At 33.1% G+C, this 72,089-nt stretch overlaps 4 protein-coding genes and 1 non-coding gene across 7 annotated transcripts; 3 read left to right on the top strand and 2 right to left on the bottom strand.

Moving 5' to 3' along the window:
* The first annotated feature begins 24,880 nt into the window (after positions 1-24,880).
* On the top strand, positions 24,881-31,815 carry LOC141673087 (putative uridine nucleosidase 2). 2 transcript variants are annotated; one of them, XM_074479821.1, is made up of 9 exons: positions 24,881-24,986; positions 25,300-25,415; positions 26,298-26,357; positions 26,502-26,687; positions 26,813-26,917; positions 27,576-27,672; positions 29,246-29,353; positions 29,429-29,564; positions 31,352-31,815. In XM_074479821.1, exons 1-9 carry the CDS (start codon positions 24,941-24,943, stop codon positions 31,458-31,460), a joined length of 963 nt encoding a protein of 320 aa, XP_074335922.1. In that variant the 5' UTR covers positions 24,881-24,940; the 3' UTR covers positions 31,461-31,815. The 2 variants fall into 2 exon arrangements, with proteins under 2 accessions (XP_074335922.1, XP_074335923.1); XM_074479822.1 differs by having other exon boundaries at positions 24,980-25,114.
* A 1,193-nt stretch (positions 31,816-33,008) lies between these two features.
* On the bottom strand, positions 33,009-36,150 carry LOC141672113 (uncharacterized). Its single transcript, XM_074478606.1, has 7 exons — positions 36,026-36,150; positions 35,870-35,938; positions 34,881-35,030; positions 34,699-34,772; positions 34,445-34,563; positions 33,346-33,429; positions 33,009-33,225 (listed from the first exon to the last, which is right to left on the bottom strand). Exons 2-7 carry the CDS (start codon positions 35,874-35,876, stop codon positions 33,135-33,137), a joined length of 525 nt encoding a protein of 174 aa, XP_074334707.1. The 5' UTR covers positions 35,877-35,938; positions 36,026-36,150; the 3' UTR covers positions 33,009-33,134.
* A 40-nt stretch (positions 36,151-36,190) lies between these two features.
* Positions 36,191-42,207, top strand: LOC141672112 (tubulin-folding cofactor B). Of its 2 annotated transcripts, XM_074478605.1 has the most exons (9): positions 36,191-36,321; positions 36,806-36,949; positions 37,653-37,804; positions 38,501-38,619; positions 39,023-39,084; positions 39,979-40,020; positions 40,687-40,820; positions 41,031-41,100; positions 41,755-42,207. In XM_074478605.1, exons 2-9 carry the CDS (start codon positions 36,851-36,853, stop codon positions 41,800-41,802), a joined length of 726 nt encoding a protein of 241 aa, XP_074334706.1. In that variant the 5' UTR covers positions 36,191-36,321; positions 36,806-36,850; the 3' UTR covers positions 41,803-42,207. The 2 variants fall into 2 exon arrangements, with proteins under 2 accessions (XP_074334706.1, XP_074334705.1); XM_074478604.1 differs by lacking the exon at positions 41,031-41,100 and having other exon boundaries at positions 36,193-36,321.
* Positions 42,208-46,164: 3,957 nt separating this feature from the next.
* Positions 46,165-46,236, top strand: TRNAW-CCA (transfer RNA tryptophan (anticodon CCA)). Its single transcript has one exon. It is a non-coding gene; the product is annotated as a tRNA-Trp (tRNA).
* A 338-nt stretch (positions 46,237-46,574) lies between these two features.
* Positions 46,575-51,963, bottom strand: LOC141672587 (putative methyltransferase PMT24). The gene is made up of 9 exons (XM_074479225.1): positions 51,763-51,963; positions 49,426-50,405; positions 49,198-49,347; positions 48,741-49,011; positions 48,544-48,654; positions 48,208-48,382; positions 47,559-47,831; positions 47,251-47,445; positions 46,575-47,052 (listed from the first exon to the last, which is right to left on the bottom strand). The coding sequence occupies exons 2-9, from the start codon at positions 50,374-50,376 to the stop codon at positions 46,824-46,826; spliced, it is 2,355 nt and encodes a 784-aa protein (XP_074335326.1). The 5' UTR covers positions 50,377-50,405; positions 51,763-51,963; the 3' UTR covers positions 46,575-46,823.
* Between the last annotated feature and the right edge of the window lie 20,126 nt (positions 51,964-72,089).

The following is a 72,089-nucleotide window of genomic DNA, read 5'->3' as shown; positions in this document are numbered from 1 at the left end:
CTTTGATACCTTACTAGGGAGTGCTACTTATGATGCCTTCGGGAGCGCACACTCTATGATACCTTAGTAAGGGGCTCATTATTGACAGAAATTATGAACTTTTGATACTGTGTCACCAGGTTTTTGTGGCCTTAGCGAGCTGTGGAATTTTATATCTTTTGTCATATGGATTTTGGAAAATGATTTTTGTTTTATAAAATTATGATACTTGATCCACTAGTGTAGAACTGTTTTCTTGCTGGGCTCTTGGCTCATTACTCACAAATTTTTAGGTGCTTAGCTTTTGGGACATCTTAAAGTGGACTTGATTTGAGCTTGCTTTGAAATAATATTTTAGTGATTATGTTTGTATTGGAGCTGCGTCTCCCAGGATTTGCTTTATTTTCAACTTAGATGATTTTATTTCTGTCTCGGATTTTAGAATTTTATGAAAAACTAGAAACGTATTCTTATTATGGATTAAATTTGGAGTTTAGCTGAATATTTAAGTACAGTTATTGTCCGAAAAGTCGGGGTATTACAGTTGGTATTCAGAGCCTAGGTTAACTTCCTGTAGACGGCCTTTTAGGCTAGACCTGTGAATTATGAGTTTACTGCGTGTATTTTCAAGAAACTACTTTTATATTTCTTTCGTTAAATAGTTTTTGACTTTTGTACACTTATATGTTTATGGTATCTTAAATATTTTTGGTATTTTTAAATTTGGGGACCAAATTTTGTTAAGGAGGGTAGAATGTGATAACCCTTTTTTTTTTACAAATATATATTTGTCTTTGGAATTTTAAATTATTTGTTTTGATAAAAGAATAATATTTCTTATATGTATAGTTTACAAAATAGTATGATTCAAATGTTATGTATGTAGATTTTATTTAATACATTACAAAATAATGTATTTGGTTATAAATATCTATATAATTAAGTACACTTTATCTTTAGATGTTTTACTTAGTCAAAAACTACTCCTATAAAGATAATGTGTACGTGAGTTCAAAAGTAGTGGGGTGATAACTACCCACAAACCTAGAAGTGGGTTTTAACAAATTTCTAAATAAATAGACTTGTATCAGGTCCATTTTTGTTTGCACAGCAATCTTCTATCAATGATTTGTTTGGCAATATTTTGGATCACCATTTTTGCAGATAAGGTAAGTTAACTCTTCACACTTTATTTTATTTTAAAATCTTTTAAATATTTTTGCACTGCTTTTGTTTTAAAATTTATTGATCAAGTACCCTGTTTTATAAATAAGAATTCCCAGTGAGCTCTGACTTATGAACCAGTTAGTAATTGCCTATAGTTCCGGAACTAGCCTTTGATACCTTACTAAGGAGTGCTACTTATGATGCCTTCGGGAGCGCACACTCTATGATACCTTAGTAAGGGGCGCATTATTGACAGAAATTATGAACTTTTGATACTGTGTCACCAGGTTTTTGTGGCCTTAGCGAGCTTTGGAATTTTATATCTTTTGTCATATGGATTTTGGAAAATGATTTTTGTTTTATAAAATTATGATACTTGATCCACTAGTGTAGAACTGTTTTCTTGCTGGGCTCTTGGCTCATTACTCACAAATTTTCAGGTGTTTAGCTTTTGGGACATCTTAAAGTGGACTTGATTTGAGCTTGCTTTGAAATAATATTTTAGTGATTATGTTTGTATTGGAGCTGCGTCTCCCAGGATTTGCTTTATTTTCAACTTAGATGATTTTATTTCTGTCTCGGATTTTAGAATTTTATGAAAAACTAGAAACGTATTCTTATAATGGATTAAATTTGGAGTTTAGCTGAATATTTAAGTACAGTTATTGTCCGAAAAGTTGGGGTATTACAGTTGGTATTCAGAGCCTAGGTTAACTTCCTGTTGACGGCCTTTTAGGCTAGACCTGTGAATTATGAGTTTACTGCGTGTATTTTCAAGAAACTACTTTTATATTTCTTTCGGTAAATAGTTTTTGACTTTTGAACACTTATATGTTTTATGGTATCTTAAATATTTTTGATATTTTTAAATTTGGGGACCAAATTTTGTTAAGGAGGGTAGAATGTGATAACCCTTATTTTTTTTTACAAATATATATTTGTCTTTGGAATTTTAAATTATTTGTTTGGATAAAAGAATAATATTTCTTTTATGTATAGTTTACAAAATAGTATGATTCAAATGTTATGTATGTAGATTTTATTTAATATATTACAAAATAATGTATTTGGTTATAAATATATATAATTAAGTACACTTTATCTTTAGATGTTTTACTTAGTCAAAAACTACTCCTATAAAGATAATGTGTACGTGAGTTCAAAAGTAGTGGGGTGATAACTACCCACAAACCTAGGAGTGGGTTTTAACAAATTTCTAAATAAATAGACTTGTATCAGGTTCATTTTTGTTTGCACAACAATCTTCTATCAATGATTTGTTTGGCAATATTTTGGATCACCATTTTTGCAGATAAGGTAATTTAACTCTTCACACTTTATTTTATTTTAAAATCTTTTAAATATTTTTGCACTGCTTTTGTTTTAAAATTTATTGATCAAGTACCCTGTTTTAGAAATAAGAATTCCCAGTGAGCTCTGACTTATGAACCAGTTAGTAATTGCGTATAGTTCCGGAATTAGCCTTTGATACCTTACTAGGGAGTGCTACTTATGATGCCTTCGGGAGCGCACACTCAATGATACCTTAGTAAGGGGCGCATTATTGACAGAAATTATGAACTTTTGATACTGTGTCACCAGGTTTTTGTGGCATTAGCGAGCTGTGAAATTTTATATCTTTTGTCATATGGATTTAGGAAAATGATTTTTGTTTTATAAAATTATGATACTTGATCCACTAGTGTAGAACTGTTTTCTTGCTGGGTTCTTGGCGCATTACTCACAAATTTTCAGGTGCTTAGCTTTTGGGACATCTTAAAGTGGACTTGATTTGAGCTTGCTTTGAAATAATATTTTAGTGATTATGTTTGTATTGGAGCTGCGTCTCCCAGGATTTGCTTTATTTTCGACTTAGATGATTTTATTTCTGTCTCGGATTTTTGAATTTTATGAAAAACTAGAAACGTATTCTTATTATGGATTAAATTTGGAGTTTAGTATAATATTTAAGTACATTTATTGTCCGAAAAGTCGAGGTATTACATAGCACAAGGTCATGATTCATTGAAACATGTCCCCAAAACACGAGTACTCAAATAAAAAGGCAATATATCTGCCCGTGGCATAAATTGTGTCATAATATTTCATATAACACTTAAAAATAGCCCTCCACTGGACTGTCCACCCGGTCGCTTACGTAGTCATCCTATCTTAAAACCTTTTATTAAAAAGGGGGTCATAATAATTGAAACCCAAAATAATTTTATTCCCCCATTTACTTGGGTAGGAATACTCGCAACAAAATCATTTTTTGAAAATCCAAATTTGATTTAATTATTTATAATGTGTTTTAATTAATTATTTATTCATTTAATTGATCGATTAATTCATTTAATCGATTAATTTTATTTATAAATAGTTAAATGAAGTGTAATTATTTATAATTGAGCCAAATAATATCTTATAACTATTTTGAGTTCTTAAAAATATATTTAGGTATTTAAAAATCAATTAATATTATTATTAATTGATTTATTCTTATTTTATTCATAATAAATAAACTGTTTGTCCGTTTAATACGAAACGAACGCCTCTAGACTTAGAAAAATATTCCACTTTCAATAAAAAATACTTTCGAGACCCAAATTCTTTTATTTTGAAAGTTCGCTTGTTTTACGAATCATTCTGAGTCAATTATTGATCAATAAATCATATTTTTGACCCGATTTCAGTTTTAAACGTACCGAGTCGAACCTTTTGGCGAACTGAGTCATATGTGATATGAATTATGTGATATGTGGCTTATTTGATTATATGCTATGTGAAATACATGTGTACGTGGGTCAAGAATCCTGTATTTGACTGTTATAATTATGTGTGGACTATCGTATGTGTAGATGATAGGGTTTTAACGCGCAGTTCGTCGAGTAATTACCGTTTAGACGATTAAAGTTGTATCTTTTAATAATAGATGCGGATTGTTCGAGACGATCAGTACCAGATGTTGGATAAAGAGTGAAATGGAATAGTGGTGGCTATCAAGCTTCTAGCAATCCCAGGAGCAGTATGTCAGTAAATTGTTGAAATAGAAAGACAGCGAGGTCATGAGATTCTAGACTGAGATAATCGCGTTGCTGCAAGAGTGACTAACTGCTAAAAACCCAAAGGCAGGTATCTCTATTATCACTTCTTGTTCAAGTGATATTTCTTTTGAATCCTATTATGCAAGTATTGTTTTCCTTATTCTCAGTTCAGAATAGATAAATGTTTTACACATCATTGAATTAAATGTTTATTATGCAAGTACTCTCTGCTATTCTATGTTTTTGGGCATTTTCTTCTTGTTAACTGATTTAGCAGAAGTAGAATGAGTTGTTTCAGATAAAATATAGTTCATTAATTGTTGTGCATTTTCCATGTCTATTGTAGACCCAATTTTTGTTTCTTTGAGGTCTACTATCAGCTTGTAGCAACTTTTTATTACTTTCAAGTTGCAAGGGATGCAATCAAACTTGTCACAGAATGAGTAGGGATCATTTGCATCTGCTTCATTATATTTGCAGGCTCCTTTAACTGGCTTGCTAACAACCTTTTTACAAAGGTGAGTTAGGTGATTCACAGAGCCACATTTCTCACATTTCTTTCTTGGAGCATCTGCAACATAAGCAAAATTATTGCTTTTGTTTATCCCAATTTTCTCATTTCTATTTTTCTTCTTCTTTCTTACATCTTCAGTTTTGGTTTCTTTGACAGGTGTCTTGGAATCTTGGTTGTCCATGAGATTCTCTTCAGCTTTGGAAGATTGAGTTGTTTCTGTATTTTTCTTCTCATTGTCTTCATCAACAATTTTTTGCTTGATAATCAACTCTTCTTCACTGAAGTTAACTTCACATGCCTTGAACATAGGGTGAAACAACCTTTTCAGCATTGCTGGAACATTTTCATTTTCTGTTGCTTTTCCTTTGTCACCTATATCTTTCTTCTCTGTTCAAGCCATCATAATCAAGACCAATAGAAATATTTGCACATGATTTGTTTTTCTCATGGTATTGTCCAACCAACTCAGATGCATTCTTGAAGGACTTCAACTTCACTTCATTCTTTTCCAGCTTCTCCCTTAACACTGCTTCAATCTCACTTGCACAGTTGAGCTTGTTCTTCAGAAATGCATTATCTTGTCTCACAGCTTCAAGCTCTACCAACAACAATTCAGCTTCTTGTTTCTCATTTTCAAGCTTCTCATTTATCTTTGTAAGTATGCTAACTTCTTCATTAGCAGCAACCATACTAATATGAATGTGAAACATTTCTGTGCTCATCTTCTCTACAGTTTCCTTATATTGACTCACATTTAAATCAATGGTAGTAAGAGTTGGTACCTATGATTTTGATGAGGATGATTCCCCTTGCTCCAAGGCCATTAGTGCATAATTTCCAACTTCCTCATCTTCATCATTATCAGAGCCATCCCAACTCTTTCCCTCTGCAATATAAGCTTTACTTTACTGTTTCTTCAGAAGAGCTTCATACTTTGCTTCTAGTTCAAAATAAATTTGTCTTTCTTTGCTTTCTTGGGTTTCCTGTATTCTGTAGCAAAATGACCTAATTCATCACAATTGTAGCACTTTATTTTTGATCTGTCAATAGATCCAGTTTTATAGCCATTTTTGCTATCAGATATGTACTTCCCTTTTCCTTTCCAGCTGTTGTCTTTGTTGAATGACTGTCCTTTACCCTTGAAGAATCTTAGCTTCTTTACTCTAATGTTAGAAAACTTTCTTGCAAAATAGGTCATTGACTGATCTAGCTCATCAAGTTCATCCAGGGTGTAGAACTCAGTTTCTTCCAACTCCAGTATGACTTGTTCCTGTGAATTATTGTTTCTTTGCAAAGTGGTTGAGGCAACTGGAGTCTGGGATCTTGGATCATCATTAGAGGTATGGCTTTCATTGACAATTAGATCATTTGAACCATTAACCACATGCCCTTGTCCAGCTCTTAATGATTTCCTTTGAATCATTTCTAGTTCATATATTTTTAAGATGCCATATAGAACTTCCAGTGTTATTCTGCTCAAGTCTTATCCTTCTCTGATTGTTGAAAATTTCTGTTCCAAATGGTCAGGGAGTGTGAACAAAAACTTCAAGTTCACTTCTTCAGCTTCATAGTATTTGTCATACAACTGTAAGTCATTTATCAGCTTGTTAAACCTTTTAAACACATCAGTGATACTTTCATTTGGCTTAGCCATGAAACCCTCATACTGTGAAATTAGTATCCTTCTTTGATTAGATCTAACTTCCTCAGTTCCTTCAAAAAGTATTTCAATCTTTTCCCAGATCTGCTTAGCAGTGTCACAGTTGACAATGTTATTGTACATTACAATGTCAAGTGACTCTATCAATGTTAGCTGCAAGCCACTATCTAGGGAAACTTTTTCTTTCTCAAGCTCAGTGTACTCAGAAGGATCTTTTGGAGCATAATGAGCTGGAATGACCATATCACCATCTGTAGATTCCTCAACTCTAACCATATGAGTGAAGGGCCCATTTTTGAGAATCTAAATGTAGAGTGGATAGGCCATCCTGATAAACAACAACATTTTCTTCTTCCATAGAGTGTAGTTAGTTTTATCAAAAGTAGGGATTTTTATGCTACTGATTTTCTGTGTATTCATTCTTCCAAGATCTTGAATTTGTTTACTTCAAATTTTGCTCTGATACCACTTGTTAGGTAATGAATTACACACAGAGGGGGGGTGAATGTGTTTTTATGTTTTTATGTTTTTCTATTTTTCTTGAAATATTTTTGATTGTGAATAAAGTAAATCAAATCTTGTAGTAAGATGTGTTAAAACAGAAATTAAACATGCAACAATGAATAATACAGATCTTTCAAAACTCACTTCATTTTATATTAAAATTAAGAATGTTTTGCTACAAAATTTCTAGGCTCTTTGTTGATAAAGAACTTAGCTTCTATCTTGAGAGAATACAAGAATTTCCTTGATCTAAGTTGTTACATCTAGCAAAGGACCAGTGTTAACTTTATATGATAGTTAACTACTGGTTTACACAGTGTACAATTAGAGATGCTATTCACTTTAGTAAACTGTCACTTATCATTCCATTTTAAGAAAAGTATATCTTCCATTTCTGGCTTAACATATCTTTGCATACTGTGTTAAATTTGATCTTCCTTTGTCAGTTAATCTTCACCCTTGACGTTGCACACTCTTCAAGCTGCTTTTTGTAGACTTGTCAATCCAACTGGTTGGATTGTTTTTTGATTGTTAATCTTGGATATTGAACTGGTCTGCAATTTGTACTTTGAGATTTTACCTCGAGATCTCCAGTTAGGCATATAGAGATCTTGACATCTCGATAAGTATAGTGGCTTATCGAGATCTCTCATTACTCTATAGTTGATTTGACTTGTAGAGGTCTCTGAGTTCTCTATAAGAGAATTTAGCTTGTCGAGATCTCTCATCTTCATATCTTCACTTTGGATTATCGATATCTCTGAGTTCTCTAGTGACTGCTTGACTTGTCGATATCTCTGAGTTCTCTAGTGAAATTTGACTTGTCGATAACTCAGAGTTCTCTAGTGAATTTTGACTTGTCGATAATTTAGAGTTCTCTAGTGAATTTTGAGTTGTCGATAACTCAGAGTTCTCTAGCGAATTTTTACTTGTCGGTAACTCTGAGTTCTCTAGTGAAGAAATGACTTATCGATATCTCCAATCTTCATGTCTTCAATTTGGCTTATCGATATCTCTGAGTTCTCTAGTAGCTCTCCCGAGTTCTCTATAAGTCATTCTGGAGTTCTCGAATGACTTCTCTATAACACTAAATATGTGACTTGTAGAGATCTTGACTTAGAATATTTTTCTCAAAACAGATTTATTCAACTCCAAGCTTCTTCATAATTCTTCTGAGGCATGATCTTCTTGATCTTCTTTCAGATAGAAGTCGTAGGCTTGATATTGTTTAAAAAAAAAGACTCCAGTCTGCTCTTTGACATTTTTACAAACTTTAAATATTACAATACAAACTACAAACTAAGATTACAATACAACTTGCTTAGGGTTGTCAATTTGACTTAGTCTTGTTAAGGTACATGCATGTCTTGCACAATAGAATCCTTGGTGGTTAAGTATCACTCGGAAGAGCATAAATGGTTACAGTAGTTATAGTTGAAAAGCAAGTGGATAATTGCATATACTAGGAACATATTTTCTGTGTTTCAAAATAGTTATGTGAGTTCGGCGACGGGATTGAAGAAATTCATTGAAAATGCCCAAAAAGTATTGGGAAGGCAATTCTCGAGGGAGAAGGAAGAAGATTATGTCACGATTAATCTAAAGCGTTCCATGAAAGTGCATATCACATTGGAGTATAATGCTTCTTTTCTTTACACCAAGAGATGTTTACAAGATTTCAAGATGAATTTGTTGAAACTTCACAATACTTTGTTCAAAAAGATCGAAAAGCTTGTGAAGCTGGGGAGAGAGAAGGTGATGTCTATATGTATTATGGTTGTTATTGTCCCATGTCTGAGCCTACAAGAAAAAAGTTTATTTTGTTATATTTGATAAGGTAGGCTTGACGGAAATGTGTATATGTAGAATGTTTGAATATTTGGGGCTAATTTCAGACACTTTCTTACTCTGGAGGTGGACAATGCATGCTAATAGAGTAGAAGTTGTGTTGCCTTACGATTTGGACTTTGGAGAAAGTCATGATATGACCCCAACCGATAGATTTAACAAAACTTACTACGATTTTAACCACAATATAAAACTTTAAAAATAACTTCAAATTAAATTCAAACTTTGTAAATTGAAAAAGCAGCTTAAATTTTAACTACATAATCCGACTACATTATCCAAATTTAAAAACAACGTCAAATTCAAGTACATAATCCTAATTTAAAAAGACCGAAAATCCAACTACGTTATCCAAATGAAAAGAAATAAATTGCTAGGAAATGGAAATAAAGCTAACTACTACAAAATTCGTGACTTTTGCACATATGAATCCCGGATATCCCCTTGCCTTCCCAAGCTTAAGCGCCTTCGTTATCCGGTACATAAAGGTGTCAACCTCCTCTTGTGACCAATTTGCTACCGAGGCTAAGTCATAACCTTGAGTTAAATAGTCAATGAATTTCATTACATAAATACCGAAATCACTGCAGTTTCGCAGCTTCGGTCTATATGGTAGAGGTATGACCTCGGTTGAAGCAGGGTCACGTTCCTCGACTGGCTGTACCATATCCAATAGTCTCGGCAACAACCATGACTGCAATGAAATCATGTTCAAAGCATTTAAAAATAATAGAGGATTGTATAGAAGACTTTAAAAGGTAAAATTACCATACCACAACTCGTATGTCCTTCCAATAAGATGCCTCGTTATTCATTGACTTATGATAAGCCCTTCAAATTCTATAGTATTGAACATGAACAAAACCCAATGCGCATATTGAACATAACATGGGATGAAGATATGTCCACCTCGAGAACAGAAGGCCCAACATTAGTAGTGGAAAAATCATTAAAACTACATAATGCTTTATGTCATGCCTTCTTCAAGCTATCTTCACCCATCCGAGATGCTTTTCTAATTTTCTTCATATGAGATTTTCCAAGTACCATGAAGTAAGGATCCATGAAGTAATAGACTGATTTCCTCTCCCATATACCTCTAGTGTGAATCTAATTCTCCCTGCTCCTTAACAATCACTAAAAAGAAACAAAAAACCTATTAGCAACAAGTTAAATCTATGCACTTACTTATAAACTAAGATGCACGAGTAAGTAAAAATACCATATAAGTGTATAAGATCTTGTCATCAACCCACCTTCTTAGAGTCAGTCTCTGCATCGCAGACGCGTGTACATGATAGCCCTGGACAGTAAGACCACTCGAAATCTTTGGCTCAATCCTAATGCCCCATCCCTAATCCTCATATATCTCATTCTTCTTTGTCATGCTCAAACTCTTCGTGATACTGCACTTTTCTTCTTTCATCATGCAGGATGCAAGCTTCGCAGGTCTACTAGATGAAGTAGTAGTCTGGGGAGGATGAGATACATGTTGGGATGGCTGTGTCATATCAATGACATCCTGAGCAGGAATGGATGAAATGTCAATGTTGTCAGTGAAATCTGCTTCGATATTCTCAAACGTAGGAGTTCTATAGGCTGGTCATTTAATCTTCGTCATCAATTGTATGAAAGGTGTAAGGAAGGTACCAGAAATCCCCCCAAACTCCTCCATAAAATCTACAAGAACCCTAGCATCCAACTGCTTCAACATATTAAGCCCGACAACCATCTATAAAGAAAAACATACACTTTAGCATTAATTATGCACGAATAATATGTGTGAAAGGATGAAATATGATAATGTGTTGTGTAATATGTGTATTGTGAAATATGAAAACTTATAGAATATGTACAACTTCATATCCCTTGAGGCTATCATACAACTCCCTGGTCTTGTACTGTTTCTGATGGTGTGGATTCGGCTTCCATATTCGGATATGAGATACATCCGCATACCATGCCATGTAATTAGCCTCATAAGCAATGGAAACTGTGTCATCAACAAGCCCATCTAAATCTAAATATAATCTTGCCCATCTGCCAATATCAATAAACCACCTAACAAGCCAATCCTCCTATGTAAACGTGGCCTCCTTAGGCCTCCTGTAACCGACCATGTTCACTGGCTCCCACGAAATCTAGGGAATAGCACCAAACTTTCTGCTTATTCTATCCGGATGCTGCCACTCAATCATATCATAACATATGAGGGATACTCGACCACGCCCAACTACCAGTACCTGTATCATCTCCTAGTCCATAACCTCCTCTAATCTAGCATATGGCCTCTAAACCACCTCATCACTAGCAACACCATCAAACTCACCCCTATAAAATGGTAAACTATGGTGAGACCTGTTATTAGGGGTGTGCATTCAGTATAGTTAACCGAAAACCGAACTGAATAACCAAAAAAAATTCAGTTCGGTTAACCAATATAAAAAGTTCATTTCGGTTCTCGGTAGGAAAATTTTGAAATTTGATTTTTCGGTAATTCGGTTTTTAACCGCGGTTAACCGAAAAATTGAAATATTAACCGAATATTAATCGAATTTCTCATTCATATATACAAAATGTTAATCCTATTATATTCGTGACTCCTGGCTCATATTTATTCCCATACAATGAGACTCTGAGAGTGATACATACACTGATACACACCGACCGCCACCTAAGAAATCACAGAATCCATTCGATTTATCATCTTTTTCGAGATAAATGAACTCCATTCATTAATTAGGGGTTTTCATTCTAACTGATTATAATTTTGATAGTAATTTATCAATTAGGGTTTTCGATTCTATTCGATTCCAATTGTCATTGACTAATTGACAAATATATGAAATTTATATAAAATTTATATGATTCCATTTGATAATAATTCTGAGATTTTGATAAACAAAATTTTATACGTATTTATATAAGTGTGTTTCAGTGTTTATATGATTTTTATATGTATTTATATATGTAGTAAACAAATTTGTTGATCAAATTTTCAGTTTAAGTTTAATTCAAGTTTGTATTGTTGGACAGTGACTCAGTCAGTTTAGTTAATAGTTAGTGGTCACTGCCTCACTGGTCATTAGCTTGTTTCCATGTTTTGTTCGTAATGATTTGAAATCTAGAAGCAATGTATGGGATCATCTTCACAAAATCAGAGATGAACAAGGGAATCTTTTTAAAGGTAAGTATAAATACTGTAGTAAGAAGTTAAGTGCAAATACTTCAAGAAATGGTACTAGTAGTTTGCATAATCATTTGAAGTTATGAAAGTTATACAATGTTGAAGGTCGTGAAACAAAATTAGCTTTCCAAGCTAATTAGGATCGTAGGAACGCATTGTTGACTAGTTGGACTTTTGACAAGAATTTAGCTAGAGAAAAGTATATTAAGATGATTATTGTAGATGAATTACCATTCAAGTTGGGAAGGGTGCGGGATTTAGAGAGTTTATGGCTACCGTGCAACCAATGTTTCAAATTCCATCTAGATGGACGGTTGCACGTGATTGTTATGGCATGTATTCTCTTAAAAGAAATGATTTAAAAGGCTCATTATGTGAACTAACACAATTCCTTTGCCTAACTATGGACACATGGACTTCTAATTAAAGAATTAATTATATGTGTTTGAACGCACACTTTATTGATAAAGATTGGAAGTTGTATAAAAGAATCCTAAACTTTTGTCCAATTCTTAGTCATAAAGGTAAGTCAATTGCAATGGCAACAAAAGAGTGCTTGGTAGAGTGAGGAATCACTAGGGTGTTATCTATCACGGTAGATAATGCTATTTCAAATGATGTTGCATTGCAAAAATTACAAGAGAGAATAGGAAATTGGGAAACTAGTGTCTTGAAAGGTGAAAATTTGCACTTGAGGTGTGTTGCTCATATTTTAAATCTAATTGTTAAAGATGAATTAGGTGTATTTGATACATCAATTAGTAGGGTGAGAAATGCCGTTAAATATGTGTGATTATCATCCGCTAGGGAGTTGATGTTTATGGATTGTGCAAAATATGAGAGAATTGAAACTAATAAATGTTTAATTCTTGATGTCGATACTTGATGGAATTCAACATATAAAATGCTAGATGTCGTGGAAAAGTATGAGAGAGCATTTAGTAGGTATGATACACAACATCCTAGGTATAAAAAAATCTCAAATTAGGTAATATTGATGGTAGGCCAACATGTGAAGATTGGATTATTGTGAGGAAATTTGCCAAGTTTTTGAAAAAATTTTATGATCTAACAAAAAAAAATTCATGAACTTTTTATGTTACTTCCAATATTTTTTTGCATGAGATGTATATGGTTCGTGATATCTTGAATGAATGGACATATGGTAGTAATGAAAAAATGTATGTCATCGGAAAGGAAATGTTGGAGAAGTTTAACAAGTTTTGGGGAAATCCAACCGAAATGAATAATCTTTTATTTATTGCGGTCATACTAGATCCAAGGCACAAGTTATAATTTATGGTTTATATGTTAAAGCACATGTATGGAGAAGAGGTGGGGGGTCGATGGGAAAGTCTTTAGAAGAGACATTATAAAAAATGTTCAATGAACATAAATCTAAAATGACAACGTTGAAAAAAAAGATGAGGCTAGAGAGAAAATAAGGGAAGAAAATGTTAGTCTAGTGCATCCATCTTAATTTATTGAGGATGCAATTTAAGAAAGATATTAGATTGGTTTCAAGTGATGGTAGTGCATCGGATTTGGAAGAATATTTGGGGGGGGGACCAGAAACATTTAGTTGTTCTGATGGGTTTGATTTATTGGACTGGTAGAAAAGTATTTCAATGAGAATCTTGTTTTATCTCAAATGGCTCGAAATATTTTAGCGTTTCCAACATCCATGGTAGCTTTGGAATCGGCTTTTAGCACGGGTGGTAGCGTGCTCAATGATTTTAGGACTTCACTAACACCCAAAATGGTCGAAGCACTTATTTGTGCTCAAGATTGGATGAGAAAGAACGTAAAATCTATTAGTGTAGAAGAGAACCCTGAAGAAATGAGACAACTTAATGAAGGTATGCAAGATTTTCATTTCTTGGCTCCTTGCATCAATTTCTTTAAATTTTAGTTTACTGAACTAGAAATATATTTGCACATGTTACTTATGAATTTTCTGTTTACATTATGTTTTCAGCACTTAAAAAGATGAGTGTTGATTCTAGTTCTAAAGCAGCATCAGCCATTGGAAATGCAACTAATAGCCAGTCTGAGCCAGATCAATAGTAAGTTCAAATGCACTGCTATCACTCTATTACTATCAGCTAAATAGGACAAGACACGGGTTGCTTAGTGCTTACTGTAATTTACAGGATCTTTGTTATATTGGTCAAAGGCTCAAATCAATTATTAACAAAATAATAAGCCTTGTTCTCTATAAGCACACATGTCAATGCCACACCCTGAACAGGCAATCCTAGAATGAAGTACATATCCTCCAACATAACAGTCATCTCTCCTAACTCATAAAGAAAATGTCCATCTCCGGTCTCCAACGCTCTGCCAAAGTGTATATCGACTTAGTATCAATGGCCAACACAACATAGGGGTTTGCAAAAATCCCAAACCCGAGCATGTGTAACATCTCCCTCTGTGATCTTCTTAACTTTTATTCCCGTAATGACTTATTACCAGAATAACTCTCCAACTCTTCTCTCCCTACACCGTCCCAAACATCCTCACTAACATGATATCGGTTATCCCAAATTATGTTATGTTGACTCGGCCCCGGAAACATATTCCCAAAATCATCAAAATTATCCATCCCTGAAAGAATTGTAAAGATAATTTTATCAACATTATTTCACGATATATATTACGCGAGAATGAAATAATATACCATGATTAATCTTAACACACCATTATTTCGGATTTTCAGAAATAACGCCAATAAAATCCAAAATTCACAAATTCATGACAAGGGCAACATTATTATCTTGTAATTCATATATCAATTCACAAAAAATTAAATAACCCAAACAACTCCCCCAAACACAAACAATTTCCAAACCCCATTCTCAAAATCCTAATTCTTAAATTAATACATACACACAAATTTTAATATGATAAAATTATAATTTTACTTATCACTAAGCATCTACATACACATTCATACATATATATACAATCACAAAAAAATGATTTTAATCGATGTTAAACCATCATTCAATTACGAAATAAAACTATAAAAGTACGAGTAATTAACGGATTCGCGAACACATACCCGTATTATGTCGAGACCATTGCAATTTCCTTCCGCCAATCACCCACGATTCTGTGTTTTGGAGCCCGTGAATCGCATTTTGTAGCCTCTGTGTTTTCTCTATTTTTCCTCTTTACATTTCTGTGTGTCGTTTGTTGTGTTTGCTGTTGTTTGTTCAAATAAAACATGTCCTAACCGCGTACAATATTTGCGGTTCGTGTGCGAGGACAAATTTTCTCTTCTCCCGACCGTAGATATTATCCGCGATCTGTGAGGGTAATTTTTTAATATGAATCATTGGATGGTTGATCCAACGACTAGAAAGTGATTTGTTACTTAACCGGTCCCTAACAAACCGTTATCAGGGACTGTTCCCTATTCATTACTAACATTAATCTGAGTTTTTTAGCACTGAAATTTGTAATATTTTCATATATTGAATTTTGTACACTCACCCCCCACCACAGTGGATTGCTTAAATGGATGATATGAGGATTTTCGGGACTTTCCAAGGTTCCAGACAACTAGTTAACAAAACTCTAGACTTTTATTTATTTTTATTTTGTACATATTTTTGCTCTTATGTACGAATATTTTTGAATTTTTTTAAGCATTCTTAGAAAAATTACGAGTCTTCCAGTGACGAACCATTGTAATTGGGAACTTAAGTGAAGGCATGAAATAATTTTAACAGAAGGGGAAAAAGTATTCAAAGATCTTCTAAACATTTAAGCAGATGATTAGTTGACATAAACCTGAATTTTTAGGAAGTCGGATAAATATGTCAAAGATGCATAAATAAGAAAAATTAAATGAACTATATTAGAAGAACAACTAAACAAGTATAATTGTTCGATATATGCTGACTAGTAAAGGGATTATTTTTTTTTATCTATTTTGAATTCTGCGAACCTATTATTTTTCTCATCTATGCATCATCTTGACTACATTGAAGGTCAAATTTTATTCGTGTTCATGCATAAAATGTTTATCAGCTTATTGATCCATGTGTTCAGTGTCGACCGCCAATCTCTGTATGCTAATACACAAGGAATGGGAGCACCGAAAAAATTAAACTTTCAGTGAGGCATATATTTTTATATACACGAAGGAATAAAAAAAAAATTATAAAATATATGCATAAAATAAATTTTAAAGGCACATTTTTAATTTTTATTCTAAATATTTATTTAAAAAATAAAATATGTTTTGCATTTAATTTAACCGACATAAACATTATCTATATTTTTTTTATTTTATCCTTTTTTCGATTTATGCACAAATTTTTTTGATAAATAAAATGATTATACTACTCAATTACTCTCACGTACTAAAATCATATAACTAATACTCTTGAATAAGAGCATATGCACCCATGAAATCCATTGATTCATCAATTCATGGATTGAATTGATGGAGTTGATAAGTATTCACGATGAATCAGCTATTTTTGTTGATTTTTATGCACCCATAAAACTCCATCAATTCATCGATTATTATTCATCAAGTAAAGAATTACATTTTACATCATAAATATGAATCTATCTCCATTATTTAACAGTCCCACAAATAATATCCAATAATAGATTGCTACAAAATTTTAAATTTTTTATAAAGTTGTGGATAAATTTAAATTTATGATAAGATTTTGGTTAAATCACGTAATGACACGTGTCTTGATCTAAATTTGTAAATAAAAAAATTGTTCATAAATAATATCATGATCTTCTCAGTATAGTATCTCAAAATCATTACATATTTTTGTCAAAATGAATGCATTGAAAAGATTGTCGAGTCAGAGGCAACAACACAGTAAAGAAGAGTCTGAAATCATGAATACCTTGGTCCTTGACATATAATACTTGAACTTGAGTTATCTATAAAATTTACAAATTATGCATATTAATTTAAATATCAAAATAATATATAATATTAAAAAAATTATAAGAAAAATCACCTCATCTATCAAATTGGTACCGCTTGCACTATGCATTTTAGCTTGATTTTTGCAAAATGCCATTTTTAGCGATCTTTTTAGTGGTGTCCAATGTGAGTCGAGAACAGTTTTAGAACGAGGTTAGACATGAGAATTTTCGGAAGTGTCACACCAATTTCGAGCATAATCTTCATGAATTCGCCCCCAAAAATTATTTTTGTTTGAATATCGACCCATAATTGGATCAAAAGATTGTTGAGCCCAAGAAACACATATTTGTAGCTCTTCGGATGGAAGCCAATTAGTACCCATTTCTTGATATATATATAATCACAAAAAATATGAAAGAAAATATGAGTATGAAAAAATTGTGTTACAAATGAAAATTGAGGGTTGTTATTTATAAGCAAAAAAATATGACCTTTATTACCTAAAATTATAGTTGTTGGAGAAAAAATATAGTCGTTATTCATGACACAAACTAAAGAAAAAGTAAAGTAGTTATTTTTTGTGGGCTCCATTAATTGACAGACATGGACAAGTCCGTTGAAAATCCATGGACTAATTGATGAATTGAGGGGGAGGGGTAATTGATGGAGTTAAAAAAGAAAGGGTACATACTACTTTATCAAAAAGAAAATGGAAAGAGCCCATGAATCAACTATTTTTTTGTCGGTGCATATGCTCTAAGAATGGACTTAGCCTCTCAACATTAGAAATGACCATTGTTTGAAAAAAGACCTCAAATGTCACTATTTGGGGAAGAATGACCCTCGGTGTCACTTTCTGAAAAAATGGCCCCAAATGTCACTCTAAAACGGAGAAACGATTACCGTTTTTCTTATAAACCAAAAACAGAGATGTGTCTCCCCTTTTGCTTTTTTCTTTTTTTTAATAATTCAAAACGCTACTTGAATTCATGTTTTCATGACAAAACGTAGTCTTAAGTTTGGTTTTTAGAAAAAACGCAAATTGTACCCTTGTTTTGTAATTTTTTGTTTTTATTTTCTTTATCAAAAATACTAGATATTATTATGTTTTCAAGCTTAACACGTTATTCTAAGGTGCATTTTGTTCGTATTTTATTCATATCCATAAACATTTTAATTATTTTATAACCCGAATTGAAAATTAGTGAAGCCTAACATATTAAAAAGTGGGCCCTAATTTACAATTTTTAATATTTCAGGGTTCACCAATCCTCTTTTGGGTTTTAGATTTATTAATAAATAACATAACATAACATAAATATTTAAGGTTTAGGATTTAAGGTCTAGGGCCTAATAGCAAGTCCGACAGTCTCTTAATAGGTTTCCTTATAAATATTATAAGATATTAACTCTTAGTGATTTAAGATATGATTTTGAATTTGAACTCCAACAATACTCCTTATCTTCTTCATTCCTTATTATTATAATAATAATAAATTTTAATGAGATATGAAAGGAAGAGAGAGAAAATAACTAAAAAGAAGAGAGAGAAATCAATTTTTTATTGATAAAAATGAAATAAGAGATGACTTGTGGTTTCTCAAAAATAAGGTATGAGAGAGGTGTCTTAGTGATATAAGTAACCACTAAGACACTGTTGAAGTTCAATTTTTTTTGTCATATTTCTTATATTTGAAGTTAGGAGTATGTTTAAGGGAGTTGTTGGAGACTACTTATCCAAACTCTTAAGTTGGAATTTAAGGAATGAGGACCAAAAGTATGTTCCAACAGTCTCTTAGTGATTCCTTGAATCACTAAAATCATTCATTCACTCTTTATTTTTAAGAACTCGCACAATCTTTTTAAGGATCCTCTAACCATTATTTTATAATATATTATGGGGACCACTATCTCTTTCTCTCTCTTTTACATTATATTTTAATTGATTCAATGTACTTTTAATAGTAAAATATTTTATAAGAAACAAGTTTAAGGTGTATTGTTGGAGAAAAACATACTTTTTCATGTCTTAACTTACTAAGAGCTAGTTTTTTATATTATATTTAAAGATTGAGTTAGCATGTTGGACTTGCTCTAAAGACCCTGGACCTAGAGTCTAGACCCTAATTTGCCTTAAATCCTAGAAAGCAAGCTTTAATTATTAAGCGTTTTTAATATTATAGGGTTCGCCAGTTCTCAATTTGGGTTTTTAAAATATTAGAATATTTATATATATAAATAAATTATGAACAAAATACCCCTTAAAACAGCACTGCAAGCTTGAAACCATAACATTATCTTGCCTTTTGAATTAAAAAATGAAAAAAATTAAAAACTATGAAAAATGCTTATTCAGCCAGCGTTAACTTTAAAAACCAATACTAAGGTTGCGTTTCCCCCCCCTAAATATTAACTCAAATCGCGTTTTCAGTTTTATAAAAAAACGAAAGACGCAACTGCGTTTTTATTTTACAAAAAAAATATTGAAAACGAAACACGAAATCACGTTTTTTGTTTAAAAATAAAAACGTATCACGATATCTAGGGCTGAGCAAAACCGAACCGAAACCGAAAAACCGAACCGAACCGTGCTAATTCGGTTCGGTTCGGTCCTAAATTTTTCAGAAATCCGGTCTATTCGGTCCGGACCAAATAGACCGAATTAAAATTCGGTTCGGTTCGGTTCTTTTCACAAATATTTCGGTCCGGACCGAATAGACCGAATAGACCAAATCATAAATACTATAATTTTGTATTATATATATTTTACATATATCTTAAAAATTATAATCAAAATTTTTAATTTGTAATTATATTTATGGAGTATTAGAACTCTACATATCACATTACTTTAATTATATTTTAAAATTTATAATTTGTGATTTAATTTATAATGCAATTTTATTTTTGAAAACAATTTCGGTCTATTCGGTCCAGAACCAGACTGAACCGAATTATTTCGGTTCGGTTCGGTCCGGTAATAAATTTGGTCCGGTTCGGTCCAAGAAAAAATTACTATTCGGTTTTTCGGTCTATTCAGTTCGGTCCAGTTTTGGACCGAACCGACCGAATGCTCAGCAGTTGATATCCCATTTTGAAGTGACATTTGAGGCCAACTTTTTTCAAAATAACATTTAGGGTCATTTTATCCCAAAAAGTGACAATTGGGACCATTATCCCATTATTTTAACCAATTATTTAAAATAAGGGTCATGCTCTATTCTTATTGCCTCTCTTATATTGTATTCAACCGGGTTTTGCATTCAAATTTGTGTGAAAATAAGAATGTACATGATAATGTAATTTTCATTGGATAATAAATATATATAAGAGTAAGACCAATACATGTAAAGGCATTGTGTATATATAAATATAAGTATAAATAAATGATGGTGTATCGGTGAAAACTTAAAATAACAGTATTTTTAGGAATTTGTAAGCTGTCTTTTTATTTTTCAATTAAAAGAAATACTTATATTATAAGTTTTCAATTCTTGTGCTAAATTCAAAATTAAAGATAAACAGAGTCAATGACGTTTCTTATAGATATAGTCAATACTGATTCGTTAAAAATAATGGTTGGTCATGCACGTCATTGATAATAAAAAATTTAGGAATTTATTCAAATAAATAAATCAATTATGAGAGTATTTTTTTGTATTTATTAAAAAAATTAGGTAAAGTAATATATATTCATATATTTTTCCTCAATTTTTTTTCAATATCTCTCAAAAATAAATTTGACTCTACCAATATATATGAATAATACTTCTAATATTTCAAAGAAATAATTTGTTTTTATGATTTTCTTTAAAAAGGATAAAACATTAATTTTCAAGAAGCAATGATAAATACCAAGATGGTACGTCACTACGTTAGTTTCTGCTGCTCGTGTAAAGAAAATAGAAGTTGCCTGCTTGTTTGTTACTAGCTTATCGCACGGTTTTTTTATAATTTATTTATTTATTTAATTTAATTTTTATTTTTTTTAATGTACATATATATTTTTTAATTCTAATATTGCAATATTGTTCTTAGTTTTGGTAATTTGTTATAGTGTTGTTGCGATAGAAATGCAAATATTGAAAAATATGTGGACGTGAAATTGAATTATTATAGTTATATATAGTAGAATATCTAATTATATTTCATTCACTGTTATATCACAATATCATATTTTAGTATTTGAATAGTGATATCAATATATGTATCATATTTTAGTATTTGAATAGTGATATCAATATATAATTTGTTAGAGTTTGAATAGTAGTGGAACAATACAATCCTTTATCATATTTTATTAACTTTGATATCATTGTATCATTTTTTTATGTTCGAATAGTAGAATCATTATATCATTTTTTACTATTTGAATAGTAATAGAACAATATAATCATTTTATATTTATGATTTGTTAAATATCTAATTATATTCTATATAAGATTGTATTAGAATACTGTATCACGACGTTTGAATAGTATTCGAACAACGTAACTATTGGATAATAAGTGTCTTAGGCTTATTATATATAAATGATATAATAAAAATTTGGCCACCATTTCCAAATAAGTATATATTAATATTTTATTTTTCATGTTATTATTCGATTTTGACAATATGTACTACGAAAAAAAAAGTTTAAAGCTTGTCCATACGAGCTCAATTATATCAAAATAAATGGACAATATTCATTTATCCCGTAAAAACACATCATTTCCTATACAGTTATGATTACATATTTTGAAAATCATTTATCTATATATTACATCAACATTGGCATAAAATTAGTGAGACATTTTATTCATGAAAAATGTCTAATTTGCTCCTATATTTGATATTTATTTTTAAAAAAAAAATTGTTGGATGGAATCGAAGTGAGTGTATATGTTTAAATATAGATATTCATACCACTATACCATATTGTCACATTATTTTTAATAAAACACATAATGTGCGAGTCTAGTAAATTGTAAGACACTCTATTTTCCACTTTAAACATAATTATTAGATTATTCGTCACTTAAGTTTAGAAAATTGAATTTATCTTTCTACAAAACACGAACATGAGTATAAAATTTGTGAAACTTTTTATTTATAATTTGTAATGACTAACTTTTCCTTATATTTAATATTTATTAAAATAAATTTTGTTAGTAAAAATCGAACTTGAGTTTACCCATTCAAATATTTTATCCTACTAAACAATATAATCACATGTATTGTTAATCACACACATAATATGTGAGTGTCGTAAATATTAAGATATTTTATTTTTTACTTTAAACATAATTATGATATTATTTATAATTTAATTTTAAGTAATTGAATTAAATGATTATTCATGAAATATTATAAAATATCAAATATTTGCTTACAAATAGATAATATTGTAGTATCACTTTGTCTTACGCGAAATTTCTATCTATATAATACAAAGAAGACTACGCAGTATCAAATATTTATCAGAAAGTCGATAATAATATAGTCGCATATCCATGCACAACTCTTTCTCAAAATTTACTACGTAGTATCAAATTTTTAGTCACGCCGTGAATTTCCTATAAATCGATAAAAAAAGGTTGTTAACCTGGTATCACTTATCACGAGCTTAAATTTTCGGATATCTCTAATATAAAATGAAATAAACCAAAAACAAATATGTAATATACTATAATACATCATCATTCTCGTATTATCATTTTTTTTTTGACAGTTTATTCATGAAAATTAGTAAGAAATTTTATTAATTTGTAATAACAAATTTGCCCTTGTGTGTTATTATGTTTATAAAAATAGTTTTTTTTTTTGAAAATTGGACTTACATATATATATATATATATATATTTCTAAATAATGTAAATTTACTATTAAAGTAAAAATATTAATCAAAATTTAACATATAAAAGTAGTTACTTTACAAAAAAAATAAATGAACTAACACATAACATCTATTTTAATTAGTAATATAATATTTTTTGATGTCATCGTTATATTTACATTTACGAAAGTACACATAAGTTATGATTAATAAAGTCTTATAGTCAATTATGCACTTACATTAAAAAAATTAAATAAAAATTATAATTTGAGTTTATTCTACATTAATACGATATATATTAATTACACAATGATAATTAATATCTAATGTTCATGTATACACTTATACTGAAGCAAAAATTTATAAAACGTGTTTGTTCAATATTTATACGATATATTTGTTAAGTACTTTGTGGATTAAAATCACTAATACAAGACACATGAATATTATATTGACTAAATAATTGAAAAAAATATATTTTACGTACATATACGCGCACATGTAACATTATCTTTATAAATTATAAAAAATTTGATATTGATTACGTATTCAAATTCATTGATCAATTGGAGAGTAACAAAATGAATTATGCTATGAAATTAAGAATGATAGATTGGATTTTAAATTTTGTTCACTAGATAAAAATTAGGTGAATTAGATCAATTTTAATTAATAAATTATGACACTGAAAATTATCTGACATACAATAAAACTATGACTTTGCTCAAAAGTTTAAAAAATTAAGTACACCGGATCAAGTTTAGTTCACATGTTATAACATTGACAATGATATAATATCAACGTAATTGGTAATATTTCATAATCTAACATTTTTCCGTTAAAAACAACTTTTTTTTGTTGGGTTGTTAAAAACTACTAATTTTATATTTGTGTAATTTTTATTTCATTCAATACTACGATTGTAAGTTTTTACTATTTTGTTCAATATTACGATCGTAAGTTTTTGTGATTTTGGTTATACATTTTTAAAATTGAGTATGGTACTTGCAAGTTGATAGTAACTTTAACCATGAAATAGTTCATTAATTCAAGTTCATTTAGCCAAAATTAAAAAATTTTGCTCAACTATTTAGTTCACACTTCATGGTATGCATTATTTTTTAGTTTGTTTCTCCCGGACACATTGACCGTATTTTAGAAAATAATTTTTAACATTTTACTTTTAAGCGTACAACGACTTAAATTCATTCAGGAAATATAAATAAAATATATAATTTACTTACTACGCTCTATTAGCATATTAGCAACGTTATATCGGTTTTATAACATATTACATATAAATCAACATATTGATAATTAATTGATTATATTTGATATATCTGATATATTGCATAATATTTACCAATTAGAAAATAATAAAAAACGCTATAATTACATAATGCACAAAAAAATCTAGAATATGACCTGTGGGGGTTATTACGAAAGTGGATTCTAGTTGAGATACCAATTTATGATTTATCAATTTATTTTTTAAAAATCTTATGATTTATTGATAATTTATTAATTAATTATTAAATTAAATAAATTTTATTTCTTTGAATTAATCGGTTAAATATTGTTAATCAATTTTTTAATTATCGACGAAGTTTGTAATCGGTCTATTTTAATAATCATGCTTACATTATTTAACATTAAGGGTTAAATATTAAAATTATAACCTGCGGGACCATGACAAAAGCAGTGAACAATACCTGAATCACTTGTTCAGATAAATTTTTTTGTTAGGTGGACGAGTCAAAAATTTATCTAGACGACTCCTTCAAAAAAAATACATATTCAAAAATTTTCCGAAATGAGATATCAAACCACTATACCATGATGCAAAAATATAATACATTTATTTATAATACATACTTAATTTTCTTAAAATAAGTATAAAATTAAAATTTCCTTCCATATATTAATTTTATTTATTGTTTATACTTATGTTTTTGGTTTGTAAATATTTTTATATTCAAATAATTATGTGGATTTTAATATAAATACATTTGTCTTAAATTTATTTATTAATTTTAAATTAAACTTAAATTATATATTTTTTATGTTTAAAACTGAAAAATAATGTTTACTTTTAAATGGATAATATTTATTCGATATATATATATATTTAATATTAAAATTTTAAAATACGTGTAAATTGTTATATGATTATTAGGATTAAAATATAAATTATTTTTTATATAGATATAAGAATATGATCAACAAATATAAATAAATAAAAACAAGCAAGGGAAAATCATTAACAGCAGTGGTGGTGGGGGTCAAGAAGATCTTGTAAACAGCAAAAATATGGCTGCACCCAAAAAGATGATCATCGATACTGATCCAGGCATCGGTAAATTTATCACCTCTTTACACTTTTATATACACTGTTTCATCGAATATATGTATGTATACATTTTTGTGACAATTAAAGAAAGTTTCAAGAACTTCACAAAACTTCAAGAATATTTATAAATTCAAGTGAGTTTTATGTTTTGATTATTATAATTACAACCCAATTTAAAAGATCAAAACTTTAGCTGAAATTTGTACTCTTTTTTCATTTTTTGTGTTTTTTGATTTTTATATTTGATTGAAATGATAAGAAGAAGAATTAGAGTGTTGTTGATTAAAGGTTGTGCAATGTTGTGTATGTGATTATACAGATGATGCTATGGCAATATTTGTAGCGTTGAATTCGCCGGAAGTGGAGGTGATTGGACTCACTACTATATATGGGAATGTGTACACTACTCTTGCCACTCGAAATGCTTTGCATTTGGTAATTTTCTTGTGTTTATACCGTGTACTTAATTTTTTTGGATTCCTCTTTGTTTACGTTAAACTGGTTATACGATCATTGACGAGGAGGAAGGTGCAGAATGTTAAAATTATATGATCCAAATTAAGAGCTTCTTGTAACACCCATAGGTTTGGAAGAGTTGGTGACTTATCATAGTAGGTCAATTTCGAATCTTGATACCCTCAATTTTCTAAAAATTGAAAATTTAATTTGGATTCCAAGAGATGAGATCCTAGTGATCTAGTCTCTATCTTAAAAATGGGCTTCGAAGGGAGAAGAATTGCTTAGGAAGGATTGAAGTGCATTAAGAGTACTTGAATTTTGGCTAACATGCCACGAGAAATACTACAATTTTAAAACTATCATTTCTATGACCAAAGTTCACATTTAGTTTCATTTATACACATTCCATCAATTTCAACTAATTATGTGAGTTTTCGTTGTTCAATTCCTAATTAAACAGCTATATTAATGGGTATAGGCAAACATATATAATATATACGGTTGTTAAATGGAATTAGATGGAAAAGTCCTAACACAATTAGCTAAAATAGCTATAAAATTTGATATTGCAAGTGGTAGTTCCAAAAGTGCAGTATTGCAAGTGGTATGTTGGCCAAAGTGCATGTTCAAATAATCCTCTTTTTTTTTTGCTTCCATACTGCACTCTACTCTTAAAGATATATGATCCATTCAAGCCTTTGACACACTGAGTTTTGGGATAATAGGTAACTCATCAAAAAGACATCAAATTTAGATTTTGTTTACGTGGAAATCTTGGATTTTCATGTGAATGCTATGTTGGTGTAACTTGATGGATATTCTTTTGTTAATTATTGTTAGTTTCTTTCCGCTATGTAGTTGGAAGTTGCAGGGAGGACTGATATTCCAGTGGCCGAAGGATCTCATGTCACAATCACAGTATTACATTCTTTCACTTAATCTGGATTGATTGTACAAATTATCTTCTTCAATGCTATTCATCCACCTCTCTTGTACTATATTTCTTCTTAAATTGATTTTATGAATCATTTTCTTTTAATGAGCTTTCGTTGGTTTATTTAGCAAGGGACAAAACTGCGTATTGCTGATTTTGTTCATGGCACGGATGGACTTGGAAACCAGAACTTTCCTCCACCAAAAGGAAAGCCAATAAAACAGTCAGCTGCTGAATTTCTCGTTGAACAAGCTAAATTATACCCTGGAGAAGTCAGTGTGGTTGCCCTAGGCCCCCTTACTAATATTGCATTGGTCGGAATTTTTGAACTTTTGTCATAGTTTTTCTTTGTCTTTTCAATAATTTAATGATTTACACTAGCATCGGCCATTAATTAAGTTGAACTACATTTTTTGTGAAATATTTCTATTTCAAATAGGCTGTTCAATTGGATTCCAATTTTACCAAAAATGTCGGGGAGATAGTTATTCTTGGTGGTGCCTTTTCAGTAAATGGAAATGTTAATCCAGCGGCTGAAGCAAATGTAAGTTGTTCATTCTGTTCACTTGGTGCATCTTATCATGTTAATAACATAGTTAGAACTTGAGATTTTAATGTATATAGGGATAGTAATTGTTTCACATGGGTATTTTCCAATCTTCTTTTTTCAAATAAACAAGCGCTTATCACAATTACAAAACTAAGTACCTGTTTTTATATACAAACACTTGATCCTTTCATGTAAGTGAACCAAACAGGTGCTATGCCTCATAAGTTGGAAAAATACACAAACTATTCGTGCTACTACGTGGGTTATGGATCTGTTGCTATTTTCAGTAAACTTCAGTGCAGTTACCATTCACTTGGCAGCTAACGCCTAACAGTGTATATCTTGACATGTCAGTGAGAACCTTTTTATGCAAGTGAAATATTGTACTTTAGTCCTTCTTTCGTCACTTCCAATAGATCTACTAAAAAGTATATACTTTTGACACTTTGATCGAGTCATTTGTTTAAATATAGGAATTTTGTGGTGAAATGATACTTTAATCCCTTGTATAATATTAATTGTAACCTGTTTTTCTCATCGTTAACCTCTTTTACTATGGACTATGCTTCCTTCACGGTTTCATGTGCTTGATTCACTTGTACCTTGGGCACAATGTTTTATGTTCTTTTTTGGCTATGCATTTGGCTGGCAGATTTTTGGCGATCCAGATGCTGCAGATATTGTTTTCACAAGCGGAGCTAACATTTTAGCTGTCGGGATTAATGTGACCCACCAAGTTGTTATGACAGGTAATGCTTTATTATCCAGTCACTCATCAAAAAAAAGTTTTAGACAACGTTTAGCCAACTTTAATATGGCCTGGTTTAATTAGCCAATAATAAATGTTTACTTTAATGTGTGTTTTTGAGATTAACGATACATCATATGTATTTCTTATTTACAAAATTAGAGATACATTTTCTTGTTTAGACTACAAAAGACATGACCGAGTAGGCCAACTAGTGTTAGAGCACCAGTATTCTGTTCAAGATAAGTGAATTACGAATAACTTAAAAGTTGAAATATCCTTGTAAGTAGTCGCTTTTGACATGTATATCTAATTTTTAAAGTAGTGGGATTGCAGTTTTTATCTGCCCATTCTGTTACACTTTCAGCTACATCATCTATTATGCACGTAGCTAATACCCCTACTTAATCATGATACAAGTCGCAACTTGTTACAGTTTCATTTGGGCATACTACAAAGTACCTCAATGATTTCTTCATTAGAGACCGGAGACTAAAGCAATTAAATTTCAAATCTCGAGAGCTTGTAGTGAAAAATAGGTTCCTCTTCCTGGATTGCATACATCATAAGCATTTTGGTTTACTTTACCCCCAAGGCGAAACAACTAAAGAATCGTACTAGATTGACCAGACATTTCTATAAGTTGATTCAAATTATGATACATGAAAGTGTGATGATTTTTAAAACATTACTAAAATTAGGATATAAGAGAGCAGTGATCAGATGGGCCCGAGGCTTTTAGAAAGAGAAAAAGAAAAATGGTCATGCGCAAGACTGTTTATCAAGAATTGTCCAGTTTCCTTGTAGCAAACCCCACTGTTCTTCCTTTCCACCAAGTGTCGAAGGATCTGTTGCTAATCAAATAAGAGCCATCTAGCCATGCCGTGTAGCCTCTACTGGACCTGACATTTTTCACTCATAGTTCGAATAATGATACATGAAAGTTTGATGATTTTGCAACATTAATGCCCTATATTAGGATCTAACAAAGCAGTGATCAAAATAAGCCCCTAGGCTTTTAGAAAGAGATAAAGAAAAGTGGTCATGCCGAAGACTGTTTAATAAGAATTGTCCAGTTTCCTTGTGACAAACCCCGCTATTCTTCCTTTCCGCCAACTTTAAAGGATCTGGTGCTAATCAAATAAGCATACAACGATTATGTTTACCCTCTACTGGAAGCAATTTTCTTTACCTTTATCAATTTGAACCAATCTGTCAAAATTAGTAGATATAGATTGTATAAAATTATCAAATTCCTCCTCATCATTTGTTGCAGGATAAGTAAAAGTATCTGACAAATATGTTATCTTGTAGAAGCCCAGCAGTCTAAGTGAACTGATTATCGATGCCCTTTTCTGCACCCTTGACAGCAAGCCAGTCTGAAATTGAGTCAACTCACACATATATTTGAACAAACTTATGCTGCGCAAGTCTTATTTCTAATGTCGGGAAACCCATCTGTGTTACTTTTACCTGAGACACATAAACAAATTGAATGCGTATTATAAAATGATTAAATAATTGTTTTCTGGTTATGCTTTCATCAAATCATTGTTTTCTTTGGTGTACTACAGATACGGATCTAGATACACTCTCCAAAGCCACCGGAAAATTTGCCGAATACCTCTGCAAAATTTTAGAAGTCTATTTTTCTTACCATCGTGAAGCGTACTGCACAAAAGGTCTGTCGATTGGAACGTCCAGAAAGTTGCATGTTTAAATTTCTGCTTTCTCATGCTAGTTTGTGATTGTTGTAGGTGTTTACCTTCATGATCCAACTGCCCTCCTCGCAGCGGTGCATCCTTCATTATTAACGTACACAGAAGGTGCTGTCCGAGTTCAGACAAATGGCATAACAAGAGGCCTGACTTTATTTTACAACAAACAAAAGAGGTATAAGTGTTTTCAGTACCATTATAAAATTATCAACTTGAGTTGAGACGAAAAAACTGATGTTGTCATATCATGCTATTGCTTGATTATATATTTATATCCTCTAACCAATGCATAAACCCTATTATCAATTATTCTTTTAATCTCCTACCAATACACACCCACACAAAAAGATAGACTTGTGTGTTTTAATACATTCCGGAACGTCCATTAGATTGAGAATCACCTGTAACTGTAAATCTTTATGCATATTAAGTTTCTGTTAATACAGCGCTGTGTGTTACTTGTATTGTTATCTGTTTTTTTTTTGCTTTTTTATTAATTTTAGCATGCATATACGTGACCTATCTAAAGTTCAACATTGTAATGGCAAATGTTTTCGTTGAAAGCTAGTTTTATATGCTACCTAGGTCCACAGCAGTAGGTTTTCCTAAAATTGGTTTATAGCTAGGGAAAAAATTATTTTTTTTAATCAATTAATCTCACTTCTCCTCGGGCGTAGAATCAACAATCTGTTTTAGCAATAGTGAACTGGAACTTAATGTTGTTGTATTGGTAAACTTTAGTGACCATGAAATGTTGTTTTCCGCATTTACATTTTGTATGTTTTCTAACTCGTAGATGGTCTAGTGAATTAGCACCGATGGAATGAGGTATATGTGATCCTAACGTGCAGATGCATTTTATAAACGAACGACTTTAATTAATTCTATTTGTTTTAAAGGTACTTGTTGTAGAAAGATAGAAAAGAATAAAGCATTTGGGCATACCCCAGAACTGCAGGGGTCCTGAGAATAAATGTGTACTGTCCAAACATACCTCTCCTTTGGAGCTTTTATAGGTAGCCTATATATATAGGAGAGGTGGGCTGCTTATAGGCTAAAGTACAAGGAAATAGAAAGTGAAAATAATCTGGTGACCTGATCTCCTTGAGTAGGCCTTTAACCTGCACCAAAATATGGTGCTGGAGTTCAGAAGGGTCTAAAAGCCGTGTCCATGAACTCCTAAATCTTATTTTCATTGTGTTGTAAAAATGTTGAAAAACAGAATTTCTCTGGAGTTCTTTGTTGGAGTAGTGGTGCAGCAGCAGCACTGAAGCTGAAATTATTTGGCGGGAGCAGTGTTGTTAAAGCAGTCATTTCTAGTATTTGTAGATCAGTAGATGCAATTGTGAGATAACTATTCACTGCATCTTTACCTTAAATACATAGGTTAGACTGGGCAACTCCGCAATCTCAAATGGCGTATTATTGTTAAGTAGGTAGCTAGTTATGGCAAATAACCAACATTAACATGCCTACTTTCCCACATTACGAAGCTCTTCACGGGCAGCAAACATGAACTAAACAAATGATTACAAACTAAATTTGCTAGGGCTCAGTTGGAATCCCAGATGATTTGAAGTTTTGTTCTCATGTTCACGTACATCTTCCTAAAATATTTAATCCTCTCTATAAGATTGAGTGAATTACAAATTTTCCAGTTTCCCACTTCAAATAAGATCATGTACTGTGACCTGGAAGCCTACTGTATTTTGTCTAATTAGAACAGATTGTGAAATTTTAACTTCTTTTAATTCCGTAATAGACAAAAAGGGTGGGAAATGTAGCTATAAATCTCAGTAAGTTGGTAATGTTAAGTTGCTTTGCCGCTACTCCAAATAAAGAAAATTTTGCATGTTCAGATGTCCTACTGTTCCCTACGAATAGGCTTGCAGATGAAATGAACTTGTACATTTTATCATTATTATTTGCTTATTTGTTCCGTGTTTATTCTTGTCAAACAAGGTTTGGTGAAGTAACTGAGTGGTCTGATAAACCCTCTGTCAAGGTAGCGGTAACCGTTGATGCACCCAAGATTGTTAAACTGGTAATGGACCGACTAATGTCTTTGTAGAAAGTATTCACCAGAACCTGATTATATATACAACCTGTTCATTGTCATCTGCTGGTCACTGTTGTAACCCAAACAAAAACCCACGTTGATGGAAGCGGTTGCAGCCAGCGACAATAAGATGCCACATTCTTTGGGGGAGTGAGATAACTAGATTCATCTACTGTGATGGTTAATTTTCCTATTTCCTTTTTTCTTTGCTGTTGTATTAATATAAGGTACCATAAAATTTGCTTCTGGCAACGCTCTGTAAGGCCAAAATTACGAAATGTAAATCTCCCACCCCAACAAAATGCAAGAGTTGAACTGTTGAACCGAGTGTATGAAAGTATTTGTAATTGAAATTTTTCATGTCGAAGTTATTCACTTGAACCATATCATATACAAACTCCTGTTCCTGTATATCCTGTCGTGTCAATAGAAATGGTTGGTTGCACCCAGCTTCGACAGGATATAATAATTCTAGTTCGTTTTCCATATGGTTTACTTTTGTATATTCTTATTATCATCAAGAAATGTGATCCATCCCCCCTTCAAAATAGGTTCCAAAATGGCATACTCAAAAAATGTTCAAGTAATGTTCCAATGTAATACAATCTTAAAAGTTGAAAAAACAGGGTAAATTGTTTGTTTAATTTATTGGAATTAAGATGTCTCCCTTAAGTTGGAGATTGGAGAATAAAGAGCAAATAAACCATTTTAGCCTAACCAAAATGGGACATACTGACCTATTGAGTTATATTAAATTTTGTACTGCTCGAAAGATGAAAAATTTATACTAAACGTAGTAAAATTGGCAATAAGATTTGTAACACTAATTTTAAACTAATGCCTTTAGTTCAAAAAAAAAAAAAACTAATGCCTAATGCTTTTAAATTTTCAGCACTAAATTTTTGTTGTATATAATTATATAATGCATCATGTGGTATCGTACTATGTTAGATACTTTACCCTTAGAAAATTTACTTGACATTTTTAATACATAAATATGATTTAATTTACCTAAAAAGAGTAGCATATATATATTAAATCACATGTTGTTTGTTTGAACAGAAATGCACTGTGAAAATAATAAAAATTAGTTGTCAAGTTGAAATAAGTGTGAGAATTAATTCATTATTACATGAAGATGGATATATAAATGTGAGGGTGAATAAAGTGTAACATACATTAATATAAGACTACTATAATTGACATTTATATATGAATATAGGTAAATATTAATGAAACATTGATGAAAATTAAAAAAATTATATTACATTATAAATTAGAAGATAATGGTTATTTAGAGTTTCGGATCATACCCATCAAATCTTGATGGCTTCTTTCTTTTTACCTAAAATTGGTTCTTTGAAATATTACAAATTAAATTCTTGTAAATACTTTTCATTTACAATTCCCTTTTTAGTGGATGTTAACATTTTATTATAAGATTTAGATCAAATAATTTGTGTTCGAATTTCCTATTATAGTACTATCTAGGCACATTCTTAAAATAAATTCTAATTCTGCCATCATTATAAGCAAATTATAACTTTCTAAAAAGCGCACTTAAATGTAATGCAATATTTGTAATAATCCCTTTTCCTAGGGGGGAAATTAAGGTCAAAGTACAGACGATAGTACATACTGCTTCTAGATATAGTAGTCTCAAATTAACCTAAACTCAGGGTTCATTCACCAAAAGGACCATTTCTTTAGGTTTGCAGATTTCACAGGCTCTTCCTTCCTCTTCTCTATTCCCTGCTTCAAGCCCTCAAGCCTTCTCCTGCAAAGTGCTCGATTCAGTACAAGATAGTCATAACCCATACAACTAAGGAGGCAAAATTATTTAGTTGCTATAAAGAAAAAAGTTTATATTAATCGAAGTGCTGAGATCAAACATTACTTGATATCGGTGGAACGTGATTGCAGGCTCCATCTTAGACGATGCGCTATAAAGCTTTTATCGGCACTTAACAGAATCAGGCGTCTAGAATGTATAATTCAACGAGTTAGATAGAAGTTTTTAAGAGTAAAATAATGTGCAAATTCAATCTAGAAATAAGAACAAAAATAATCCAACTACACAAACTGCATTTAAATTTAAGTGCATAAATCTAGCTTAAGTTTAAACAAAAAACTTCTAGTACCTATCATGACTGGTCCATGCCGCACATATTGCCTTATTATTTATTTTTCTTTTCAATATCAGGACCAAGCCAATAAAAGACTAGTCCCACTTGAAACTAATTGGCAACCAATAGTGGGAGTAAAACCTTTCTATTATACTTGCATTTAAACCAACACTATGAAAGAGCCAGACAAAATTTTAAATGACTTAAAAGAAACAGCAGGAGCAAGGACTGGCAGAACATATACGAATAGAGAAAATCGTAAAGGCCTGATAAAAAAAAATTCCGTAAAGGAAAAACAGACTGTATTCTTAAAGTAGCGCTGAAAAAGACTAAACAAAGTGCACTTATTCTGTTTTGGTCAATGTCAGAAATTGAATATATTATGAAGTTACTGGTTCTTTAGAATACATAAATCCTCATTCCATAGCTGGGTGTAAGTGCTAATAGTAAACCATATACATCAGCATGTGATGGTTTTTTTGTACCACCCCCTCAAGTTACTAGCAAACATAAATAAATTTCCAAATCAACAATAGGGAAAAAGTAAAAATTTTAATCATACACGAAGTGCAAACAATGATTTAACTACAGTAATACTAATATTGTTCTTGCATTTATCTTCAAGTCCAACAGACGAGCTTCCATTATTCTAATATTTCACTGAAGATGATAAATTTTTTGAAGTTGGTCTTAGTTAGATGAAACTCACATCTAGAAATAACTGAAAATATAATTTAAAAACTGCAGTAGAAATCACCTTTTGATGAATTAATACAAATATATGATAAATTGCACTGTCAGAGTTCTGATCTAACTTTAAACAATTGTTTCAACACATTTCACATTAAAAGAGTTAATTGACCAACATACCTATCTAATAATGTCGCTTCTGATTCTAGTTGAGAAGCTCTTTCCTTTGCTTGATCAATGGGCATTGACAATCCTAATTTATGCTCACTATCTTGGAGCCTTTGTCTTAGTTCCACATCCTAGAATATAAGAATGTAACCAAGTAAAAATTTAAACAACTAAAAGAAAGAACATAACGTTTCCAAGTTCCCTTTCTGTCTGTAATCATTATCCATGTTCTCTATCCTGTGATAATTAGCACTAAATTAGCTCACCCGTTTTTGTGAACACTGCTTGTAAAGAGCAATCTCATCTTGACAGAATGGCTCAATATCATTAATATGCAAGCCTGAAAAATCATGAAATTTAAGAGGTGATACATATCACAATGGAGCAACCGTTGATGATGAAAGATGAAAAAAAGACCAGGGAAACGTAGGGCTTAAAGAAGATTTACATAGAAACAAGTTCCTCAATTTTCCATCGCATATATCAACACCTTCAAGCACATGCGATGCAATTTCTGGTGGAATGACTGGCGATGCTGGACCCGTCATCAGATCATCACCAACTAAAATAGTTTCCTCCATCGTAGGTTGTGAATCGACTAAAAGCACCACACACAAAAAAAAGAATCTATCAAGATTCATACGCGATACCGTCAGAGTTAATCTTTGTTTTAACTGTACATTAGACCTAGTTGAGCAACATAATATACCCAAATTTTATTGCGATTCTCGAATAGTATCTCTAAACTGAGCCATGGGATATATGTTATCTTAAAATAATCATTTTGAGAAATGACTATCAGATGCAGTGCAGGTGTACATTAGAATTATAGGAAGAATATAACATTTTGGAAACCCAAAGCAAGGGGATACAGTAAAAAGTTCCGTCTTAAAACAACTTGTTAATACTCCAACTCTAGTGTCAAATCATAATCACTAAACATTTTGCTTAAGACAATGTCAAATAAACGGAAAATAAATTCTAATCTTGATTATGACATTAAGACCTAGGGTGTGAGAGTTCAGACCATGCTTACAAATTTAATACCAGGGTTAAAACATATTCATTCAAAATGTTTCCCGCAATATCATTAATGTGAAGGGTAGTGCATTTGTTCCCTAAAGTTTTAACTTGAGGATTTTTAACCATAGGTATGGATTAGTAGGACTGTCAATACTGTCCCTCACCCCCTCCCCCTTCTTTCAGTCAGACATAATGCTCCTACAACACTAATTTAGATTCATAACCACTAATTTGCTCGAAATGACAAACTTCGAGAATAATAAACATACACAATTGATATCACAATTTAAAAAAAAACCACATTCTTCCCTCAAAAAACTCGAAATTACATTAACAAAAAAATGCAAAAAAGTAACATGTGGTTTTGCTGATAACAATTAAGTTTGGGTAACATATAAAATTTGAGAAGCGTACCATCCATGATGATTATGTATATATTTGCAGAGGGTTCTTGAATTCTTGATGTGCTGCAATAGTAAAACCCTGCACAAATAACCACAAAAAATGTAAGCTTTTACTACAACATATACACAAATCTATATATATCTATCATAGGGACAGAACACCCACCTGCGATAGACTCTTCTGCCTGAAATGCAAAACCCAAAATCTTTAGGTTTTTTTGATTTGGGTCAGTAAAAGAATATAATCTAAAATAAAAATTAAAAAATTAAAAAAAATATTTTTACTTTAATACCCTTTTCTTGAGTACCCTTGTACATAAAAAAATGTGGGCTTTCTGGACTTTTTATTGTCTAGACAGAACACCTGTACCTTCATTATTTCTTGAACTGTCTTTTTTCAAATCTGTGTATGTAAAATTTATATACAGGTATTAGTATACTCAGCGACTGAAGGTGATAAAGGTAAGATTTTTCATGATTAATTTATAAAGTTTTCATTTTTATCATATGACTAGTCTTTTATCTATCAAATGACACTGATTTATGTTACTGTGATTAGGGTTTCTGATCTTTGTTCAAGATTTGTGAATACCCTTTTTATATTCAAGATTTTAATTCTTGATTTCACCCTTTTGTATTTAATTAATTTAAAGTAGTTTAATTTTCAAGAACTGTAATGTAGTGGTGTATAAGAGATTAAGTGAACATTAATTTATGTGCAGATAGTAGCTGTGCTGTACTTGTTTTAGTTTCAATTTGTATCATTAATTAACCTATAAAGATGTAAACTTTACTAATCTTTGACAAATGCGGGAAAAATTTGACCTGGCTTTGTCGAAAATGGTTTTAAATGTGGCAGAACTCGGTTTTGATTAGTTTGAGGGGTACTTGATTCAAGAGTGTTATTCTCACTAGTGGTATTTGTTGGTCTGGTATATATATGCAGATACGAGAGTTAGAGTACCGTACAAGATTAGTTGAGTATCCGTCCATGGCTAGCTTGCAAGTTCAAGGAGATGAATCGGTTCTTTTGCTCATATCGCACTCTAATATGAAGAGCTTTGCTCCAGAAGTTCGTTTCTCACTTCAGGTAATTGTATTATAACTTTGATGTGATATATTCAACAAGGTCTCATCTTTCCACTTTATTTAGTGCCCGAAAATGAGTAGCGTTGATTAAAACAGAGTTATTCTATAGTGAAAGTAACAGCCCATGTGAAGTAGATTTGCGACAAGAACAGTGCAATAAAATTATTGTAGTTTACATGTTATCTTGACTTAATTTACTGTAGTTTTAATTGTTAGATATGTCTACATGGAAATGATCTAAATCTAATTATCTTTAGTGTATTAAGATTAAAGTTGAGTTAGTTATCTCGTGCTTAAGAACTTTTCTTCAATGTATATGTTGAGGCCATTTTTACAAAGTTTTAGGAAATGTGTTGGATTTAGTTTAGTCATTCATAAATCTTTTTGTGCAATGAAATAGTTGTTTCTTGTTTATACTTAAAAAATATTATAAGCATCAGTATCAACGTCAATCCCAAATTTAAAGACTTTCAAACAAACATATTGTTTAATATACTGTGGTCCTCCTTATTGTATCATTGTTGTCCTCCCAATCCACAAAACGCTTCTAATCACGTTCTTGTGGATTTTAACTTAAACCATTAGTATTAAGTAATAACCAAAATACATGTCAGTATCGTTCTCAGAATTGCTGATACACGAAGCGCAAATTATTGATTAATAAGGTTATGCTTTGACAACCACTTTCTTCATCATGATTTCAGATGACAGTAGAAGCTGTAAAAGAAAAGTTATGGAAAAAATGTGGCACCTCTGTTGATTCAATGTGCCTCGAACTATATGATCATAGTGGCACTAAAATTTCAACTTTAAGTGATAACATGAGACCCTTTGGCTTCTATTCTCCAGAAGACGGGTATTGGTTACATTTCTCTGATCTTTCTCTCTGTAATTTTAAGCTTAAATGTATATATCTTTGTAATAGTTTTGCATTATTACATCTGTTAGAATTTGATAACTATATTATCTTATATAATCTACAACTTGCTAATAAATCGAACTTGGAAGGCGCTGTTTAGGTTTATTAGAATTTCTCAAATGAATGATCAGTATTGCTTTTAGGTCTTTACATGTAACTTTAAAGTGAACATTCCTAATATTTTATCGAAATTAATAGCAGAACATTTTCTTCAGAGGTATGTCCTTACAGGATCAGTTAGCAAATTATTGACTACAAGATTAACGTACTGTTCATCTAAAAACCATGGATCCAGTTACGCAAAATTAATTACGTAAAAACAACTTTACTGACAAGTGCCCATGGCACCAAAGAAATCTTGTAGGTACTAGGCAGGACTCTGCCACCTAAAATTTCCTTGTAATCCTCATAACAGTGGCAGTATATCCAATGTTTGCTTTCATTTCTAATGGTTAATGTTTCATAGTTTGACATTATGATCATTAATTCTTATAACAAGAATTTTATACATTAAATCTACAATTATTTTATTTAAAAAAAAGTTGCAAATTTGCTTGCTACTTGTTTGTAGCTAGGGTTCTATTAATCTTCTGTTTGGTATTCTATGTCTTATAGTTTTGTTTTATGTTCTAGACACCGGCTTCATATTATAGATCTTGATCCATCATCTGTAACCTCCGGAGGTTGGCTGGATGACACTTCACAGGTCGAAAAATTCACAATTTCGGAAGAAGCATTTGATAAACTTGACGGTATACTCTGACGTGATATCATTTGTGTGCTCAGATGCTGTATTTTTGTATATATTATTTTTATGATGTATCATACTGTTGCATAACAAGTACTATTTGATAAGTTGTTTAACTTGTTTCTTATATATTTGTTGATTATCTATGCCGTGCTTCCAGGTTGTTATTTGGGGGTCAGTAATGTTTAAAGATAAAATTTGAAGCTCCGGAATAATGCTTTGGCACCAAATTATGTTCTTTTTGTCTTTTTTTTAAAGACCGTATACTGATTCACATGCTTAAATTTATCATTTCTTTGATGCACCCTTAATTAGTGTTATAATGCCAACTTTCTCAGTGATAAGAAAACATTAGCTGTGGGCCTATGGCAGATGGCATATTTTTCATTTTTATTATCCTTTTTCAGGCACGTATAGGAAGTATAAGGAAAAATTTGCTCACCAAAATCATACAAATCAAGTTTCTAAGGTAACTTTTTTATACAATTTGTGTTCTCTCAGAGCTGCTAACTTTGAAGTGTTCTCCTCTTTTAGATTTTATTATGACTTATCGCTTAGGCACTTTGTGAGTGAGAAATCCCAGTGCTTATAAAGTAAAGGCTAGTGAATTGAGAAGGGATTAAGAAGCAGAAAAGATTTTAAACTCTATTGAACCATAACTGTGAGGCCGTTACATGTGGCGAATACACATGGTAATAGAGGGTTCTGATCCGCATCTCAGATTGGGATTGGTAGGTTCTGGAGTGACACTCGTGCTGAATTATGCTAGGATAAGGGATCGTTAAACTACTGATTTCTCTACGCAGTTCCTTGTAAAAACAATAACTCTTGAGATGGCCTGATTTTGTCTGAGCATTCCCCATTCATGTATTCATGCTACCAGGATATCGCCACTATTGTTTCAGCGTGTGCATAGAGCGTTAATATATTAAGCATCTATATGCTACACTAGAGGAGTTTTTGAAGCAACCAGACATCGATAACCAGAAATATAGACTTGGTTTTGTAGAGTAGTTGTCTAAAAAATTTGGATCATAATAATCTAGATAAGGTAAACAGATAGATATGGTATTAATCTGGATGAGGTACAGCCTACAGGTATATATATGGTATAATCTTGATAAGGTACACATCTGGGCTCTTAATACAGCTTAATTGTAGAATGACCTAGATGAAGTAGATGTATGGGCTCCTAACTTTTGTTGACCACGTCTTGACATGCTTCTTTTGTTTGCTCTTCTCTTAGCTATTATTCTTCGCCAAAATAATAAAAGTCCGTAACTAAACTAGATAAATGTAAGCAAGGTCGCATATAGTAAAGTTGTGATTCCAAAGAGTTTTGACATTTTTTTGTTTTTCACAGATGTCAGAAAATTATATGGAAGACCTCTGTACAAATATTAAGGTTTGTTTTCTTTCTCCCTTGTTAATCCTCCATATGTTAAAATTTATTTAAACTTTAAAGTTTGCTTCCTCTGCTCCAATAATAATTGACCTGCTTTATTAATTTAGTATGGATACGACTCGCATCAGAACTATGTATGTGATGTCCATTATACTTCCAGCCAGTAAGATTTCTTCCTATTAATATTTCATAGATTCTGTTGAAAGGGTATTTCAGCATGAATATTGTCGAGACTGTTTTGAAATAGATGGATGTATGATAATTTCAATGGTATTTGCTTGTCGGTAACTAATTTAGGATCAATTTTAAAGATGGTATCTTGTACAATCCCATTGCCTTGTGATTTTAGCGAGAGTTCCCCCCCCCCCCCCCCCCCCCCCCCCGTGCCTCGATTCGCCTTTGGACACATTATATATGTATTGGCTGGCATTTTAGACCATCTTAAAGTTAGTTTATGCAATGAACATGCCGATAATTGGTTGGGGTACACTGTGATAACATCAATTAAACTGCAATAATTAAATATGTAGTATATAGTATGACCGACCTAACTTGTGTCAAGTTTCAGCATATGTCAACATTTGTGTCCATTCAATTGATAGATTTTTTTTCTTTTGCTGATGTATAAATATGATGTTATGATATCCTTCAATTTGACAAATATAGATTGGAGATCGATGCCAAGTTGAACCAGGGGAAAAAAGAGGGGTCATTAAATTTGTTGGCCAGGCAGAAGCACTTGGACGAGGATTCTGGGTTGGAGTTCAATATGATGAACCACTGGGAAAACATGATGGCATGTGAGTGACCGACCTCTATTTTATCTTCACAAATTCCTTGGATAAGTTACTATATCACTTTCTGGTGTGTACTTATTAACTAAGTGAGTTCAAGCTAGAAGAAGATTTCTCTGATCTTTGCTGTTGCTAGTGATAATCCAATTTTGCGTTTTTATGTTTACTGGATGTAAGTTGTGAGACTCATGCAATTAAGGAGTGTCATTTTTTTAGGGTGAAAGGAACACGCTACTTTGATTGTCCTCCACTTCATGGTGCAATAATGAGGCCTGACAAAGTCAAGGTCTGTATTTAATCACACATTAAGATATTGATTTCTGAATGCTGCTCTTAATCACATATAGGCATTATCTCCTTTTTTATGATTTCCTCTTATGTTCCTCGAACATCAATCTTGCATATTACTTGTCAAACAATGTTTTCACAATATTAAGTTGAAGTAAATGTTGAAGTAGAATAATTTAAGGCGGCAGTTATGAACTCTCAAGTAATATTTGGTGCTGATTAGTAATTACTCTCAGCTTTCATAATTTTTAACAACACCTGTCAAGTTTAGATGTCTTAGCAAATTCCTTTAGTTCTGTGATTAAAGTGTTGTCAGCAATTTTTTGGCTTCTTCCAGTTTCCACTGAACATGGTGTTACATACTCGTCCATCTTAACTAGGCAACTTTGTGGTGAATGATAATTTACTTTCAGCTAAAAAATCATCTTTAAACAATGCCTGTTACAATTAGATGTCTATGCATCTTCTCTGTTGTAGTTTGAAGTATTATAGCGTAACCTAGATCTAGAACCAGAGACAACTTCTTAATGCTAGACATGACATGGAAATGTTCTACACCAGTACACAACATTCCTCAATTGTTTTAACATGAATATGGGTAAATAAGAATCAGTTTATGCATATATGCTGATGATTTGAAGATATTTGCTAGGTTGGTGACTACCCAGAGCGGGACCCGTTTGATGATGAAGAAATATAAGCAAGGACCTAGTGCAACTTGTTCTTCACAGAAGTCTCATGAAATATTTCAGCATCTTTTAACGGCAACTGTGTGATGTGTGGGCACCACCTAGTTTGAAATTTTGCTTTATCAGCAAAGTCCATGGAGCATGAGATCTGATAAGAACAGTTCAAAGTCGCAACTGTGTGATCACTAGGTCGCCATTGAGTTCAAGAATTAGTATTTGGTAACATGTGTATTTATCATTTTGTTTTATGCAAGCTCCTGAATCATTTATACTTTGATTTATATTGGCAATGAATAGAATGATGAAGAACGTACATGAAAGTAATATGATTAGGATTTATGCAGTCTGGCAATGAGATTTTCTCGTAATATACCGGACTTGGTATCAAAGCAAATAATAACTTGATGACTTGTCTAGGGCTTCTTCCCTTCAACAAAAAGATGGTGATAGTCACCTACGCCTGAAACGAAAACATTATCATGACTTCTTGTCGTAAGTGGTTTGTTGTCGTCGTCTTCTTGTCCTCCCCAGTTGATTTAATGTTGTTGACAATTACAGAATGATTAATATTTTCAGACAATATCATCATCCGCTTAGTCCCCCGCTGCTTCTGAACGCTACTATCGACTTCAATGGCCTTCCTCTTACAGTGGTGTTTCAAAATTGGAGGACTAAGAGCAACTCCAACCCTTATCTCTCGTAATGTATAATTGACGTGGCACATAGATCATAGAGAATGAAAGCTGATTTACCAGCTCCTAACGCAGCCTTTACATTATCTATATTTTTAAAGTTTTGTATATGGGTTTTGTATATTAACTAGAAAAGCTCATTCGGTAAAAAGAGTCCCAGCTAGACTCACGCCCATTCCCACTTCTTCCGCCTCTCCCTCAATTTCTCTCCCGCCCCTTTTATTGACATGGGTTTAATTTTCTGTCAAACAAATTAGATTTTGAATGTTTGCGTGGTGTTTTCTTGTTTGCTGCATATTATATTGGATTGTCTACTATGTATTTGATCTATTGTTGTAAAGAGTTTTCAATGTTGCCATGGTTTTTTGAGTATTGTCATGTGTGTCCCAATTGAGATATATTTATTAATAATTATAGTAGTTGGATCAAAAACATGTTCATGCTTATGTTTCATCTACTTCAAATTCTGCAGCATTCTATTGAAAATTTCTGCAACTATAGATTGAATTCAATCTACTGCCTCGGTGATATTAAGCTGCATTATTTACACAGTAGATTGAAATCAATCTAAGACCAGGTGATATTGACTAGTAACATCTTGTTTTCTGGAATGTGAAATAAAATTGATAGAATATTGATTTTGAATTATAAATAATTAATATGAAGAATACCATCGGAGACACACATCTTTTTGATTATTTTTAATTTAAAGAACCATTATTATACATTATTTTAGATAACCGAACCTGGTTGGAGATGCTCTAAGAATATCATCATCTTCTTCATAACAGAATAATTAAAGAGAAATGTATATATGTAACTTATGAATATTTGCAAAAGAATTAAAAATATATTTTACACAATAACTAAGCATATTCTATAAATCCTTGATTCCAAAATATAATTGACCAATATAATTATATATCTATAACACATTGCATCATTAATTTACTAATTTATTAAATAAATGTTATTTTAAATATTATAGGTATTATACACATCTATCTATTTCTATACTATATAATAATAGACGAAATATTAAAAGTTTAGTATTCAGTGGGTCGGTACTTACTTAAATTATTTATCTACCCTTACTTAATTATTCCAATTCTATTTAGTGTTGGTTAGTCAATTTTAATTTTAATTGATATTAAAATTAGACTCTTGCATCAATTTAAATTGTATTTTATATCAAATTCTATAATATTATAATTAATATTAAAATCAACTTTTTCTACCAATTTAAATCAACTTCTTCTACCAATTTAAATTTTATTTTATATTGAGTTCTATATTATTCTAATTGATATTTCTGGCTAAAATAAATTTAAGCAAACTAGATGTAATTATTTAGCTTTGGTTGATATAATGGGTCTCGGGCTAAGACAGAATAATAAATACTACTGATCCGGTTTGAAAAATTATACTATTGAATTTGGAAAAACATAATAATATATATTATTCTTCCATGAAAAATATATTATACAATTGATTAAAAAAATACAAAATTAAAATTAAAATATAATTTGTCCCACTAAAAAATAAAATAATATATACTAATTATCCAGACTAAAACAAAATTATCTTATAAATATGAATTTCAAAAAATTAAAAATAATAAGTTGGATTTTGTCGGTGTAATGCGCTTCAGGCTAAATAAAATAATATAAACCACTGAATCGGGATAAATCAAGTTAATATCACTAAGGATAATTCTTAACATATAGATGTGAATTAAAGATTAACTTTTAATTAAAACATAATTATTATTTTTTTAAACACACATAAAATTATTAATAAAATTATATCATTCAATTAATAATATTGTATTTTTTTAAATAGCTCTTATAGTTGATGAATTAAGTAATAACTAGTTAAAGTAATTTCTTTTTAAGGTCCTAGGAGACAATGTATTTTTACTATGAATAAAATAATAAACTCACTATAGTGACATTTTTTTCTGGTACCAATGCTATTACTTTATATATATTTAAATGTTAAAAAAAATTATGAACATTTACATGTATTAATATAGTTATCATAAAATCATATTATTTAAAATTTTAAATAAACAAATTTAAGAATTTAACTCAAAACAAATTTTAAAAAAATTATATAATATTAAAAAGGATATGATATCAGTAAATCACAAGGTGATTTTAAGTTAGTATAACTAATATTTAAAATAATTGTTATTTACTGTCCGGGAATTTGATGATCGTCCATCATCACCCCTTGAGTTATTTTTCAGAAACGGGTCTAGTGTATAATTTACAATATCAAAGTGCCCTTTGACGAAGACAGTGACACATGATTCTGAAATTATTGGAGTTGAGCCGATTTCGAAACGTGGGGTGTTGTGAATTTGGATTAGTCATATCAACTAACGGTTTGGTTAGATTTATTGGCTAGGTGTTAATTAATAGTAAAAATAGGCTTAAACTGAGTTAAGTCAGGTGTGGGCTAAGTTATTTTTTATAATATATTGTACACGTTTTAATGAATCAACAGCTGGAAGGATGTTTCAAAAAGAAATATATAAATAAATGGGAGGGACAGACAGAGTGATAGACGGTAAATAGCTCAGGGGTAACCTGTTCTGCAATTTGGCCAGTAATCAGAGTTATTGTTATTGTCTTTTTGGCTCTTATCTAGTTCTTTTTGATTTTTTCCTTCTAAACTTTTTCTCCGTGATTCTTTTTACATGGTTTTCTTACCAATCAAATTGCTTTCGGTTCCTCCGTCCCTAAACACGTTTCCTCTTGGACACGTTTGTCAATGCACATGATTGTTAGTATCTTTAATATTCCCTCCGTCCCTAAAAACGTTTCCTCTTTGTGTTAGACACGTTTGCCAATGCACGCTTTTGATCGTTAATATCTTTAAATTCGTATTAGTATTAAATATAAAAATTTCATTGTATTAAAGTACTGATAAATACGAATCCAACGAGATCGCTGATGACTATGTTTGATATTATAGATTAGACGTAAATTAGTAGTCAATCTCTTACCGTGAACAGTACCGAAAGTCAATATAGGAACATCATTTTGGGACGGAGGGAGTATCATATTAATATTAAATATAAAAATTTTATTATATTAAAGTACTCATAAATACGAATCAAAAAAATCACTCACGATTATGTTTGATCTTATAGATTACACGTAAGTTAGTAGTTAATCACTTAATATGAACAGTACAAAAAGTTAAAATAGGAAAAATAATTTGGGACGGAGCGAGTATTATATATTAAAATTGGTTGTTGATAATATCATGACAAGAGTAATATTTTTGTTTAAAAAAATTGATTTTACTATTTCGTAAGTATAATTTATTATTTTTTATTATTATAAAAATCGGACCCTGCTCAAAAAAATTCCTGATTCCGTGCATCCTCTATATGTGATAACATTACCAATTGAATGCGAGTCAGTTGTCATTTGTCTTATGGTTGCTGTGACAAGAGCCAAATCACTTTACATTAGGGTGAGAGGTAAATAAGTTATACCAAATATCCTTCAAATGTCTGATATACACTACACTTCATTCTGCAGATCAGCTTAAGAATATGTAAACATACTTGCATACCTATCTTCATAAATTTGACAATGTGGCGGATAAACAACTGCTAAGCGCCATAATAGTTCTAGTATAAGAAAGTTAAATAAATTAGAATATGGATCTGTGGCGCAATGGTAGCGCGTCTGACTCCAGATCAGAAGGTTGCGTGTTCGATTCACGTCAGGTTCAATATATATTTTTTTTAATTCTGCAGAAGAAATTAGAGAATTCTTGTCTTTCAAATTGAGTTTACTAACCTATCTTGGTACTTACATCTAAAATCCCGACCATGCCAGAACATGCAAGCACAATTTGGGGATCTTTGAGCATCCAATATCCTGACCATGTCGAAACATGCAAGTATAAAAATGTCATTCAACAATCAGCGTAAGTTCATGTTTCTTATCAAAGAGTTGATTTAAGGTTAGGACCCATGAACTAGCATAATAAATTTGTCTGAACAAAAAAAACAATGCTTGATTCTTAGAGGGGGGGGGGGAGGTAAACTAAATGAACAACTATGAATCTAAGAAAAAAGTTGAGTTTGACATTAACGCCTTTAGTAACAAATGTAATTTTACAACAAAAACAAAGTCCGATCCTCTAACTTTGAGGGATCCGACTCAGAGGAACGTTACACAAACCAATTAAGTATAACAAATTACATTATGGGTATTTAAACTATATCTATTGCATCTCTGAATGAAAATGCTGGAAAAACCAAACAATGTCTATTTCAGCCATGTTCAACTTAACACGACAGTTTTTTGTTGTGTCTATGCAATTGCTGACGATATTGTCTCTACCTCAGTGGGACGCCATGATGATTTCTGTACACATAGCAAACCTTCATTGTCCTTTGAGTAAGTTAACTGGACCTTCCATTGAAGTGACTTTGCCATGTTCTCTACCTCAGTTATTGTCTCTACATCGTCTCGCACAATTAATGTTCCTTTCGGCCTTAAGATCCTATCAACTTCTGCAATTATACCTTGTAACTTGCACCTGTGCAGCAATGCAAATAACAACTTATTGAGAATATGATTTAGCAAAAACAAAGAATAATGAGAATATATTCATTTAATAAAAAAAACAATTAGTTATTATAATTTATTTGTTACTAGGAACCATTAATTGTTAATGTCATAGTGGCTTAGCAGAATTAGCAGAACAGTGGGCATAATCATACTATGTAAAACAAACCTCTTCTTAATATCGGAGAAAAGATGATCTGCATGAACAAGATCGTAAGTTCTAGGATACGTGCTGAATGATTCACACCAGTCATGATACATGCCAAATAGGCCACGTTCATATATTATTGGAAGTGTGTCCGCTGAGGTTATTGGTACAATATTCATAACCCACACTTTCAGGTCTTTCAGGGCTGCTGCAAATCTACAAGTTTACAACAAGCATTGACAATTATTAGTACTGAAATAAGAAGCCGTGAAGACATTGCTAACATCATCTGAAAATAAAAAATGCTAACAAAAAATCTAAATCCTTACCCTCCATAAACAGCCTTCATGTCCATGATATTCCTTACTGATGACCAATCAATCCCTAAACCAGTTAGATATGAAGCAGAAACAACACGTTTCCAGTGCTCATTATCAGTAGTGAAGTCCTCCGGAGCTGCTTTGCCATATACTCCGACCGCAGAACTGCTTAACCATGCAGGCGCTTTCTCCAATCTTTGTGGCCATTGCTCTGGCCACTGGCTACCATGTTCTGCCACTTTTTCTGGAACTTTGTGTATGCATGCTTGAAGTTGCACATTCCTGATGATGCACATTAGTGCGTTAGAAATAAGCCAAACAGGCATTTAATTGCGAACAGCTAGAAAGAGGGCAAGAAGAGGGAAAAATAGTAACTCGAGTATATATAGCATATACAACACAGTTTTTAATGACTAGAGCACATGTAGCTAGGTAATGCATAGTTTCCAACGTCTAAATAAACATTAAAAATGCTATTATCAACAATGTAATAAACCCAACACCTCTTGGTATAGTGGTATCTCCCTCGCTCCCTTTAGGGGATGTTGAGGGTCCGAACCTTGTCAACCACACAAGGTGGGTGCAAAAAGACAATGTGATAAAACTTCCATGACAGCGTGAAATTAAAACTTATTCACAAGCTTGCAAAAGGATATACCAGACTGCATCAGGCTCATCAGCTTTGTTGCAGAGTGGTGGTTCATTTTGTGGTCTTTTCTCATAGCACTCATTGGAAGACGGTTTTCGGTATATTGCTGCTCCTACTTCATTCAACTCGTCTCGGCTAATTTTTACTAGGTCCCAGCACATGGACTTCGTCAGTTCAGACATAGCTGCCACAGATATAAGAAAAGAATAAGATACATACAACTCGCATTATAACACACACATGCATGCATGCACTAAGAACTTTACACGCTCGAAGCCGAGTCATTAGACACACTTTACAGAGATCCTCTTATAAGAGAAATGAACTATAAAATATAAAAAGTACCTTTCCATATGTCAGCATTTTCAGTATCATTTCTGTAAACTGGAGTAGCAGACCACACGAAGTAACCACCAGGTCGCAGAACACGGTTAAGCTCCAAGAGAAGTTTGCCGCCTATAAAAAACCATAATTTGCATGTTAGACAATGAAAGAGTCCTTAGCGAAGCAACACTAATATCCAAGTCTGATAAAAACATTACCTTCAATGTGCCATGGGACTCTACAACGAGCACAGTGGACAATGTCAAAGACCTTACTTGGAAAGGGGAGCCTCTTGGTACCCATTACAGCTGATATGGCAGGGATTCCTCTTTCAAGAGCGAATTGCACTTGAGCTTCATGCTCATCCTTGGGAGCAAATGACAAAGCAAGTACATCTCTCTCAAAAAGATAACCCCCCAAGCTGGCCACTCCACAACCAACATCCAATATAACACGAGTCCTTTTTCCCCAAGCAATATCAGGAAGAGCCTGTATAAAATGCATTTTAATTTTAATCATTAAAGATCTAACTTTTTAAAGAAGTGCTTTTAGATTATGTACCGGGTGTCCGCATGTTGAACCTTAGAGAATGTGAGTAATGTTTCATATTCCAATGTACAACGACAGGATGATATAAAAAAAGGTAGGCAGGAATCAAGTATGAAACACACTTACTTGTTGAATGAAATCAATGTAATGAAGAGCACCATGAATGAACTGAGTTCCTCCTCCGGGAAAAGTAAGGTGATCACCAGTAACTTTAACCCAATTTTGATGCCCTTTAACCTCTGCCAGCTTAGTGTGGGGAACGTTATAATACCAAATCTGTAAACGAGCAGTCAATTTTAGATAAGGTATACATCAACAGAGGACTAAAATATGATCTAGAATCACAAGTTATACCTGCTCGCGGCTTTTAGGCCACTTTACTGATTGTCTGTAACCTTCAGGAAGAGAGACAAGACAGGTCGGGGCTTCATCCGGGCAATGTCTTTCACGATGTTGATAGTGGTCCCTGTGTGGAAGCTTGCTAATAGCTTGCAAATTGTCAAGACAAGGGATGTAATCTGGACCAGCAGTAACATTACATACTTTCCATTTATAATCACTAGCATCCTTGGAAGATTTAGACTTTTGTGAATTTTTTTCACTTTCCGACTCATCTGCTTGAGTTGAAAAAGACCCACTCTCAGTGGTAGTTTCTTTTAGAATCTCAGACTGGGCCCCAGCAGGAAACTCCTCCTTTGCCTTTTCATCCTCTTTCTTTTGTGGTTCCTCCACACTTTCTTCAGTCTCTTGCTTATCACCACCCTCACTTGGATTTGTTTCAGTCTCAGTCTTTTCATTTTCTGATTCTGATTGGGCATTTTCGTTTGTTTCAGTACTAGGACTTGATTCTTGTCCTCCTGAATTCGATTCTTCATTATTTGAGCCTTCACCCTCTTTATTGGTCTCTTCATTAGAATTTCCTCCGGAACTCTCCTCTACGGTCTTTTCTTCCTGAGTTTCCTGTGTTTCCGTTTCATTGACTTCGGAATTGCTCTCGTCCTCAGATTTTGTGGGTTTAATCTCTTCTTTCGTTGCATCTTCTGCTTGTTCACCTGAGCTATCTTCAAATTGGTTAGAAAATTTATCTGTCACCTTTTCTTTGAGGTCTGCTTTTGAATCCTGGGAAGGGAAATCTGTATTGGAATCTTGGGAAGACAAATCTGTCTTTTGAACAGGATCAACAGATGATGACATCAACATCCAAACCCCAACCAAACAAAGAGCAACGAACACCACAATTGTGGCTGTTGAACAATAATTTGTAGACTTCCTCCCATCAACTCGGGAGTATTTTCCAACAGCCATGTTTTAGAGATTATTATTCCTGTATATACCTGTGAATGACAAATGTTAATATCTAAATACAGTTATAAAACTACCGAGAAACAACATTCCAAAAAGCTAATCATGTAGCTGGTTAGCTTCAAAGAGAAATCAACAGAAGCACATCTAGATGCCAAAAGAGCTGGTCTAATGTAGGAAACATGTTATTAAGAATGACATAAAGATAGAGTATCATAAACAGAGACTGAATAAAAAACAGTAAGAAACAAAAATCATATCTAGATTTTAGTGCAACAAAAACTGATTTAAAAACTCGAGTTTTCGGGATTTAGCGGTTTAACAAATTTAAAAAAAAAAGGGAATTTGCAGGTCCAGGTCATGATAAGAACATGCATCTTCAGGTCCAGGTCATGATAAGAACATGCATCTTTTTTAAATCTGAACGAGTATCTTACATGAATCATGATCCATTATAACTTGCATTTACGTACTGTGTATTATAACACAATCATACACATTCATAATTTCAGCATGCATACTTGTTTTCTATCAGCATGTTAAGGATGACAAAACCGATTCAATTTGTCCAAAAAAGCCCTATATGTCCAAAAGGAAGTGAATTGTTCTATGACCTAATCATCCATTCAACTGAATGTAAAAGGCTACTTGACTTGCAGTGAACTCATCTTAGGTAAAAATAAGGACTTCAAATTATTAGATCTCTACACAAATGAAGACTTAAAAATTGAAAATGTAAAAAGTAAAAAAATTTAAACGTACCACTAAATCTTGATCTTCGCCTTTTTGGCTTTTTATCCTCTCGATCTAATAGAACTAATCAGCAATCACTTCCTTGAATTTTGATCTTTACCTTTTTCTTGATCTAGCTTCACTCGTGACTTCTCTTGATCTAGCTTCACTCATAACTTCTCTTGATCTAGCTTCACTAATAACTTCTCTTGATCCTCAATTCCTTACCCTGTTTTCTCTTGATTTAACTTCAATTTCGACTCCCTAAAATATTGATCTTACTTTCTTTTACGTTACCTAATGAATAATCACTCACTTGAATCTTGATCTATTAACTAACAATACCATCACAACCCAAATGGTAAATCAAACCATTCAAAATACAATCCTAATAAGAACATTTTCTACAACAATTTCGAACTTATATTGAATAAATTTCCAAGCTTATGAGAATTGTATTTATAGTTTAACAAACACAAGCTAATCAAGATTAGACTTTTAGTACCAAGCAAAAGATCCAGCACAAAAATCAAGAAAACACTAACAAAAATTCAAGAAAACACAATACTCAACTAAAAAAGACCCGAAAGACCACATTATGCATTGTAAAAGCCAAGAATCAAGAAAATAAAAGATGGGTATTGTAAAAGATAGTACCTTTGAAGTGGGTTTAGTGGATCTAAGAGCAAGAACTAGCTAGAAAAGCACATAGTTGATCAGAGGGAATGTGAAGAAATGTTAAATGAGGGTGTGTCTGTGATTCAGATCTTGAATTAAATGATGGGGATGGCTTATTATAGACTATAGATACAGATATTTATATAGATTTACAAGGGCCGGATGATGAGTTGTTTAGCAGTGTAAACAGTGGGGGGTATGTGTGTGAGATTTAACAGAGTTGCATACAGTTGATGTTTGAAAGTGAAGTGGGAACGAGGGGTAGTATAGTAATTTGAGTTGGTTTGACTTATTTAATAATTGTTTTTTGTCGGTGGATTATGGGGTGAAAATAGGAGATGATTATTTAAATTGGAGTTAAATATTTTATGTAATAAATTTGGTAATTCATGCTGGTTGAAAGCACGATGTTAAGGATAGTGGTTAAGAAACAACCCACTCGTTAGGCATGTTTTAAGGGGACGCAAAGGTTTCAAAATGAGTGTTGCCATTACAGATTTGAAGAAATAATTGACTTGAGTAAACGATGGTAATATATGTACTGTTTTACTACTTTGTATTGGCATCTATTGAGAGTGTTTGACATTTTTTGAGCCGGCAATTTACCAAACCAAGCAGACACTTGGAAGATGTTCTTGTGCTCAGAGTGCTATTAACCTAGTTATATTTCAAGTTTGAGCAGTGCAGGACAAATGATTATGCCATTGTTTGACCAATTAGAACATTTTTAATAAGGGTGGTCGAGAGATTGTTAAAATTGATATGGCATGTCAATTTTGATTATCTACTATTACAATTGTTGGATTGTTTGCTTCTGACAATTCTCCTAAATGATTAAAATATGTATATAATTATATATAATATACATGATGAAAAATATTCTTTTTAGTTGAAGTTTCATTCGTAACTTAATTTATACGAACACACATACATTTTTCAAGGTTGTTAATTATTAGAATACAATGTTGCTAATTTGACATATAATATAGTTTAAATAAAAATAATAACATATATGACATTTTGATCAGAGTTGGGCAATTATTTTAACAATCTTATTGGTATTATTGGTACGCTCGTGTTTACCTTAATTTGTTATCAAAGCCTTTAAATTCTATTTTAGGAGTCACTTGAATTTTTAAATCGATTAAATTATAAAACAAATGGATCGGTTAACATAATACTTTTAGATAGAATTATTAAATGGAAAATTATTAAGATATTTTTATGTTTTTCCCATTTGTTATGGGTAAAAAATTAAGATGTATTTAATGTTAGGGTTCGTGATCTTCAAAATTCTATTTAACTGCTCTCGTATTTCGTGACTTAATCTGCCTTCACAGGATGCCTACAGGATGTCTACGTACCTTGCGGTATGCTAAAGATCAAGTCAAAAAACGTAGTTCTAATTTGTGGGGCGAGACCCCTTATATATGTATGGTATGCCTTGAATTGGAATAGGGCTAGAAGACTTGATGGGCAAGTCTAAGAATAGACTTTGGAATCCTAGAATATAGAGATTTGCTTCCTTATAGGATTGTGTGGCTTGAGGACTATTCTTTTGAGAGTTTGATTCTGATTTGAACTTGTTTTCTCAATCACAACTTGGGCTGATATAAGGCCTACGAATTTAATAATCAATCCTTGGTTTGCAGGCCTTTTGATCCCAATTAATGACATACTAATTATTGGGCCTTAATAACCGGGCTTCGTCTTTAGACCAAATTAGGCATAATTAATGCTCTTATTTATTACGCAGTTAAGATTATTTTCATCCCCTATCATTTGCCCCTAACTTCTAGGAAAACATATAAGATTCTTTAGAAGTTAAGTTTTTCGTTTTGCGCTTGCAGGTTATCGTTTTTATCTTAAAGTGTGAAGCGACCTACATATTTACAACGATTTACCATTCTCGAGGCTTCAAACCATTTTCTGAAAAAAAATTCATACTCATTTTCCTTACATACTTCCTCTGCTAGAATTTGCTTTGAATCGGTTAATGCCCTAAATGTTGGGACACAACGTGGTCCCCAATGGGGGTTCGGGGGCAACGCCCCCGTCTTTTAGCTATTTTCGACCAGGATCCTGGTCGAAATTTTATCGACCAGGATCCTGGTCGAAATTTAATCGACCAGGATCCTCGTCAAAATTTCTGTCAAAACCTGTAGTCTAGTCGAAAATTTTCGACCACGATCCACAACTTGAAATTTGACTAGGATCCTGGTAGAAATTCTAGTCATTACTTGACATGGATTTCGACCTTAATCCTTGTCGAACTGATGGTCTATTTGTGGCATCTAGTCGAAGTAAATCGACTAGGATCCACGACCTGAAATTCGACCTAAATCCTGGTCGAATTTGTGGTCTCTTTTGGGGCCTCTAGTCGAAGTAAATCGATTAGGATCCACGACCTGAAATTCGACCTAAATCATGGTCGAATTTGTGGTCTCTTTTGGGGCCTCTAGTCGAAGTTATTCGACTAGGATCCACGACCTGAAATTCGACCTAAATCCTGGTCTTGTTTTCTTCTATTAACCATAATTGTTTGGACTTTTTTTTGCAACTTTTATATGGGTCTGTTGGCTTACTTTTCCAAACCCAATTTTGGATTGGGCATACGGGCCTATTTTTCCAAATCCAATTAGGATTGGGCCCATGATCCTTCATTTTCCAAATCCAGTTAGAATTGAGCCTATGGGCCTATTTTTCCAATTCCAATTTGGATTAGGCCCATAGTCCTTAGATGTTTCTTTTGGGAAGTTCCAGAATTTGGGCTTTAGTTCTCTTGGGCCTTTTGGCTTATGGGTTTTTGACGGTCCTGAAGGATTTTTAGCACATAAACGCAGCGAAAACGTAAATTTAAATCATAAAAAAAAAATGAAACCCTCCGCAGGATCCATGCGAAAAATAATATTTAATTCGTAGTTCAGTATGTTTACCTTAAGAAACTTTACGTTAATGGAAAGATGGAGGTCTTTAATGGCGATCCAAAAATGATGAACGGAGATCCTTAGCAGCTGCTCCTCAAGTGTGAAGCACTCCACCGGTATCCACCAAGAAAACGATGTATTGAAGGAGGAGGAGATGGAGAGAACTAGGGTTTTTGTAAATCTTTTTGGTTGAGGCAAAAAATAGGGTCTATAATATTATATTTATAGGCAAAATTTTCAGCTGAAAAATTTGCCATAAAATATTATTATTATTAACCCTTTATTATTCTCACAAATAATTAAAATACCTTTTAATTATTAATCCTTTTTCTAAACACTTTAGAAATAATTCTCTCACTTGATTTAATTTCCATAAATTAAATCCTTAATTAATAATATTAAGAACTTTTTTCTTAATTAATTTATAATCAATTAAATCTCATTTAATCAATTATTAAATTTGCCAATTAATTATTTATTTCATAAATAAATAATTATCAACCATTATTAATTAATTTCTCCACCATTAAATCATTCTCTTTTATGGTGTGACCCTGTAGGTTCAATATTAAGCCGGTAGTAGAAATAAATAATAATAAAACTATTTTATTATTATTTATATAAATTCTCTAATTCATTAAATATGATTAATTAATTAATCATATTTATTCTACATCGTGAGGGATACTTCTCAGCATATCGCGACTATCCGGATAATATGAATTCACTGCTTAGAATACCAAGAACCTATTCAGTGAGTAGTTACCGTACAATTAATTCCTTCTATCCTGCAATGTCACGATTAAATACAAGGCATGGAACTTGTGTCAAGCCTATCTTATTTAATCACTTGCTTTCCCATTATTATGCTTAGTTCTATTTAATGTAAATTAGAAACTCCTTTCTAATTTCATTCACTCTGGCCAGAGATTCTTGAACTAACATAAGTGGATCAGTATTGAACATTCCCTTCCTTCACTGGAAGGGGTAGATCCTTTATTGATCATACACTATCTTCGTGTACAAATTCCTATACCCAGTAGAGCCCTTATAATTGTCCCTGGAGACTAAGAACTAAACCAAAGCATAGTTCAGTGTACACAAGATGACTATGATGACCTCAAGTCTAAGGGTACTTGTACAACCATCACTATGTGAACAACTGCTGACACGTGAGTGAACTCCATCAATTGTTCAGCTGTGTGAGTCATGTTCAGTGAACTTATTCTATAATAAGCACCTACATACTAGCTATAGTGTCACCACACAAATGTCTATGAGAACATACATCCTTAATAATGAAGCAAGCATAGTATGTACCAATCTTTGCGGATTATTAATTACCAGTTAGTAATCCTACGACCAGGAACTATTTAAGTTTAGAGTTATCATCTTTTAGATCTCATTATTATGATCTCATCACAATCCATAAAAAACTTTACTCTAAACTGTGGTATATCTTATTTAAACATTTAAATAGATAGAGCCCGCAATAAAAACAAAACAAGTCTTTTATTAATATCAATGAAATCAAAACAGATTACATAAAAGTTATATTTAAATCCTCATACATGATTGGACTTAGGACATATCTCTTTCAGGTCCATCTTCCCCAAATTTTCCTATATATTAGAGTAATTCTTTCTCACTTCTCATTTCACAAACTTCTCTCCAAAAGTTATCTGCATTTTTCGGCTTTCTTCAGTTTGTTCTCTGTAATTTTCGACGTTCAACCTTTTAGTTTTCCAGCAAAGACTTTAAAAGCTTCAAGGCATTTTCCAGGTATCTTCATAGCTTTCTGGGTTTTAGATTGAATGTATTCATAGTTTCATAGATTTCTGGATTTAGCATGAATATCCCCATAAATTTATGTGGTTTTTTCACATTATTTATGCATTTTCACGCTATTTATGCATGTATTCATTATTTCCTTTGTATTTCTTATATTTCTCAGATGGCATATAAGAAATCATTTCGGTTGGCTAAAATGAACATGGCTGAAAAATCAAGTGAGTTCCCGATTCGATCAAGGTACTCTTCGTTGATTGACATGATCAACACTCGAGGGGATGAGTACCCGTCCGACGCTCACGTTTGACCACACCGACACCTTTTATGATGTGAAGGAGCTGGAGAAGATGAACCTTATGTTCAAGGTCGAGAAGCCCTACAAGCTGGTCCTGACTATTGCTGTAGACAGGGCTTGCCATTGAAAGAAGGACATACTGTGCGTCTTCAGGGATATTTTCAGGGCAGGTGTCAGGTTCCCTTTTCACCCTTTTATTCCCATTCTTCTTGCTGATGTTGGGATTAGTCCCTACCAAATTCCTCCAAACTCTTGGAGGTTAATTTTAAATTTTTTTATCACAATTTGCCCCCCTCAGTAGCAGTCTTCAGGAAAATTTTCCAGTTTAAAAATAGCCCTGACAAGAATCCAGGGTGGGTCTCTTTGAATCAACATCCTACTATTCTGCACATTGTTACAGGAAATCTATCCCAGACAACAGCTTGAAGTGGAAGAAGGATTTTGTTTATCTAGTTTGGGAGGGAGGGGATTGGGGGACCCTCTTCCGTTCGTCCTGCGGACAGGTGGTCGATGGGAGCCCCAATGACCTTTTCTTGTCCGTGGAAGAGACGGTGGCTTTTGATGTCCTCACCAAGGATAACGAGACGTCCCACTCTTGGGACCTTATTAGGGAAACAGTTCTCGTTGAGCGTGGGCTTTCTTCCGTCTCCATGAAAAGTAATTTCTAACTTTATTCTCTCTTTTCTTTTCTTTTCTTTTTTATATATATATATACTTAGTTTATCTTGCCTTAACCGTTGATTAATCTTTCTTGTAGCAACTGCAAAGATTATGGAGGTGACCAAGCCCAAAGACTTGGAAACCACCAGGATGAAGCGGGCCATAAAGCTCTTCAAAAACCCGCTCCTAGGAGATCGCTTCCATGAATTCCTGAATCAGGGTGGAGAAAGGGATGAGGAAGGCCCTAGCCAGCCCCTACGGACCAAACAGAAGCTAGGGGCCTTATTTCAACCTGCTTGGGGAATCAAGGGAAAGACACCATAGTCGAAATTACGAAGCATGCCAAGGAGTGGTCGCTTCAGTCTATTCCCCGGTGGATTATAAGGATTTTATCCTTTAACAGGACTTGGAGACTTTGGTGCTCAAACCTTGGCGACGGTAACTTGTCTTTGCCAAACCTTCTTACTTATTTACTTACCCTGCCTTGGACCAAATTCATTTTTCTTTCCTTTTCTTTCGGGCAAACGCCCATTTTCAAGGGGCGCTTCACCAAGCTAAGGCTCGGAAGGTTGGTTATGATGACACAACCAAGAAGCTTGAGGAGGCCAATCAACTGATCGTGAACCTGCAGGCCCAGCTTGCCTCCTCAACTTCTGATTTGGAAACTATCGGGACAAGATCGTCATTCTAAATGACGAAAAAGAAAAAAGGTTTGACGCCTGAATGGATACCCAGGAGTTCAATTTTTTGATGGAGGAGCACGACGCCCTTACTCACCCCATGAGCTACAAGGAGGGTTGGAACGCCACGGTTGAGGTTATTCAAGTCGAATACCCGGAGATGCTCAAGGCCGAATCCTTCCATTGCCCCCTCAAAATTCCAAAACTTGGGGGTTTCACAGAAAGGATCGTGGATCTTATTTGAAAAGAAGATCAATCCATCCCTTCTCCTGATCCAAGGGCCTTTGGGTCTAAAGCGCCGGTTGGGAGCCAAGGCTAAAAGAGGAAGGATGCTGAATCTAGCTCTGACAAAGAAGAAACCTCTTCCGAGGAAGAAGTTGAGCCTGTCACGAAGAAAGGCCGAGTTGAAGTGCCTCCAAGGAAAGTACCTCAAAGGGCGTCCGAAGATACTTCCGAGGAGACTTCAGTGGAGACCTCCGCGGAGACTTCCGAGAAAACCTCTAAGGGCCAACTCGGGAAACTTCTGAGGAAATCTCAAAGAGTGGCTCTGAGGAAGGCTCTGAGAATGGCTTTGGGGAGGAGTCTGAGTCTTCTAATTCAAATGCTTAGTTTCTTTCCTTTATATTTCTTGCCTTTGTAAAGTACTTTTGAAGTTTATATGAAGTATTCCTGGATTTTTATTTCGGTTACTTACTATTTCGTTTGAGTTTATGAATTTGGCCTTTTGAAGCTTAGTAAAACATAACTTAAAGAACATAACTTGGTCTTTTAAGGCTGAGAAAATCATAACTTATGGACATAATTTCAGAATCATAATTTGGTCGTTCAAACCCTTATATAAAATGGGTCCAGCCCTTATAGTTCTTATCATAAACTGAAACGTAAATCAATAAACAGGAATATAAATCCTAAGGGACTATTGTACAAGATATTTTCCATTATACATGGCCATTATATATAGTAAACCTTCAAGTTCTGTGCATGCCAAGTTCTTGGCACCTCTTCTCCTTCTATTGTCTCCAACTTGTAAGATCCCCGTCCTTGAACGCTTTTGACTTTATACGGCCCTTACCAGTTTAAGGCTAGCTTTCCTTTCTGTCCGACTCCTGACGCTTTAACCTTCCTTAAAACTAGATCTCCTAACTTAAAGAACCTTTCCTTTACTCTCATGTTATAATAAAAAGAAGTTTTTTTATAATATTCTACAATTTTAGCATGGGCTTGATCCCGAACTTCATCTATTGAATCCAAGCTCATTTTCCTCCGTGTTATAAACTCGAATTCTCATATATGAATGTGATATCTCCACGGAAACAACAGCTTCAGCTTCATATGCTAGCATAAATGGGGTTGTTCCCGTAGTAACTCTACATGTGGTCCTGTATGCCCAAAGTATCGAAAGTATCTCATCCACCCGATTACTCCTGGACTTTTCAATCCTCTTCTTTAATCCATCTAAAATAATCCGGTTTGCATCCTTTGCTTGGCCATTGGCCTGAGGGTGAGCGACAGAAGTAAACCGCAACTCAATTTCATTCTCATCACAATACTTCTTGAATTCCTCATTATTGAACTGCGTTCGGTTATCGGTGACCAAGATACGAGGAATTTTATATCTACACATGATATTTTCCCACAAGAATTGGGCAACTTATTTGGTTGTAATCTTGTCCAAAAGCTTGGCTTTTATCCAATTAGTAAAGTAATCAATTGCTACAATTAAAAACTTCCTTTGGGCTGTAGCCAATGGGAACGGTCCAAGAATATCCATCCCCCACAAAGCAAACGGGATAGGGGTGTTTATGGAGTCAGCATTTCTGGTGGCTGCCTTACTATTGGGGCATGTTACTAACAACGATCACATCTCTTCACATAATCTTTGGCATCAACCATCATCTCTGGCCAATAAAAGCTTAAACTAGTAATATTGTGCGCAAGGGCCCTGCCCCCAAGTGTTGTTCACAAATACCTTCATGCACTTCTTCAAGGGGCAATCGCGCCTCGTCGGGCCTAAGGCACCTAAGGTAAGGAACCACGTAAGATATCTTGTATAGGATTCCGTCAATCAAATAATATCTCAGTGCTCGCACATCCAACTTTCACGCTTGCGTCACATCATTTGAGAGCCATCCAGTTTGGATATGGGCCTTAATGGGATCTATCCATGATCCCCCAAGCCCTATGCGGGCAACAAGCTTAACATTAATGCTTCGTGTTTTCAAGACACGAAAATACACGCTCCCGAAACTTTCTTCCACCTCCGAGGAGGCAAATTTGGACAACGCATTGGCCTTAGCATTTCCTTCTCTCAGAATATACTCGACATGGCACCCGTCGAATTGAATCATCACAGCTCTCACTAGGTGTACATACTTTACCATGGTCTCGTCCCTTGCTTTGAACTCTCCCTTAACCTAGGATACTATAAGTTTTGAATCCCCATGAGCTTTCAAGTTTTTGACTCTCAATGTCCCATCTAGGCCTAGTCCAGCGATCAGGGCTTCGTACTCAGCCTCATTATTCGTGGTAGGAAAATCTAACTTCATAGAGTATTAAATTAAGAACCCGTCGGGGCTTTGTAAAAGTAGCCCTACTTCACTTGAATATGTCTTTGATGCCCCATCAAAATAGAGTACCCATAATTCCTTTTTTTTTATCTGCTCTCCTTCCTCCTTGCCCTCTATGCCTTGAGGTGTAGAATCTTCCTGCCCCCTGATTTCTTGGTTGGCGATGGTACATTCAACCACGAAGTCAGCCAAGGTCTAGGCTTTAATCGCCGTTCGGGGTTTATAGTTAATATCAAATTCCCTTAGCTCTATGGCCCATTTGACCATCCTTCCACTAGCTTTAAGACTGTAAATGGTGTTTCTCAAAGGCTGGTTTGTTAGTACCTCGATCTTATGAGCTTGGAAGTAAGGACGCAACTTCCTTGATTCCATAGCCAAGGTTATAGAGAACTTTTCTAAATTTGAATAGTTCAACTCAACCCCATGTAGAATCTTGCTAACACAATAAATGGGTTTCTAGACTTTAAACTGTTCTTTCACTAACACAACGCTCATGGCATTTTCAAAAATAGCCAAATATAAGTACAAAGTTTTATCCAAGACTGGATTAACCATTAGAGGGGCTTGAACCATGTATTTCTTCAACACCTCGAACGCCATCTGAATTTTATCAGTCCATGCAAAGTTTTTCACTTTTTTCAAAGCTTTGAAGAATGGCAAGCACTTGTCCCCGAACTTAGAGATGAAATATCCCAAAGCTGCAACCCTTTCGGTAACTTTCTGAACATCCTTTATGGAACATGGAGGTTCCATGTCTAAGATGGCCTTTATCTTGTCTAGATTGACCTCAATTCCCCTCTTAGAAGCCATCAATCCTAAAAAAATTTCACAACCTACTCTGAAAGCACACTTGGCAGGATTCAACATCATTTTGTGATATCTTAAGACCTAAAAGGCTCAAGTCGGTTACATGGTCTGTCTTCTCGAGACCCTTGACTAACATGTCATCTACATAAATCTCCATGGTCTTCCCAATAAGGTCCTTCAAAATGTTGGACATCAATCTTTGGTACGTAGCTTCTGTATTCTTGAGACCAAATATCATAACGAGGTAACAAAAAACACCAAAGTCAGTGATAAATTATTGGGGATGTCATCTTTATGCATCTTGATCTAGTTGTATCCGCTAAATCCATCCATGAAACTCAATATCTCTTGCCCTGTAATAGCATCTATCAGAGTGTCTATCCTTGGGAAAGGGAAATAATCCTTCGTGAATGCATCATTCTGATCAGTAAAATCAACACACATTATCCATTTTCCATTAGCCTTCTTTACCATTACAGGATTCACTAACCATTCCGGAAATTGTATCTCTTTAATGAAACCATCCTCTAAGAGCTTCTCAACTTCTTGCTTGATAGCTTCCTGCCTTTTGAGGGCAAAACTCCTTTTCTTTTGCTTTATGGTCTTTCGATTCAGATCTACGTTCAACTTATGGGTGATCAACTCTGGATCTATACCGGGTATATCTGCTGCCGACTATACAAACATATCATCATTCTCTTGCAAAAACCTTATTAACTTCCCTCTAAGGGGATCTACCAATGATGTCCTAATGAAAGTTACTTCCCCGGGATCCTCAGGAGCCAAAGGTATCGGGATCAAGTCTTCTGCCGGTTTTTCTCGTTTCTCATCATTCTCACGAATATCCAAATCTTCAATGAGCAAGACCTACCCCCGGCTCCATCTACCCTCAGCGAGGCTACATAGCAACTCCTGGCCATCTTATGGTCTCCTCTTTCTTCTCCTATCCCGTCTTTGGTTGAAAACTTGATCACGAAATGGTAGGATGAGGGGACTGTCTTGAAGGCATGTATACATGTCCTTCCCATGATCGCATTATATGTTGACCCAGCCTTAACCATCACAAAGTTCAACATTTGTATGTCCTGTGTTGGCTCATGTCCCATTGTTAGAGGTAGTTTAATTGTCCCTTCAACCAGACATTCGACTCCACCGAAACCATATATCGGCATATCAGTTGGGGTTAATTGAGAATCATTGTATCCCATCCTTATGAAAGTATCATAGAGCAAGATGTCTAACGATGCTCCATTGTCTACAAGGGCTCTCTTTATCAGGTTATTTCCTATGATAGGTGTTATGACTAGGGGGTCATCATGGGGAAACTTGATCCCTTCCAAGTCAAAGTCATCGAATGTGATTGTTACTCATGTCTTGACCCTCTTCGGAGCTTCTCCAATGATGTGCATTACTTCTCTAGCATAATCTTTCCTTGAGTTTTAAGACGAGACAGCTGTATGTTCACACTAAAACACACGCGAAAATACACGCAAGCGCACGTGATCACAAGTAGTATAAGATGTAAGTCAAGTTCGTTCCCACAGGGACCGGTTTAGGTTAAGTTCAGATTATGCACTTGTGCAACAATGTATGATTATTGTTCATAGCTAAGACAAGTAACAAGTTTGAGTTGATTAACTACCTAAGAGATTATACTAGCAACTTAACTAAGAGATTAAAAGTGAATTACTTATATGAGAATAGAACATGAGATTCTAACTTCATTCAAAGTTTATGTCTTTATCAATAATATGCGATGGTGATGATAACTAATCAGATAACACGAAATTAGTATACGCTACCTTTCGATATACGAACACCATACTACTAAACATCCAAAATCAAGATAAAATTTGTGTAGACACCAATTATGCTTAGTCCCTATATGTCTATTGAAATTGAAAACATAATGATTGAAGAGCAAGTTATCTATTGTGATTACATAAGGTATGTAAGATAGTTAAAATTACACTACAAATTATGCATGTCAATTCATACATAAACCTATTCTAGCATGGAAAGTTCTAAACCTCTATATTCACTTTCGCTTCAATAGAGATTAACAAACAATCTTATATATTAGTTACGCATCAAATACGAATAAGCACAACCAAACTAGGAAATCATAAATCACCACACACTAAAGATAATAAAATAATTAACTATTGAAATCTATAGATAAATCCGTTAGAACCCCATGACAACGATTAGTTCATAATCGAACTCATCTTCACCATGAGTTCCAATGAAAACATGATAATGAACAATATAAGAGTACTAGGGTTCAAAGACAAATCGAAAACAAGTATCAAAGTATCAACTATATTGAAGAATACAAAATTATTATTCTCCGTAGCCGTCTTGTGCTCTTTAGGTTTTCGTATTGCTCTCCCTTGGCTACCCGTTATTAAAAACGAATTATTATGGGTATATAGGCTTCTGGTGAACCTGGGCTCTCAAAATCTCTAATTTCAACACAAAACAGGATTCTGGCACAGGAACCCCGCGCGGCCACCCCGCTCTCCCGCGCGGGCACGCTGACTTTCTGCATCTCTGGCGCGGTTGCCCTGCTTCCTGCGCGGGCGCGCCGCCTTCCTGCACTTTGACTTCAATTCTTGTTTTGGCTGCAGTTTGAGTTTCGCAGAATTCGACGATTCAATAGTACACGCGAAACTATCGAGATTCTCTACAACTTGAGAATGGTCTTGACTTCAGAATTTGATCTCTTTTCAACATATTTCCTTGAAAAGCGCATTTATTCATCCAACTAATGCATGTAATGTAATAACACAAAACACATAAAAACTACCAATAACTTGAATCCATAACACCAAATTAAGCCTGTAATGAAGCGTTCCAAGTAGATATAAAATCCACTTATCACACCCCAAAACTTGAATCGATGTTTGTCCTCAAGCATAAACAGACTCAAAAACTATAAAACAAAACTAATGCATGAATGCAACTACGTGAATGCAACTAAATGATAATGAAATCGATCCCCTCAGAATAACCATAACCAAATGAATAATCCAATGCCTCTAAGAATGTAATGACTCTAGACAGAGTTCGAATAAATCTCACAAATCAACTCACAAACCAGAAACGTGCGTGTGTGCAACGCTTGATAGATATACATAACTTATCTGTCATCAAAACAATCACGAGTTTATAAAGAGAATAGACGATAAACATGTAATGACTCACAACACCTCCTTTCTACTAGAGTTATACAAGGATTCATGTTATTATTGAACACATAACAAAGATGCTTATTTGACCATGCAATGAGTGAGGTCCCAAAAGACTTATACAATAATACCCATGTAGCGAGCGTTAGGTTAGCGGATTTCAGACTATCAAAGCCTTAGGTCACTAGGCACAAAGTCCCATAGAACTTAATAACTCGAGTATTAAAGAGCTCACTCTTAATCAATTATGCATAAACACGTACTTTTTTTTTCTTTTCTTTTTTTTCTCATTTTTTTTCTTTTTTTTTTCAATTCCTGAATGAGTGTGTTTCGCTCCATCTCATTCAACCCTAGACTACTCATAAAAATATGAGCCGGCTACTAGCCATTTGACGCCTATCCTTATTCACAACAAGCAATGATATCCATATTTTTCCCTAGTTTAAAAATCAGTGTTCCTACGTCATTACAAGAATAACACAAATTCTAAGTATAACCAAGTGATTAAATCTCAACAAGCAAACAAGTATGATCATGATCTAGTTCGAAAGCAACCTATAAGACTTGTGAAAAAAACTTTGTTCCTGGGCATGCAATTCAATTCATTAGGACTTTAACAACCCTCTATTCGACATCACTACAGTCAAATTAACATTAACAAATCAATCAGAATCAGCGCAACCTAAGGGATCATGTTATATGCATACAAATATAACTACATGGACTCACATAATAACATGAACAAATATGCAAACAAATAATATAAACTAAATGATCAAACATGCAAAAATACGAATAACTACTACTAAACATGCAATATGAATCTATATGGACACACACAAACTACTAATCCTTACATTATCACCCCCAAACTTAAAATTTTCTATGTCCTCATGGAAGGTAATAATAAGGATACAAGGCATACCTAGTTAGCGGGAGGATCACCCTTTTCGGGTGGAGGATCAGGTGGCCAATCAACCTCAACTGTGACGCCCTCCAAACTCGGGTCAGAAGTTTGGGGCTCACAACATACACACCACAATATATAAACATGTATATAAAATTTAATATGCATTGACCCTTCTTTACACAACCACGGATCGCAACAGGTTAAACTATGAAAACAAGCCATGGCCTTAACTTTTATTACATCGTACCAAATCCCAACTAGTTCAACTTACAATTGCTAATGATATTGTTCTTACAATCTTGCATAAATCATCTACAATATTAAGCTCCTGCTAGCTCGATCCAACTTAACCTGGAATCCTAGCTCGCACACTGGAATGGGAATCCTTGTTACCAACAATTTCCTTTTCAACTGTTGAAAACATAAATAGTTTGCAAGAGTGAGCTAACTAGCTCAGCAAGTCATAATAGCAATAACTGAGGTTAAACAATAACCAATTAAAATGATCCAGAAGAATCAAGTTCTATTTACGGATCACTGGCTTTCTTTTCTATGCCTCACTTACTCTGCTAGGCATCACAAGTATCTATCAATACTCAATCTCATATCATTCTAATCGTCACATAGACATCATAAGCTTTTATTAACCCTGCGTTTTACCCAAATCCGATTTACGGATTGAAAGTTATGACTAAAATAGTCAAACAATAACCACATCAGCATATTACACATCAATCAGATAGCACGTAGCACATAGCATACAGGATATTCGATCAAAATAATTTTTCAAAGAAGATTCGGGGTTAAAATGATTTTCCAAGTATTTAATACGAATTTTTGAACATTTTTCGGAATTAAAACGGGTCTCCGAATAATTTTATAATTAAATAATAGAGTTCGAACACCCGAATCTAACTTTAAAATAATTTTATAATAATTATCGAGCCTTGAAAATAATTTAAAATAATATTTTAAAGCTCGAAACTATTTTTCAGAATTTTTAAATCAAAAATAAATAATTAAATCTAATTATTAAATCAATTAAAATTAATTAAATTAATTAATCAATTAATATTAAATTAATCGATTAATTAAAATAAATAAAATTAATCGACTACACCTGCGGCGATTTCGCCGGCCGCCGTATTCTTGCCCAAAAACACACCAGGAACTGCATATTCGATCATCACCATGCCATGAATCGTTCTGTGTAACCATACTTTGCAAACACACAACGTAGCAATCAGAATTTTAATCAGAAATGAAGAACGCCGCCGTCAATACCAGTTTCCGGCGACTCGAAATCAACGGCTAATACACGAACTAATTACATGAATAGACTGGGTTTTGAACGATCTATCAACCGGTATCACTCAATCGAGCCCAGAATCCACAGGTTAAAAGTTCCCAATTCTAATTAAGAACATTAAAACATTCAAAACCCTAATTTTAATTTATGAGAATCAAACACCCTATTATATATGTTATTGAACTCCAAATTTGATGTATAATATACCAAAATGACCAGAAAAAGATTATCTACACGATGGAATCATCAAATCATATCAACAATATCAAGAACAAAAATTCATATATAAATCCTTAATTAATTGGAATTAAAATAAATAAATAAGAAGAAAACTTTGATTTATACACTTGAATAGATGTTGGATTTCAGAAAGAGTTTGTCAAGAGTTTCGATTTGATATATTGCACGCTTGAATCGGAGTTCGATAACGCCTTCATTTGTGCGTTTGATTATGAAGAACGCAACGTTTTTAGGGTTTTTCTCTGTAAATTCTATATTTCTACTGATCGATTATGATTATACGAATAAAATGAAATAATAAAAGGGCTATATATATTTATGGAATATTGGTTCGTGTTGGATCATTTTGGATTGATAAATTAGTTACTTAGTCGCTAAGTAACTGCAAAAACGATCTGATTTGTTACCCGTATTGGATAATTATCCAAACCGGACTTTTTATAAAACACTTTACACGAAAATAATACAATAATATCACGTCTTTCGAGAATACGGGTTTTGTTGATTCACCGAAATGTTTATAAAATAATTTTGTAATTATTCAGAAAATAATTATTAAATCTGTAAATCATTATAAAATCATATAACGATCCAAAAATTACGAGAAAAATACCAAAATTATCTATATTTTATTCTGGACATATTAAAATTAATATACTCATATCTTATTACATATAAACATGTAAATATAATTGTCAATCATCAGATAATTCATCAAAATTCACATAATTATCATATAATAATCATTTATTGATAAAAATAACTACACGCGATATCCATGATATTACATCCTTCCCCCCTTAAAAGGATTATGTCCTCAGAATCAGACTAAGGATCAGATAATGATACATCCAAGTATCTCTCATCCATTTTCTCAGGTTGATCCCTCAACCTTACAATTTTTCATAAACGTTTACTCGCAGCATTACTCACTACTTAACAACCTCTTGCTGACATCAAATTCTATAAGTTGCTCATATAACTCAATTCAAGCCTCCATTTTATATATAATAGAGCTAAATTAGTCTTTATAAGTATACACATATAAACACCTATGAACCTGCTATACGTGTGGCGGTGAAGCCAACTCACTTACACTTATCTTGCCTAATTTACTGTTTCAAAAGGACCAGCAGAATGCCTATTGTAACACCCCCAAATCCGGGGTCGGGGATCCGGGTTGTCACGAGTTCCATTTCCCTTAATAACATTCAATCTTAATAAACAACCAACTACTGCATACTGTGACCCCACAATATACACACACTCCACAAGTTATTATCTCAGAGATGAATACCAAAAATAACATAAGTCATTTTATTTAACAATGAAAGGCATATGTCATAGCAGCTCAAATAAGAATGTAGCAAGTAAATAATAGATCTACCGTCAAAGAGATCTCACAAAGTAACATCTGTCAAATGATTCAGAAACAAGGTTCATCTACAGACTTGATGAATTAATTCACTGGAAGAAGTTCAAGAAATTGATCAAGCCTCAGTGATATAAATCAAGATTGTGGATTTAATCAAGTGACAGAGATCTTGTCAGGGTATCAGATAATTACAGGGATTTAATCTGAAGAAAATCAAGTTATCAAAGTCAAGACATGAAGAAACGTTATGAAAGTTAGTCACTCATGAACCAGACAGTACATCGAGTGTCAACATTGAAGTGGTGGAATTGATTCATTATTGACAGTGATTTTCAGAAGATTTTTAGAAGAATGGTTGTTGTTGAAGAGTAGTATTAATTCTCTATTAATTAATTAAGTCATATAGTTTAATTAAGAAAATAAATTATATCTGTAAAGATTAATTTATTTATTAATTGAATTAATTGATTAATTAATTCTGAATTAATATTAGGAATTTTCAGTATTGATTTTGAATTTATATTCAAGATTAATTCAGCAAGACAATCATTTGAACTGGTATGACAATCAATTGTCATACCGAAAGTCATACCAGTTCATTCAATAGTCTTGCCGAAAGTCATGCTAGTTCAGGAGATAGTAATACCGATTGTCTTGTTAGTACAAATGATTGTCTCACCAATTGTCTTGCTAGTTCAACAGATTGTCATGCCGATTGCCATGGTAGTACAACAGATTGTCTCACCGAAAGTTCTACCAGCTGTGGGATTGTCATGTCAGTTCATTTCAGTTCTGTTGATTATTATTTAAAAGACAGAAGCAACAGACATTCATATCTATTCACAACAAAAATCAACCAACCAAGAACAGCAGCCGCAGAACCAATATTTCATCTCTCTGCTGAATTCAAGATCATTCATTTCTAGTTTTAAAGTTAAATCCAAACAACTAGAAATCATTCTTTGTTCTTGTGTAACTATCTAGCGGATCAAAATCCCTAGAACTTAATCTCAAATTGCGTTTAGCATTTGATTATTTTTATTACAAAAATAGAAAAAGTTCATGTCGAATTTATTCTAGATTTGTGATAATTAATTTGAGATTAATCCCTTGTAATCGATACCGTTGTTGTAACAAATTTCAAGTTTAATAATATTTTTATTTAACTTGAATTTTGTTTCAATTTTTATTCCACACTAAATTCGATTAAACGGTATAGTTTGTATTCAACCCCCCTTCTACAAACACATTGGGACCTAACAATTGGTATCAGAGCCTTCTGATTAACGAACAAATCAAGATCCTAGACTTTTGTGATTTTTCAACTCCTTGAATTTTTATTTATTCAAAAATTCATAATGACTTCACAAAAAGTTGGAACCATTAAAATTCCACTATTTGATAAAGAAAATTATATTATGTGGAAGAAGAAGATGCTCTTATTTTTACAAGTTGCAAATCCCAAATATCTGAACCTGTTAAAGAAGGGTCCAAAAACTCCGATGGTTATTGAACCAGAGGTGATAGTAGATGATGTTATGATTATCAAAGCTAGAACCTATGCAAAAGAGCCTGAGGATTTTTCTCCTGCTGAAAAAGAAGAAGCATCCTTGGATGCCAGCCTTCAGTTAATTTTAGTTGATTCCCTCGATCCCTTGATGAATAGACATGTGATGAAATGCAAAAATTCCCAACACATCTGGAAAACTATTGAGGTGATTAATGAAGGCACAGAGGAAGTTAGGGAGAACAAGTTAGAGATCCTAACCTCTGAGTATGAACATTTTAAATCCAATCCAGGAGAAGGAATTACTGAAGTGTTTGAGAGGTACAATGCATTGATCAATAACCCGAACATAAATGGAAAATATTATTCAATCAGGGAGGTCAACAAAAAGTTCCTTTTAACACTGCCAACTCATCTTGAACATAAAATCACTGCCATAAGAGAAGCTAGAGATCTGAGTGAGATTTCTTTGGATAGACTCTATGGTGTGTTAAAAACCTATGAGTTGGAGCAAATTCAGCAGAAGGAAGTCTACGAGAAAGATAGAGTGGTCAGCACATCTACTGCTCTAGTAGCTGAAGGTCAACAATAACAACAATCTCAACAGTCAGAGAGAATGGTACAGTATTCCAAGGCTGAGGAAAATGTATTAGTAGCAGAATATGATCCTCCTACTACAAATCAATCCAGTGATGATTTTTACTCCTTGGAAGAGCTTGGGCAATTGGAAGATGAGTCAATGGCCCAGAATATCAAGAGATTCTCCAATGTCAGATTCAAGAGAAATCCCAAGTTCAAGTACAAGTCCAACTACAACAGATTCCATAAAAATGGATCTTCATCCTCTAACACTAGCAGTGGTGGATACAAAACAGGGATGGTTGATCGGAGCACCATTAGATGCTATAACTACAATGAGTTGGGACACTTTGTCGTAGAATGCAGGAAGCCAAAGCAAATAAGGAAGAACTCTTATGATTCAAATCAGAAGAGTAACTCTGAAAGGGCTTATCTGGAAAAGGGAAGAAGCTGGGATGATACTGATAGTGAAGATGAAGAAGATGAGAATCTCGCTCTTATGGCTATTGATGGAAATACTTCATCGTCAAGAAAAGAGGTAAAATTTATTGATGCTGAATTAGTTTATCATCTAGGAGGTTCCTTAGATTGTGCTCGTCGTGATAATGAACTGTTAAGTCAGCAGATCAAAGACCTTGAGAAAGAGGTCAATGAATTAAGACTTGTGCACATTAATCAAGACAAATTAAAAGAACAAGTATCTTTTCTAGAAAATAGAGTTAATTGTTATAGACAACTCGAAACTATTCTCAAAGACAAGATCACCGGTCTTGAGACTAAGGTTAAAGCTTACTTTAATTCTTGTTCGAAGGCTAAAGAGTTCTACAGTAAGCAAGCTGTTAATCAAACATCTGGAATAGGTTTTGATTACAATGCTGCTATTGGAGAATTAGGCATAAACTCCCCTCCTCATGTCTGTGCTAAAGGTAGGGAAGTACCACATGTGCTTAAGGGTGTTGATAAACCCCTCTATAAAGGATCAATTGTTGAACCATTTGATTAGACCTCCTTTATTATTCAAGAAGAAATACGTGCTGAAGATCGTGCTAATGAGAAGGTTGTTTCCAAGTCAAATGTGTCGAAAGTTCCAGTCAAAGTTGTGAAAGCAACTGAGACTAACTCAGACATACATGAGTTGGATAACAAAAATGCCATGTCTACCATGCATAATTTGCCTGTTATTAATCCCTCTCATAAAGAATGTGGTGTTCCTAATTATATGTCTTGTGCTTTCAATTTGATGTATGCTTATTTTAATGGTAAGCATGTTTCTAGTGATAGGACTACTCCTCGTCAGCATGTGAATAATAGGAAGCATGATAGGTCTAAGACTGCTAGTCCTTCTAAGGCTAGAAAGGAGACATTTGTGCCTAAGCCTAAACAGAAATTTGTTAAGGCTGTTTACAAGGTCAAATATTCAGTCATTGAGAAAGTTGAGACCATTAAAGTTAAGAATGTTGTTTTGCCT

The sequence above is a fragment of the Apium graveolens genome, chromosome 7, assembly GCF_009905375.1.
Source record: "Apium graveolens cultivar Ventura chromosome 7, ASM990537v1, whole genome shotgun sequence".
Lineage (NCBI taxonomy): Eukaryota > Viridiplantae > Streptophyta > Magnoliopsida > Apiales > Apiaceae > Apium > Apium graveolens.
This window is presented reverse-complemented; position numbering and strand designations above follow the sequence as displayed.

Excerpts from the sequence above, each read along its gene's own strand:
- LOC141673087 (XM_074479821.1), top strand. The coding sequence starts at position 24,941 with ATGGCTGCACCCAAAAAGATGATCATCGATACTGATCCAGGCATCG. Across the intron at positions 24,987-25,299 it reads CGATACTGATCCAGGCATCG|ATGATGCTATGGCAATATTT; the intron begins GTAAATTTATCA and ends GTGATTATACAG. Across the intron at positions 26,918-27,575 it reads ATCCAGCGGCTGAAGCAAAT|ATTTTTGGCGATCCAGATGC; the intron begins GTAAGTTGTTCA and ends TTTGGCTGGCAG.
- LOC141672113 (XM_074478606.1), bottom strand. Across the intron at positions 34,773-34,880 it reads ATTGAGGAACTTGTTTCTAT|GCTTGCATATTAATGATATT; the intron begins GTAAATCTTCTT and ends ATGATTTTTCAG. Across the intron at positions 33,430-34,444 it reads GAAGCGACATTATTAGATAG|ACGCCTGATTCTGTTAAGTG; the intron begins GTATGTTGGTCA and ends TATACATTCTAG.
- LOC141672112 (XM_074478604.1), top strand. The coding sequence starts at position 36,851 with ATGGCTAGCTTGCAAGTTCAAGGAGATGAATCGGTTCTTTTGCTCATA. Across the intron at positions 36,950-37,652 it reads AAGTTCGTTTCTCACTTCAG|ATGACAGTAGAAGCTGTAAA; the intron begins GTAATTGTATTA and ends TCATGATTTCAG. Across the intron at positions 40,821-41,754 it reads CTGGGAAAACATGATGGCAT|GTTGGTGACTACCCAGAGCG; the intron begins GTGAGTGACCGA and ends GATATTTGCTAG.
- LOC141672587 (XM_074479225.1), bottom strand. The coding sequence starts at position 50,376 with ATGGCTGTTGGAAAATACTCCCGAGTTGATGGGAGGAAGTCTACAAAT. Across the intron at positions 48,383-48,543 it reads AAATGCTGACATATGGAAAG|CTATGTCTGAACTGACGAAG; the intron begins GTACTTTTTATA and ends TATCTGTGGCAG. Across the intron at positions 47,832-48,207 it reads GATGAGCCTGATGCAGTCTG|GAATGTGCAACTTCAAGCAT; the intron begins GTATATCCTTTT and ends GTGCATCATCAG.